The sequence below is a fragment of the Bubalus bubalis genome, chromosome 22, assembly GCF_019923935.1.
Source record: "Bubalus bubalis isolate 160015118507 breed Murrah chromosome 22, NDDB_SH_1, whole genome shotgun sequence".
In the NCBI taxonomy this organism is placed as follows: domain Eukaryota; kingdom Metazoa; phylum Chordata; class Mammalia; order Artiodactyla; family Bovidae; genus Bubalus; species Bubalus bubalis.
Genome location: NC_059178.1, coordinates 15,252,989 through 15,316,621, shown reverse-complemented (window position 1 = coordinate 15,316,621; position 63,633 = coordinate 15,252,989). Strand labels below are relative to the sequence as shown.

The 63,633-nt window shown below is 41.7% G+C and overlaps 2 protein-coding genes across 8 annotated transcripts in view; both read right to left on the bottom strand.

Annotated features, from left to right (window-relative positions):
• Nucleotides 1-3,798: 3,798 nt before the first annotated feature.
• Nucleotides 3,799-50,434, bottom strand: HDHD2 (haloacid dehalogenase like hydrolase domain containing 2). 7 transcript variants are annotated; one of them, XR_006547800.2, is made up of 9 exons: nucleotides 50,236-50,434; nucleotides 35,332-35,442; nucleotides 30,625-30,833; nucleotides 24,264-24,348; nucleotides 12,631-12,847; nucleotides 9,059-9,122; nucleotides 8,303-8,379; nucleotides 5,327-5,365; nucleotides 4,614-4,643 (listed from the first exon to the last, which is right to left on the bottom strand). XR_006547800.2 is itself a non-coding variant. In XM_006075264.4 (8 exons), exons 2-8 carry the CDS (start codon nucleotides 35,430-35,432, stop codon nucleotides 4,540-4,542), a joined length of 819 nt encoding a protein of 272 aa, XP_006075326.1. In that variant the 5' UTR covers nucleotides 35,433-35,442; nucleotides 50,236-50,429; the 3' UTR covers nucleotides 3,799-4,539. The 7 variants fall into 7 exon arrangements, 6 of the variants coding, with proteins under 6 accessions (XP_006075326.1, XP_006075327.1, XP_006075328.1 ...); XM_006075264.4 differs by lacking the exon at nucleotides 8,303-8,379 and having other exon boundaries at nucleotides 3,799-4,643; nucleotides 50,236-50,429; XM_006075265.4 differs by lacking the exons at nucleotides 8,303-8,379; nucleotides 50,236-50,434 and adding an exon at nucleotides 49,875-50,205 and having other exon boundaries at nucleotides 3,799-4,643.
• A 6,854-nt stretch (nucleotides 50,435-57,288) lies between these two features.
• IER3IP1 (immediate early response 3 interacting protein 1) overlaps nucleotides 57,289-63,633 on the bottom strand; it is a 17,755-nt gene continuing 11,410 nt past the window's right edge. Inside the window, exons 2-3 of the mRNA XM_006075262.4 lie at nucleotides 59,736-59,837; nucleotides 57,289-58,484 (exon numbers count right to left, since the gene is read on the bottom strand). Of these exons, the coding sequence (XP_006075324.1) occupies nucleotides 58,429-58,484; nucleotides 59,736-59,837 (158 nt within the window). The 3' untranslated portion in view covers nucleotides 57,289-58,428. The remainder of the gene's footprint in view (nucleotides 58,485-59,735; nucleotides 59,838-63,633) is intronic.

Here is a 63,633-nt window from a genome sequence, read left to right as displayed (position 1 = left end):
GCTGCAGTCCATGGGGTCGCTAGGAGTCGGACATGACTGAGCGACTTCATTTTTTCACTTTCATGCATTGGAGAAGGAAATGGCAACCCACTCCAGTGTTCTTGCCTGGAGAATCCCAGGGACGGGGGAGCCTGGTGGGCTGCCGTCTATGGGGTTGCACAGAGTCGGACACAACTGAAGCAACTTAGCAGCAGCAGCAAAGTATGTCTAAGTTTATAGGGATATAGGAGACTGGCCTGTTAGTTGATGGAAATTTTAACTTAATTCCACCTGGGGTGTTTTCTTTTAAAGCAGAGGTCATAACTGAAATGCCTATAGAACTTCGAGCATAGTAACACATGGGTAAAGTAAGGAGAGGTGGGGACTGTGATGAACTGCAGAGGCCAGAACTGTCCGAAGGACACAGCAGCGACCTGGCTCCAACTGAACACGGAAATGCAGACTCTCTGACCTTCCCAGGAAAACCAGTCATGGATTTGCATTTGCCATCTCCTGGTAATTCAGATGCTGGCAGTTCAGGTTCTTCGCCCTTCACCCACGGCACTCATTCTGGCCATCAGGTGCCTTCCCCGATGGCACAATAGTTATCTAAAGGAACAGCAGCCTCATGCTTCCCGGCTCTGTTCTCCATCGCTTGGCAGCAGCTCCACTGCATGACACAGTCGTGTGCATGGCTGATTGTCTGTTTACCCTACCTGAATGTTAGCACCGTGGTTGTGGTACTTTCTGCCACTGCTATTGAATGGACGAAATGACAGACCACAGACTGTCTGAGCACTCTATGTGCTTCAGAGGCCGGACGTTGTGATTACGGTTCCAAAGCCTTTCGCTCACTGCACATTAGCTCTTCTCTGGGAGGACTTACACAACCGCCTTGAACTTGCCAGAGCCCCTTGGACTTCTAGGTGCACTGTTTACATGCTTTATTTCCCAACTAGAGGATTTGTATCTAGGAGTTGGAGCTACAGTCTGCTCGGTCTTCCTTGGTGCTTTACTCCCGGTGGGCATTTAAGAAATAACTGATTTCCTCAGGCACAGCAGCCATTGAAACAAGCAGGCACTGAGATGTGTATGACATTAAATACTGGAAAAAGATACTGAAATCTGTTTCATTTTAATAGATGCCGTTTGAATTACGATAAACGATTTCTGGTGCGCGGGCACCTCGCCTCTCAAGGAGAGCAGCATACTTTGAGTAGTAGGTGGCTGGTGTAACACAAAGTTAGCAAAGGCCTTGTGCATTTATTCTGGGCAAAATTTTGTGATTTATGTCAAAGAAGACTCTGTGATACAAACTTGCTCCATGCAGATAACTGCTAACAGGACAAGGGACTCTGCCACCAAGGCAGGTGTTTTAATGAAACACATTAGTGCAGTTTTAAAAATTCTTTATTATAGGTACCCAAGGACTTGAGTTTCATCCTACATGAACCACCAGTGATCCAAAATCAACTGAACATCATCAACACAAGTGTATTTTGACTTTCCTGTACAATTCACTCCTGTAATTTTTCAATGTGGAATTAGGGTTAGGTGACGACGCCTGTCACTCCAGGGGAGTGTGTGGCATCCACAGCCATAGGTGTTTGGTGGAGCCATTGCTGAAGGAGGTAGGCAAGCCCCCTTCTTTTGGGGCATCACTATCTGCTCTGGGAGGGGTGGAATGGTGGGTAGGCAGAGTCACTGCAGAACTCGCTGATTCTGGATGGTGAGTGTGAAGTGGGCACAACTGTGTCTCCCCCAGGACTGGCCCTTCGCCCATCACACCGAGCACACACCTGGCTCACAGCAGACACGCAATGACCACCTCCTGACAGTGGATGTTCTCTAATGCCCTTTCTAGCCCTAAGATGTCACTTGGTCCCTTTCTGGGGCCAGGACAGGATTACAGTAAAGCTGATACAAACACTTTCCTTGGGGTCAGTACCACAGGACAGTCCTTGAAATGTAATGGCTGGAAAATAAAGTCCTTTACATACTTCGGTTATTAAATCTCCTCCATGAGGCCCAATGCAGACCAACCCACTGAGCTGGGAATGTTTCCAGTAATTTCAACACTGTGGACAGGTTGGTTAGAAAGCCCTATTTAACGTCTGTTAAATAAAACGGTAAACTAAGGTTTTAATGGCTTCTAGGGCCACGTGAGAGTGGAGGAAAGTGGAACAGCCGCTTCTCCTGGCAGGGCTGGGTGCACACGGTGCCTTCCCTCTCCTGCCACGCCCCTGTCAGTCATGTCTGCTGCGTGGCTTTAGCTCTAACCTGTCCCCAGAGCATCAGAGCCATTACTTAAGTGTCTAATGGGCCTCTTCTATGGACAGCAAGTCTAAAACTTATTTTCTCCTCCCTACCCACAGCTATACGTTCTAGCATTAAATTCTTCTGATACTTACAGCTAAGTTTGATTGGTCCGGTGGCTGCCTGAGTACCTGTTCTGTGCTGTAGCAGACACAGTCCTGTCTGGTGGGGAGAGGAGACGCGTGAAGGTCCAAGTGTAATCTAACAAGTGCTCGGCACGAAGGCGGGGACACTTCCTCCATTCTGCGAGCAGGACATCACAGGACAGGGACACAGGATCTTCACACTGCCTTGGGCATCCTCCTGGGCCCCTCCAGGCCAGATCCTTCTCTTATACGCTTATTTCCTAGCAGGCACTTCACACACAGCAGTGAGCAAACACTTGAGAACGCCTGGGCCAAGGAATCACTGTCCCAGGTGCTGGGGAACAGGCCACAGGTGAACATACCAGCAGCCTCTCTGCTTGCATGCGGGGCTTCTCTCTTTGTAGCTCTGGTCTGAAGGAGTTCAAGTATTGTAGAATGTCTCTTTTTTTAAATTCTCAGGAAGACCTTCCCCACTGAACTGGCTATAGAGATGAATTCTACCAAACTTTCCCAGATGGTTAAATGTGGACACTCCTGTATCTGCATGTCGTCATCACAGACATGGGAGACTTAGCATCTGCCTGATTCCATTCAAAGTCCTTAACATGTGGGCTGCACATTTAACTCTCACAACACGCCTGCGTGGTGGGCACCGTGGTTATCTCTATGGAGAAGGGAGCAGAGGCAGGAGGGGCTAGGGGAGTGACTAGGGTCCTGGAGGGGCGAGCTGCCAGTGCTGGCCAGGCTGTGCCCACCACTGCCCCTCCTTCCCGTCCGTGTGGTGTCCCAGCACTGCTCTCTTTGGTACTCTGCCACACGCGAGGACTAAGTCCGGCATCTGCACAGTAAGAACAGCGTGCAGCAAGCGGCCAGGAGGAGGGGGAGCGGCCATTTAGCTTTGCCCCCTCCCACCTAAGACCAAGCTGATCTCTAAACAAGCATCAAAACCCGAAGCGCATCAAAACCCGAAGCTCATCAACACCGCTGTGTGCTTCAGTACGGGGAGCACCAAGATGATGGACAATTACATGCTGATAATCCAAGGCCCAAGAGCCCAGTAAAACAACTGCCAAGGCCCAGGATCATCAGCGTATGCAAATGCACAGGAAAATCATTACCTCCTCAGTCCCCTTCATTTTGGTGGGTTTAACATGAGAAGAATCATCCATGCTACAAGGCGAGATTTCATTTTACAGCTGCGGTAACCAAGTACATAAAAGCTTGAATCTGTCCCAGTAGTTTCTGAAGGATTTTTCCCACAGTGTCAGAGGCAAAAATAATGAAATCTTGCAAATGTACAGTTAATGGGACCCGAGTGGACACTAACCTCAAAAATGCATGGTCTGTAAGACATTAAAGGCTTGATTTTAGTTTCTGCACTGTTCCTGTTAATAACAATGTCTAATTAAAACATCTGTGAAATACTGATAGTTTTAATTTTACATAAAATTTCCAAAACAACTGTTACACAGTATAATAGGTATCTGCAATGAATAGGTTATTAATGGAAATATTATTTTAAATTAAAATCAGGTTCTAAATTTAAATTAGTTATCTCTGGTTAATGAAGAGAAAAAGAAGTCACCCAGGCTGGGAGTAATACAGTAGCTAATCTAGTTTTCAACATCCGTGAAAGCAAATCCACTCCATCACTTGGGCTAAAGGACAATTTATTTTGTTGCTTCTATTCTGTACTCCACTCAGGACTTCTGACAGATTTCACAGCTGAACTCAGCATTAAAACTACAGCCTAATGCACCCTGCAGTACAGTACTTTATAACTTAAAAAGACACCATTCAACTTTAGTCAGCCTGAAGCCCACCAATTTACCATTTAGAGGGCAGAGAACGAGGCTCCCTGCAGCAGACTCTCCTCCGGCCCCGCTAACCTGATGAATATTTTAAAAGGAACATGCAATCTCAGTTTCCCCCTTTTTTGGATCTCATCTTCTTTTACAAAATAAAAGGGATTAGCCCGGCTGAGTGGCTGGCTGCAATTCAATACCTTTCTTTCTAATTACTGCACAATAAAAGAGGGTTAAACGGTGAGCAGGGCTGAGTGGTCTGTGTCTGTCTAGGCCGGCGCTGAGTGTGTTGAGGGATTCATTCCAGTCGATGAAAAGCTGCGTTTTAAGTTGCTTCAGATTCACGTAATGGTTCACAGCAGATGCTGCAGAATGTGGTCCACGGCATGCGGGAAGCTCTCACAGGTTAAGTAAGGAGCTGGGTTAATTTTGTCTTCGTCTGCTGCTCGATATTTCCCTGAAATGAAAGTAAAGCCCGTGAACAAACGCTACTGCCAGGACGCCAGAGTAATCGCGGCCTGTGAGCACACAGGCCACCCTGACAGTGCCGAGAGAACCGGGGACTCCACAACCCCCAAAGCACCTTTCATCCAGGCTTCAGGATGCCACGAGGCAATCCAAAGCCAGATGTGTTCAGCATTTCCCAGGCCCTCTGGTCTCTCAGCAACGGATGCCGGATCCCAGGCACTGGGTCCACCTGACAGTTAAGGGTGCCCTCAAATCTCACTGGTGAAACTTTCCTCCCCCACCAGCCCTAAAGATATGGACGGTGATTAAATCAGTGCTTTTACATGAGAGCCCAGACCGCACAGGACAGAGGCCTTGTCAGCTCACGGGTGACTGGAAACTGCATGAGCCGCTGCCCAACAGGAACCCTGTGAACAGGCAAATGAGCGCACCGGGGGCAGGGAGAGATGGATGGTCACGGTGCTCACGTGCAGGCTGGCCGGACAGGCTGCCCAGCAGGGCACTGAGGAATTCAAGACCCACAAATGAACAGCCCAGTACAGCAGAGGAACTGGTCACACAGGGACACAGAGCTGATCTGACAAATGGTCATCAGGCCATGCATGACCCCCATTTAGACACCCTCAGAAAGAACCCCAAATGTCTGTTGTTGCCTACCAGGCCCTCACTCACCCAGCTCAGCACTCCTCACATGGTGGGCATTCTGTAGCACTGGTTAAATGAAAGAAAGAAGGAAGGAAAGAAGGGATGGAGGGAAGCGGGGAGGAACACTGCTTCAGTCAAGGCCTTGGGGATGAGGCCGACTGCCCTGCAGCCTCAGTGCGGCCTCTGCACTTGCCCTTTCTGCAAGCTCTCTCATCCCCCTTTCTGTGAGCTCTCTTTATTCTTGTGCAGTTTCCCGTATGCTCTGTCTTAATCTGGGTTTCCAAACAATAGGCTCACCATTTTCTACAATACAATCCCTTTTGTTTTCTATAACTACCTACAAGGTTTTGTCCAGCAAACACGAAGCCTGAAAATCCCCAGCCCACAGCTTGGCGCTGTGGCGGTGACATTGCTCCTGTCCTGTCTTGCTGACTCGTGAATTCCTTCGGGAAAGGAGCCAGCATCAAATGCACAAAGGTAACCCCTCAGCATCCTCAAGGCACCTGTCCACAGTATGGTCCACACAGCAAACTCTACTGCTTATTTCTTCTTAAGCTTAAATCCCATTGAGTATAAACCTTTGCAAGGTTTCTGCTTGGTCTCACAAGTAAGTTAATGACTACTTTTTACTATACCACCCACTTCTTGGATCTAGTTGTCTAAGGACCGGTGTGAAAGTCAGGGTTCTTAGCCATGGAGAGAAGGGCTTGCAGCATGCTTCTGCTTAGTCTGGCCCTGGGGTTTCTACAAACTGACACAGTGGCTTACGTATGTGTGCAAGTTCTAGCAACCTGCACTGTGTGAGGCATGTGGCAGGCACTCAACAATGCTGGCGGAGTGAAGGGAGCAGGCCACCGCCACTCAGGCCTGACGCAGCACAGCAGTCTGTACTCTCCTGGATGAATAAATGTAAACGGAGACAGAATGCAGGAAGCCATGTTGACAACATTGGACAAAGGGTGATCCCATCTTTCCTAGGTCATTGTTTTACATGCTAAACAGAATTAGATTCTGGTCAGGGCTAGTCATGGAGAAGGCAATGGCACCCCACTCCAGTACTCTTGCCTGGAAAATCCCATGGACAGAGGAGCCTGGTGGGCTGCAGTCCATGGGGTCACCAAGAGTGAGACATGACTGAGTGACTTCACTTTCACCTTTCACTTTCATGCATTGGAGAAGGCAATGGCACCCCACTCCAGTGTTCTTGCCTGGAGAATCCCAGGGACAGGGGAGCCTGGTGGGCTGCCGTCTATGGGGTCGCATAGAGTCGGACATGAAGTGACTTAGCAGCAGCAGCAGCAGCAGGGCTAGTCAAAAGTCTTTACAAATGTATATTGAGTAACATGTGTTACTGAGAAACAAATTGCTCAAGACAATCACTGAGTATGTTAAAATTTCCATGGTGATTTTCAACACTGAGAAACCGAGCACTTGTCCACTGCATTCAGTTCAAAACCATCAGTGGAATCGGCAGCTCTGTACGCTTTCAGAACAGTGGTCTTACTTGGGATTTTTTTTTCTGACCAAAGATGAACAGTACAAATGGGTCTGTTTTCATGAGCTGAACTTAGCTACATAACTAAGTTAGACATTTTAGATGTGACTGTGTAGAGCTGCTGGCTTCTCTAAGATTGACCAGTTGCCTGTGCGATGGGCTGACCACAGCCAATGGCCAGTCAGAAAAGAAGGCAGAACCATGGAGACCAGCGAGGGGGAGCTGGGCCCACAAGACACTGGCACAGGAGCAGTTTTCATACTTGGTATAAAGCCTTAATTATGTGCGCTAAGAAAGGAAATGGTCATGGGAACGCAAGAATAGAAGTAGTTATCTGTGGATTTCCTCAATGACCGGATCATAAAATGGTGAATGTCAGGAATCTGAAAATTCAGACACAAGGCAAGATGATGAGTGTGCCTGTTTTTCTTGACTCCCTGATAGGTCCCATTGTCCTCTTTTTCGTGTCCATCAAAGCAGAGTGGTGTTCCAGGGAAAATGGTGATCATTTTGAATGAGAAATGTGCAAAAACATTGTTAGTTCTAAGGCGACTAGAGTCACCGTCCGCAAGGTTCCGCTGGTCACCCGGGACCTCCTGCACGAGGAGACTGTCCCTCTTGGTCCACACCGTGTGTGTTCAGTTGCTCAGTCATGTCTGACTCTTTGCAACCCCGTGGACTGCAGCCCGCCAGGCTCCTCTGTCCATGGGATTCTTCAGGCAAGAATACTGGAGTGTGTTGCCATTACTTACTCCAGGGGATCTTCCTGACCCAGGGATCAAACCTGAGTCTCTCGCGTCTCCTGGATCAGCAAGCAGATTCTTTACCACTAGTGCCACCTGGGAGGCCAGGGCCTGACAAGTACTTCTTATTCAATTATAGCAGCATCTCGTGTTTTCTTGTTTCTGTTTTTAAATTCAAAATAGCTTTCATGCAACCACATTTTCTTGAACAAACACCACAGTTATGAGTAAATATACGTTTTTCTAAAAATTTCCTGGTGGCAGGTCTTCTATGCCTCTGTTTAAATTCTCGCTTTTCTGGACAACCTGTACGAAGCCAGGCATATGAACTCACAGAGCCATTTACGGAGCCTTCTGCTGTTACTGTTCAGTCACTACATCATGTCTGACGCTCCCATGGACTGTACCCCGCCAGGCTCCTCTGTCCACGGGATTTTCTAGGCGAGAATACTAGAGTGGGTTGCCATTTCCTTCTCCAGGGATTTCCGCATCTCTTGCATAGGCAGGCAGATTCTTAACTGCTGGGCCACCAGGGAAGCCCACAGAACCCCTTATCTGCTATTTAATTGATAAGAGTCTGATGCCAATTCTTGGACCGAACCCTGGCTGTCATCCTCAAACACGTGCTATTAGTTCCAAGCTCAGCAGGTATCCTCTGGCGGCAGGTGTGGGGGAGACCTTTTCATTTTACCTGGAAAGGCTGATCAAGTTCTCAGCACAACAGCACACGCCCACACACAGCTCTCATGCCTTGTCTCTCCTTACCTTGAGAGGATTTTATTCATCACACTCCACACTGGAAAATGGCACAGAGCTACAAGGGACCAGTCCAGCCCCATCATCTATAAACAGTCCAAAGAGGTGAAGGGCTTTGACAAAATCTCCGAGTCAGTGTAGAGCTGAGACCGAGACCCAAGACACCTAACTGGTCCGCTATCCCCATGATACCGTATTTGCTGAGGCTTCCCCATCAAGTTCTTTCCCTTTCCTTAAATTTATTTGAGGGACCACACCCAGTTTACTTAATTTTGGTATAGGAAATTGTTACTAAAACAGTACATGAAAAGACAAGAAAAAGGTTTTTTTATGTGTTTTTAAAACAACATTAACACAAAGTATCACTTAGCTAGTCAGTCCCCAAAGAGGTCAAAGTCATCATTTTATACCTGGTTCAAAAGTAAAGGATATTTTTACAGAACCCCACGATCAATGGTTTTTTGGTCAACCAGTGATTTGTATATCCAGAAAATCATATAAATGCTGACTGTCTTGTGTATGACTATCTCTGAGGAAGTGTGAAAACACCTCTGAACTCGGATCTGAACTTCCTAGCTTTGCACAGTTCGGGCCCTCTCACATCGTCTCTTTTCCCTGCAATCCTAAGCCCACTTTATTTTTGCTTTGTGGTGGAAAAAGAACTAAAGTACCCAGTGGGCTTTGCCATTTTATCAAAGACTGTTCTTTAAGAATGGTGTATTATACCATTCTGTTTCAGAGAAAGCTTGTACAGAAGATACGTACCTGTCTTGACTAAGATGCCCCGCATGCCGGCATTCTGAGCCCCACCAACATCATCTCTGCAGTCCTAGAAAAGTGTGACGAAGCGTTTAGTCCAGTGTCTTCAGTGAGCTCACCAACAAACCAACCTACCAGCGATTTATTAGGCTGGAATGGCCAACTGCAATCCCATGTTTTTTCTTAAAACGAGAGTGAGGGAGGTATAAAAAAGGATAAACCCATGTGTGATAGTCTAAGGGAGCATACCAATTGGAAAGGGAACCATCACGGAGGTAGAGGTAAAAAATGAGTAGCAACCCCAGTTACCAAACATAGAAAGTGCAGTTACAGTGCTGCATGTTTTGCACATGTACATCTATTTCTTTTTTAAAAATATTTTATATTTTTATTTATTCGTTTGCACCAGATCTTAGTTGCAGCATGTGGGATTTAGTTCACCGACAAGGGATCAAACCTCGGTCTCCTGCTTTGGGAGCACAGAGTCTCAACCACTGGACCACCAGGGAAGGTCCCATCTATCTCCTTTTAAAACAGATCATGGAAAAAAGGTATTTTATCATTTGGCAGCTCTTAAAGCAAATGATCCAACTGCAGGGCAGTGAGTGAACTAGGTTCAGAAGACAGCTCTCATGCTGCCTACGTAAGACATTATCCTTACTTTTCATCCAACTGTCAGTAACAGGAGGAATCAAGTCAGACCGTATACTTAAACAGATTTTGAGACTGTCTTCACACTTAGGAATAACAGATCAGTTTAAAAGGGAAGCTCTTGTTTTTCAATTCTTACTCAAGATAGGGGTGAATATACTCAGCTAACTGTGATAAATGCAAGGCAATAAAAATCCAAGAAATGGAAGAAACATCAATAAAATTAATCCTGCCATCTCATGTCTGTAAGAATTTATTCAGATCATGCCCAAAGAAAAACTTTTCCCTTAAAATCATTCATGCAATTTAACAACCCCCCTTGGAAATGAGTCTCAGAATTTCTCTCAAAATCTTCACTCAAAGTCTAACTTAAAACCTTTTCTGTTGCATCTAAACCTGCCTTGTTGAAGCAGGCAAGATGGGGGAGAGGGAAAGGCTGAAGGAGGTGGGAAAAAGTAGACATGGAAAGGGAGGGAAAAGCCACCCCTCTCTCAGGCAACACCCCTCCAGGCGGCTGGACTCTGCTATCACGTGCCCTTCCCGCCTTCCATGCTGTCCCAATAGCAGTGTCTCCAGGGACAAAGAATTCCGGAATCTCCAGGCTAGGGTAACCACTTTCTTGAACACACATTTGCCTAGAAAAGTCAGCTAAAGGCCTGCCAGAGGGAAAAGTTGCTACTGAAAAGACAGTTTTTCAAAGCAGTCCTGAGTCCAGTGACAGCCTAGTGGGTTTTGGTTCAGGAACCTAGAAGTAGGAAGATTGTGATCCATGAGCACCCGCACAGTTCAAGACAGCAGGGGATCTACAGTTTCTTCTGGAGGGAGTCCGGCCTCGAGTTCTACTTCCAGCCATGCCACTCATCAGCTCTGGGACATCTGGCATGAGGCCTACCTCTCTGGGCTAAGGTTTCTCAGCTGATAAAGTGAGGAGGTTCGGACCAGACAATCTTGATGGTCCCTTCCAGCCTAAGGCATTATTATTTAAAATTTAAATATAATCCTTGCCACCTACTACTGACCACAAGATAGTGTGCTTTCCAGTACTTTTCCTCTCACAGCACAGATACAAAATAATGTTTTCCCAGTAAGTTCAGTCACTCAGTCGTCTCCGACTCTTTGTGACCCCATGGATTGCAGCACGCCAGGCTTCCCTGTCCATCACCAACTCCCAGAGCTTACTCAAACGCATGTCCATTGAGTCGGTGATGCCATCCAACCATCGCATCCTCTGTCATCCCCTTCTCCTCCCGCCTTCAATCTTTCCCAGCATCAGGGTCTTTTCAAATGAGTCAGTTCTTCTCATCAGGTGGCCAGAGTATTGGAGCTTCAGCATCAGTCATTCCAATGAATATTCAGGACTGATCTCCTTTAGGATGGACTGGTTGGATCTCCTTGCAGTCCAAAGGACTCTCAAGAGGCTTCTCCAATACCACAGTTCAAAAGCATCAATTGTTTGGTGCTCAGCTTTCTTTATAGTCCAACTTTGACATCCATACGTGACTCCTGGAAAAATCATAGCTTTGACTAGATGGATCTTTGTTGGCAAAGTAATGTCTCTTTTATTATGTCAGCTTTTTAATATGCTGTCTAGGTTTGTCATAGCTTTTCTTCCAAGGAGCAAGCATCTTTTAATTTCATGGCTGCAGTTACCATCTGCAGTGATTTTGGAGCACAAGAAAATAAAGTCTGACACTGTTTCCACTGTTTACCCATCTATTTGCCACAAAGTGATGGGACCGGATGCCATGATCTTAGTTTTCTGAATGTTGAGCTTTAAACCAACTTTTTCACTCTCCTCTTTTACTTTCATCAAGAAGCTCTTTAGTTCTTCACTTTCTGCCACAAGGGTGGTGTCATCTGCATATCTGAGGTTATTGATATTTCTCCCAGCAATCTTGATTCTAGCTTCTGCTTCATCCAGCCTGGCATTTTGCATGATGTACTCTGCATGGAAGTTAAATAAGCAGGGTGACAATATTCAGCCTTGACGTACTCCTTTCCCCATTTGGAACCAGTGTGTTGTTCCACGTCCGGTTCTAACTGTTGCTTCTTGACCTGCATACAGATTTCTCAGGACGCAGGTCAGGTGCTCTGGTATTCCCATCTCTTTCAGAATTTTCCACAGTTTGTTGTGATTCACACAGTCAAAGCCTTTGGCGTAGTCAATAAAGCAGAAGTAGATGTTTTTCTGGAACTCTCTTGCTTTTTGGATGATCCAATGGATGTTGGCAATTTGATCTCTGGTTCCTCTGCCTTTTCTAAATCCAGCTTGACATCTGGACATTCACGGTTCACGTACTGCTGAAGCCTGGCTTGGAGAATTTTGAGCATTACTTTGCTAGTGTGTGAGATGAGTGCAGTTGTGCAGCAGTTTGAACATGCTTTGGTACTGCCTTTCTAACCAGGGTAAACTGACAATGTGCTCACAGCCAAAGGTCACTGGCTAGGGCATCTGGTCACCAGAGCCAGCCCTGCCACTCAAAGGCCTGAGGCAATCGATATCTTTAGCTGTCTGTGGCAAATTGGGAAGTTCTTCCATAAAGCATATACTAGCAAAAAAAAAAAAAAAAAAATCAGTAGTGAGAGAATTCTTTAGGTACAGGTGGTCTCTGCATTAAGGAATAGTAAAAAACAAATCTCAGTTATCTTCAAAAAGACATATAAAGCATTTAATTGTCTTGTATCTGATGATCTTTTGAATTGTATATATCTCATCACACTATGAAGACTGTCAGAAATAATCAACAGTTCAGTTATTTAGAATACCAGTGAACAACTACTGGAAAGCCTGCTTTGTGGGTGGCCTCTTATTACCATCTGACAATCACCAATAATGGGTCCACTTGTGTTTCAAAGCACTGCTTTGAAGCTGGCTCCTCCCAGCAGGATAGGTGAGCCCAGGACATTTCCTGGTCTCTTCTACTTACATCTCCAATCATAACGGTCTCCTCAGGTTCACAGCCAGTGCCCCGCAATGCCTCCAAAAAGAACGTTTTCTCTGGTTTCCCCACGACCGTGGCTTTGGTATCGGTGGCATACTCTAAAGCAGTCACAAATGGTCCAGGCCCCAGGGCTAAGCCATCCTTCCTCTTGTAATACCTGGCTTTGTGGATTGCTATCAGAGGCGCTCCATCCAGGAGTAACCTAGAGAGTCAGAGACAATGGAAATTGGCTAAAAGCAATGCTTTTTTATGAGTGGAAAAGAATGTCAGACTTACAAAGTAGTTTTATTCACTCACAGAGACAAATAGTTTCGTATTAACTTTTAATGACTTGCTGTCTTCTAATGAATTTGCTAGGAACTGCTGGGAATTGCACTCAGATACACTGAAGAAAGGTGATAGATTATTAAATTTGGGATTGCTTCAACCTTTTACCTTTAGTGGTTTCAGACGCTTTACCCAAATCATCAGGGAAAGAGAATTAAGAGAAGTAAAGCTAAATAAGGCACTCGAGGGAAGAAGCTTAACTTAATGAGACAAGTTGTTTCAACCTCCCTAATGGTAAGTAGGAGGCTCCTGAGCCTTTTACAGTGACTCAACTGCTGTGCAGTACACGTTTGGCCAACTCCTAAAACACCCGGCTGCCTCTTTTCTCTGCTCCAAAATGTAAGATTCTAATTCAGAAATTTCAGAGAGCGTTTTACAAATATTTTCTGCTTGTATCATCCCCTCTTCATTTTACCCTTTGACTGCTTCTGCTGTTACTTTGAAAATCAGGCCGTTTTCACTGAAGGACAAAGCAGTAAGGCTTAAGGGGAAATGTCAAGCCCCTTCCTTTTTCCTGATGTAGGACCAACCGAAAGGGCACGAAGGGCTTTCTCGTTAGAGAACCAAACTGCATATAGTTAAGGATCCTCATTAGTGACTCAGGCAAAACATAACAAAAGAAATCCCTCAAACCCCACCAACCCCATCCAAAAATAATCTGCCATCCATCCCAACACTGCAGCCTACATACAGGCACACAGCAAAGAGTCACACAGCTATTATCATCGTATCATATACGGGACATGATAGTCTTCTCAAGCTGCTTTTAACCAATGGAATAAATGATCTCACTAGCTTAATTTACTTTTAAGTCATCTACTTAGTTAAAATATTTAGTATGTCCATTGAGGCAGAATTCATCACATCTTACCCTTCACAATTATGAGTAATTAAGCGCTGAACTATGAAACTGCTAAATTATTCTTGTCAGTGGGCATGAAAATGCCTTCCTGTGGGAGATGCAGGATTCAGACATTTATGATTAAATATTTTATTAAGTAAAAACCAATACTGGCCTATTACAGGGCCTTATTGTTAGTTACTACGAATTGCTCACAGCACAGGATGGATCCTTCAAATTTATTCTCTAATATTAATACAAATTTATTTCTTAAGCAGATCTTAAAATCCAACAGTTAGGAAACCTGATAAGGCCACTATGCTGGCCCTAAAGAACCACAGCTGATCGCAAGGAGAGAATAATGAGTGATTTATCTATCTCCCCTCTTGTCATCCTGCCCCCAATCCCATTTATTTGCTACTCTACCACGGAACTGGAATTCTTTATGCAACAGACCTCAAAATTGCTTTTCACTTACACAGCTAAACTAAAAACTCATTTGATTTAGCTTTGTTAATATTTTATTATATATTAACTGGGTATAAGACTTATCAGCTTGATTGATGTGTGTACTTAATTCCCAGGCAGTGCTTTAGTGCCTTCCCTGGAAGGGCTGAAACTGTGGGTTCCTCTGCATTTCTCTAAATGGGAACTGGTTCCACATGGGCCTGGAGAACAGGCATCTCTCAGCGAAGTGGCTTCTGCTTCTATCATTCTTTTCTGTATAGCAGAAGATTTAGAGCCAAGGCATGTTCAGGATAGACTGAAAGGTAAATTATTTTCTAGGACACAGATTAAAAGGTTTTTTTTAATAGTTAACACTTCCAAAAATATGAGAAAATAGACACCATACTACTTAGAGGTGTTTGTACATTTCCTAGGCAGGGCAATTGATTTCTTTGTTATCAGAAGTAACGTGTCAGCAAGAAATCTGAGAATTTTCTATCTCTATTTGACTTTAAGTCCATTGAGGTACAAGAAACAAGAAAAAAAGGCATCAAGAAGGCCTCATGCAGAAATCCTTGGCTATAAATTCCATGTAGGCAAAGGGAAAAAAACTATAAAAAAGACCTAGCCAGGGGAGCACATTATTGAAAGGGATGGTAAAGAACACCAAGTCCAGCACACCCCGTTTTACAAGATCATCCGGCAATGCCGGCTGAGACCAAGGAGAGCAGGAACCCAGAACTCCAAAAAACCACTTTTCTAGGAAAAAAAAAAACAACAAACCCCAGATCAACTTTTTACCATTTCTGCTGAAGATGGAGCATGTGGAAATGAAATTACATGGCAGCTTAAGCAACTGCCAGAAGCTTCCCATTTGCCCAACATTAAACTACTGATTCCTTTCCTTCCCATTCCCCCAAACGACTCTCCCCCAGTCTTTCTCAACTTAGCAAATTCACCCCATTGCTCAAGCCAGAAACCTAGCAGTCATCCCTGATTTCTTACTTTCCCTCACCCTTCCATATCCCTTTATAAGCACATCCAATAACTTCCGAGTCCAAAAGAAAAATAAAAACGCCTCCAGTCTTACCTTCTCTGCTGAACCTCTGCAATAGTCAACTCATCTTCCTGCTTTCTGCTGTTGCCCTATTATACCAACCCATCGTACAGGCAATAGCAGGAGTTTTAAAAGTACAGGCGAGATCATGTATGTCCCTGCTCAGCTTAAAAACCTTTCAATAACCTCTTACTGCAAAAGGTATAAAAGCCAAAGTCCTCTCTGCAGCCGGTGAGGCCTGGCCTCATCTGGCCACCGTTTACATCTCCATCTCAAGACACCTTCCCTATTGTTGACTACACACCAAGAAGGTCAGACTCCTTCCTGCTTCAGCCCCACACACAGTGTTCCCTCCTCCTGAAGTACTGCCCCATACTTTGCACACAGCTTTCTTCTGCTCACCTGTCAGATCTCAGCTTGAAGTCAGCACACAGAAGCCGCCATCGCCAATCTCCCTACTAAGTGGACTTCCTCCTCACAGTTCAGCTCCATCTCATCTTTTTTCCTTTCTATCAACTTTCCATTGTTTATAATTCTTACTCAGCTGTGTGTGGTTTGTCTTCCTCGCTACCATATAGTCTCCACTATGCCCATCAGTTTTGCTCATCACTGTATTTCTTACTTCAAAAAAAAAAAAAAAAAATCCAAAGCAAAATAAAAAACAAGCCATGGGGCACTTCCCTGGGGGCTCAGTGGTAAAGAATCCGCCTGCCAATGCAGGAGACGTGAGTTCGATCCCTGGGCTGGGAGGATCCCACATGCCGCAGAGCAACTAAGCCCATAGGCCACAACTACTGAGTCTGGGCTCTAGAGTCCAGCAACCGCAACTACTGAGCGCTCACACCACAGCTACTGAAGCCCACACGCTCTCGAGTCTGTGCGCTGCAACCAGAAGCCACCACCATAAAAAGCCCGCACAGCTAGAAAGTAGCTCCCACTGGCCCCACTAGAGAGAAACGCCCACGCAAAGCAATGAAGACCTAGCACAGCCAAAAAATAAATAAATAAAATTATATTAAAATAAAGCCCAAACAAACTCTGGGACCTTTCACTAGACACTTACTGAATAAATTCATTAATGGATGAAGCACTATATGCCTCAGTATCCTGATCCTGATCTATAACATGTAGAATAATGCTTACCTTTTTGGGGAATAAAGATGATATATGCAAACTTTTTCATAGTATCTGACAGTAATGATAATGATTTTTATTCATAAATATGGGAAGGGTAGTGTCTGTGCTACTTAAAATAGGTAACAGCAAATCACTTCACATTTGTGGGTCTCGGTTTCTTATCAAATGAAGGAACTGAATCAGATTAGGTCTTGCAACCTCAACACTGACATTTTTTACTGAAAAATGCTTTATTGTGAGAGGAGGCGGTCTTATCCCTGTTGGATGTTTGGCAGCATCTAGGGCTGCTACCCACTAGATGTACTCTTTTCCCCTAGTTGTGACAACCAACAATGTCTCCAGACATTGGCAAATGTACCCCTGGGAGCAAAAATGTCCAGAGTTGAGAACAACAACTAGATGATGCCAAAATCTTCACCTTCATGGACTTCCCTGGTAGTCCAGTGGTTAAAAATCTGCCTGCCAACGCAGGGGGACACGGGTTTGATCCCTGGTCTGGGAAGACTCCACCTGCGGTGGGGCAGCTAAGCCTGTGCCCCACAACTACAGAGCCCGTTCCCTGGAGCCCATGCTCTGCAACGAGAGAAACCACGGCAATGAGAAGCCTGCGCACCACAGCCTGAGAACACCCCCACTTGCCACAACCAGAGAAGCCAGCATGCAGCATCAAAGACCCTGCACACACCCCTCAAAAAAACCGGAATAACAACAAAAACCTTGACATTCAATACAATTAAAACGAACACCAATCAATCTGACAACACAAACTACTAAAAGTTCAAATCAAAACAATAGCAAATCATTAAATATATCAAGAGAGAATCCCATCAACACTTAATTGAAACCCCCAGAATATCTCCAATGTCATATTAACACAGCAATTTTCTCACTTATAGTAGGCTACCCACTATCACCACTTCTGTTTGGTATTGTAGTTGGGGTCCCAGAGAGTATAATAAAGAAAAACAAATGAAAATACAAAGACTGGTAGGGGAGAAGTAAAATTGTCATTATTTGTGGTTGACACAATTATCTATGTAGAATATTCAATTCAAAAGATTTTACAAATAAATTATTAGAATTAGCAAGTGAATGTAAGAAGGTCAATGAATAAACACAAGGTTAACATACAAAATCTCAATCATATTTCTACATATTAGCAATGAACAATTAAAAACAAAATTAACAAAATACTACTTACAATCACATCAAACAGGAAATAGAAAGATTAACTTAACAAAATAACTAACCTATACTCTAGAAATTGCAAAACACTGCTGAAAAATGTAAAAATAAAATCTAAATAAATGGAGATATATTCCATTTTCATATACTGGCAGCACATTATTATTCAGTACGTTCTACCCAAATCTATAGATTTAATGAAGGACCAATCAAACTCCTAGTGAGCCTTTTTGGTAGAAACAGACAAGTTGATTCCAAAATTCACATGGAAAGGATGTAGAATCTTAAAAAGGACTGAGTTAAAGAATGTATACTACCAGACATTAAGATTTATTGTAAAGCTGTAGTATTCAAGACAGTGTGGAACTGCACAAATGTGAAACAGAGCCACACTTATATAGTCACTTGATTTATGTCAAAGCACTAAAACGTCACTGCAATTCTGTGAGGCTCTTTAAAGAATGGATCTGACGCAGTAAATGTTATAGAAACAACGGGATATCTGTAAAGAAAAAAGTGAAATTTACTTCACAGAATTCATAAAAATCCATTCAAAACAAGCCCTAGACCTAACTGCTAACGGTAGAACAATAAAGCTTGCAGAAGAAAACATATGGAGAGTATCTTCATGACCCTGAGGTGGGTTAAGCACAACAGAAGAAAATACCGACAAACTAGACTCCATCAAAATTAAAAACGTCCTGTTCTCATACTGTTAAGAGAATGCAAACCACCGACAGAAATAAGATATCTGTAGGACATATATCCAACCAAAGACTTGTATACACAACACACACAGGACTCCAACAAACCTCTAAGAAAACTATAACCTTCAGAAAGGAGAAAACATTTGAATGGGGAGATCACAAAACAAGTTACCCAATGGCCAGTAAGTATGTGAAAAGGCTTCAGCAACATTACTCACTAGGGAAATACAAATTAAAACCCAGTAAGATACCACTATACACACCAGAAAGAATAGCCATAGTGATACAGACTAAGGAGAGACTGATGGAACTCTGGTTCATAGCTGGTGGGAATGTATGACTCCATAAAATCACTGTGGAAAATTACTTAGCAATATTGACTAAAGCTAAGCAGGCACTTATCTATTATCCAGTAATTTCCCAGATAAAGACCCCAAAGAAATAAATGGGTATGTCCTCAAAAAACATGTAGACGAACGTTCATAGAAGCTTTCTTAAGAGCCAAAAATGGAAAAATCCAAATGTCCGTTATTGATCGAATAAATTGTGGAATTGCCATACAATAGACTGCAATACCACAAGAAAAATAAAGAACGAACAAAACAAAAACACAGTACTGCTACATGCAACAGCCTGGATAATCTCAAAAGCAGACCAAAATAAAAAAATGCTACAACTGTATGATTTCAATCATATGAAGATTGAAAACTTGCAATATTGACAGAAGTCAGAGTAACGGTTTCCCTGAGGAAGGTGTGGTACTGACTAGCATAGAGAACCTTTTAGGGTGCTGGAAATGTTTTGTATCTTGATCAGAGTGGGGGTTATGCTGCTGTATCTATGTGTCAATTTTTACTGAGTTGTACACTGACAATCTGTATAATTTACTGTATAGATTATACATCAAATTTTAAAAGATCAGTAATACTGTATTTATGTAGTTTACTCACCTAAACCTTTTGCTTACGAGTAGCAAGAGTTGCCTTGATCATAAAAGAATCTCCCAGTTAATTAAAAAATGAGTAGTAACTGACATTAAACTCAATTCGGTATTCCGTGATCTTCAAATTGGCATATAAAGTTGTTCTTCTGCATGTACTAATGGAACACTTTAAATAACTCAAGTTCTTAAGTCTTCAACAATTTCTCATCTCCGGAGTGTTTTATTTTTATAGTCTGGACTTTAATTAAAAAGACTGCATAGCAGTCAGCTCTTTCAAAATGGAAAAAGCCCAAAGAAATATTTCTAATTTAAGCCCTGCTGCCACACTATTCTAGAATTCCTTATGCCAGGGCTCTCAGAAAAGATTCAAGAGTTGTTGTACAAAGGCAGCAGAAACTGATTTCTGTTGAGTTTTTTCCCCTCCCCTTCTCTTCTTCCCTTTCTAAGGAATTGAATATATTAAATATAAAACTTTTTATTTTTCTTAATGAGAAGGGGAAAGGAAAGCAATCCAACATTCAACAGAAACCATTTATGGGGATAAGAATTTCCTCCCAAAACACAGGAGAAACTGGTTTCTGCATACCTCTAAGACTTCCGAAGGATTCTCATACCTTGTAACAATTATAGGAAAGAAGTCATTAACAAAGTGTTCAAAACATAAAACTTTTTTTCTTAAGCAGCCTTCATCTCTGCATTTAAATATGAAAGCTGTGATGTCACTTATCTTTAGTTGTAACAACATTTTAATAAGCTCCTAGAGAAGCCGGAGAACAGCTGCTCTTAATTTAGAAAATATTTTTTTCTGTGAACTTTTCTTAGGTTAAGCAATTCCATGTAGTTTTTTCCCCAAATTCCTGGGATCTCACAACTATACTTCTGAGAAAACATGTTATGGAAACATAACCATTGCTTAACAAACATGTTCAGAAGTTTTTTTAAAAAATTAACTCATAAAACCTGGAAATAACAAACAATCAGAAATGCACGACACTTTTTAAAGTGGAATATGCTCTGGGAATCAAGTATGTTTTAGAAGACTATTTAAGCATATAGAAAAACTTAAAAGGCAAGTAACCACACAGCATATATACATTCTCAGTTTTGGCTATATATATGTTCCTGGAAACAAACTAGTCGTATGTTAAAATATTAATTGTCTATCTCTTAGGTGGAGAATCATGGGTAATTCTGTTTATTCACATTTCTTTTTTGAGCATTTCAAAATTTCCACAATGATGTATTACTTATTTTTGGGCTTGTTAAAGCTAAGTTCATTTAGATTAAGTGATCTGCTTACCCAGGTAGCATTTCTCCTAATAGATAACATCAAATTTAATTAAAATTGGTCCATTACTAAAATGCTCAAGCTTTTTTCCCCTAATACATCAGAAGATAAAAAAAGACCTTCCTACAAGGTGGTATAAGACAACTGAGAAAATGAATGAACTAGACCTACAGGTATTCATATTGATGAATCATACATTGTTTCTAGAGAAGAAAGCAAATTGATGAACATATAAAGTAAACATGCAAGATAATATTATATATTGTCCAGAAATACTTACGTATGTGTTACAAGTATAAAGAAATGCAATGATAAACACAAAATTCACAATCCGGATTACTTTTGGGCTTTGGCTAACAAAATTGAGGAGGGATACATACGGGATAGCAAACATTTTGATATCTTATATTTCTTAAATTGGTTGACAGACATATGGGTATTTATTATATTATACTTTATACCTTTTCAGTTCAGTTCAGTCACTCAGTCGTGTCTGACTCTTTGAGACCCCATGAATCACAGCATGCCAGGCCTCCCTGTCCATCACCAACTCCCGGAGTTCACCCAGACTCACGTCCATCGAGTCAGTAATGCCATCCAGCCATCTTATCCTCTGTTGTCCCCTTCTCCTCCTGTGCCCAATCCCTCCCAGCATCAGGGTATTTTCCAATGAGCCAACTCTTTGCATGAGGTGGCCAAAGTATTGGAGTTTCAGCCTCAGCATCAGTCCTTCCAATGAACACCCAGGACTGGTCTCCTTTAGAATGGACAGGTTGGATCTCCCTGCAGTCCAAGGGACTCTCAAGAGTCTTCGCCAATGCCACAGTTCAAAAGCATCAATTCTTTGGCGCTCAGTTTTCTTCACAGTCCAACTCTCACATCCATACATGACCACAGGAAAAACCATAGCCTTGACTAGACGGACCTTTGTTGGCAAAGTAATATCTCTGCTTTTGAATATGCTATCTAGGTTGGTTATAACTTTCCTTCCAAGGAGTAAGCATCTTTTAATTTCACGGCTGTATACCTTTTAGTACTAGGCAAAAGGAAAAAAGACATCAGTGGCTTTTAGGATTTGAATGTCTCAAAGACTCCAAACCCAAATCACCTCTATTCCCTACTGGTGGTTCCTATCCTTCCCTAAAATCAATCCTTTAAAATTCATGCTCTCAATTTTATTCAGACATTTTAGACATATTTGTGTAACATGGAAGGCTGATGTATTTGCCTATGGGTAATATGCCTCTAAAGCTAGTATTCAATGCAACAGGATTTAAAATCCAATGTATATTCTCATTATAAACCTGAATAATAATTTAACTAATTGGTGGTTCATTTGAGATGTCTATATTTGCCACTCACAATCCAAACAGCTGTAGTCATTGGTTGGAAGGCACAGTCTCTGTGGAGACATCAATATGCAAAGAAGGGCAGGACCTAAAATCCTTCTGTTAACTTTCTACCCAGCTGTTAAGTGCATTTGTGAAATTAGAGTTGACTTATAAGTGCACTATAATGCTTTAAAATGTAGTGTTTAAAAAAATCAATATGGTTAGGGAAGTGTACTAATTAAGACAGCATCCGAGCAATTACAAAGTCAGTATTATGTCAACATACATTTTTATTACCCTGAGTCTAGTATTTATCTAAGACAGAGACCTCCCAACTTCCTATTAAATATGTCCTTCCCAAATTACCAGCTAAAATCAATCAATACCTTCTCCTTGAATTCTGTGGTTCAAAAACTGAATAAAATGTAGTAGGGGGTAAACTTGGAAGGAAGAAATAATAGCAGATTCTCCATTTCAAATGAAAACTGCTTTTGGTATAGTTACAAACCTTACTTAAGGAGCAGGTGAGATAATCCCCTTGTACCTCTATCCCCAAAGAAGCTAGAACAGAAAACTGAAGTAGGTGAAGGAAAGAAATTTTAATACTCAAGTTATCTGGCATAGTAGTGGATCTCTGGGAAATAATGTCTGCTGAGCAATTATAAAAAGTGAATTTGTTTTTATTTAAATGAAGGCTTGACTATCACAGAAACTGAGAGTCACAGACAAAAGTGCATTCAGTAGTGTTATTTCCGGCCACACAGATTTTACATGAGGACAGCCATCTTCACGATCAAATAATGTGCCCAGATGTGTGAACCTTGTAACAAGTTTTAACATTCTGATTCTAGGACATATATTTACATCAAGAAGTGAATTCTACATCAAGTATAAGTTAGAGTGATTCTTGAACACCTTTGCACTGGTAAGAAAATGATGTTAAATTCCAAAAATTTACTAAGCTGTTAAAGAAATCTTTTTTAAGTTAAAGCACATTTATGCAATGTGTAGGACTACTTAACTTGTCATAAATTTAAAGGCAAATCACACTGCTTAATATCCAACAAGTAAAAGGCAAGATAAAAATGAAAAGTTTATAAAAATGAAAAATCCAAGGGGAAATATTAAATCAGTCTCACTCTAGAGCAGATTTGCAAATAAATTTTGATTCAATTTATTTTAGGAAGTAGGAGAACCAGTATGCAGCTTGCCTTTTGGAAACAGCAGTGAGAAGGTCCTACAGGTAAAACACACACACAAGTGAAGATTTATAACATTTTACCTGTAGGCTATGGTTCTCCAATTTCTACCAACAGCCGCTGGAACACCTCCACTTAGAGGCCCACAGTTCAAAGGACCTCACCCTAAACGCATCACCTCCTGAGCCCACACAGAGCACATTCTCCATTACACACACTTACACATCTTGATGTCCTCCCTGACTCACTGTTCTACTTCACCCCTGACCCAACTGTCCATCAAGTCATGTTGACACTACCAGAACCTAATTTTCTTCTTCCCTACTGCCCAAAATCCCAGATCATCCAACCATTATCACTCATCAAATACTTTCTTTGAAAGTATGGTCAAACCTGACAACTTTTTTTGATAGCCTGGATTCTCAATGGAGGTAGAATCACATTTACTATTATGGGTGAGTCAGCCTGAATATTATTTTCCTTCAGAGATCACAGTTAGTGAAGAGTCACAGGAGTGACAATAAAAGATAAAACTCTTAGCTTAAGAGCTGCAATTTGACTGTGAATTTCTGCCCCAGAATATTGATCCTATAAACCAGAAAAACCGCAGTGATCACTGTGTTTTAACATATTGATAATTAAAAAAAAAAAAAAACTAAGACAGTAATAAATATTATTTAACATTGATCTTGAAGTGATCTTTAGGATATTTGTTCTCATGTACAATCTAGGTGGCCGAAAGTAAAACATGTATAACCTTACATGACAAAGACTTGAGAAGAAGGGGGTCTTCCCTGGTGGCTCAGTTGTAAAGAATTTGTCTTCCAATGCAGGAGACACAGGTTCGATCTGTGACGGGGAAGATCCCACATGCCTCAGAGCAACTAAGCCCGTGCACCAGAGCCCAGGAGCCCCAACTACTGAAGTCCACATGCCACAGAGCATGTGCTCCACGAGAGAAGCACCACAATGAGAAGCCCTCTCAGCAGAACCAGAGGGTAGCCCCTGCTCACCACAACTAGAGAAAGCTCACACAGCAATGAAGACCCAGCACAGCCAAAAATAAATAAATATATGAATAAAATTATTTAAAGAAAAGAAAGAAGAGAAGAAGTGAGTATATGATCACATGAAAAATAAATAGCTAAAGACTCACCGGAAGGCTTGATTCAGAATTTGATAATGAAAATGTTCTGGTGCCAATCCTATGACCACAGCATTAGGATCGCTTGTCTGTATTCCTGAAAATGTGAAGAAAAAATTACTGAAAAATGCAATTAACAGTAATGTCACAATTTATAATAAAGCAGTTTTAGGCAACCAAGTCCGAATTTTTGTTGTAGCAATAATCTGAAGTTTAAGAGACTATCCTGCCCAGTATACTTTGGAAGTATGAGCTATACTTAAAAGAAAAAAAAAGGTCTCCTAGTAGTTTTGTATATTACTTTTGCAGTCTTACAGCTATTGAGTAACTAGAGGATCTGAACTAAAACTTGTAACCTGATGTTCTCAAACAAGTAACAATTTGTAACTTCAAAAAGCTTTACTCATTAAAACCAACAAGAACAGCCACAGTTCTCTATGAGCTATCAGATCAATAGCAACTGATGAGGGACTGGAAAGCTAAGAGGCAAAGAAAATTAGACTTTCTGAGCCACATAGCTGAGGCACACACAGTCGTGATAAACATGGAATGCACTGTAGATCCTACAGCTTTCTACACAACACCTAATCCACATTTAGTTCCACAAATATCATTCTATAATGAAAACATCTTTTAAGGCCTTGGTACCTGATGACAAGACTTTAGATACAAGAACCAAAGGAGGGTATTTACCATCACAGTTATTAAAACTCTGATTGAAGGGTCTGTGCATTATTCATAAGCTGATTCCTATTTGCCTCTCTTATTGCCTGCCTTTAAGCATCCTCAGTATCAATTCTACCAAAATGTGAGGAGAAGCAGTAGAAAGAGCAGATAGTCAAGATTTTCAATTCCCTCCTAACCAGCAGCCACGAGCACTGAGTAATTGGTTACAGCTTGTTGAAGGGAGAAAATAAAATCAATGGCTATAGTGAAAAGCTGAAGTTTTTGTATACTTTTTATTTTCTCCATCTACCACTAGCTAAGATATTCAATATTAGCCAAGATATTTCCATTCCCTTCAAAAACCCATTGACTCTGGATATTTCCATGTTGCAAGTTCAGTCTTACACTAAATAACAAAGATTTCTTCCAGACCAGGGATTCTGCTTAGATGTGCCAACTCTAGCTCACTGCTGCACAACCAGAATCTTTCTTCAAATAAAGTAAAAGGTCTGGATAAAAGACTGTTTTGCAGTACTTCAGCTGGCCCAGAAATATAAATATACTAATTACAGAATGTATGTGTCATTATTTTTGGCAGCCCAGTTTCTGAATATCATTTTCATAACCGGGGAATCCACTAGCTCATAAGGCTTGGTGAGGAGCAGGTCTCACCCTCTCTTGAGAGGGTGAAAACACTGCCTACTTGTATTTCCAGCCTCTCTGCAGCTATGGGTACTGGCCTGAGACAGAGGTTCTGCCGATCAAAAGCGCCCACCCCAGGCTCTTCAATGGAAGCTAAGAACATAAAGCAACTGGGAGAATGCCACTGGAAATTCTGAGGCAGAAGGGCAAGCTGGAACTTCCAGTCTCCAGTGCCACTGGGGTCAACAAGCCAGCCGCAGAGGTCAGTGTGCAGAGGCACACCGGGGATGCCCGATCAGTTCTGCACGCGAGGTGCTGCATACTGCTCCTGGGCCACAACCCCGGAGACTTACCCCAGCCCCCACTGGGCAGTTACTTCTACAGGCCACCCAAACAGTCTTTTTTGTTGTTGCAGACACATAAATGATATTAAAAAATGGAAAGACTAGCTCATAATGAGTCCTGATGTATCCATCACCCAGCTTTAGCAGTCACCAACATTTTGCCTTTTCATACTGTTCATGGGGTTCTCAAGGCAAGAATACTGAAGTGGTTTGCCATTCCCTTCTCCAGTGGACCACATTCTGTCAGACCTCTCCACCATGACCCGCCCGTCTTGGGTGGCCCCACAGGGCATGGCTTAGTTTCACTGAGTTAGACAAGGCTGTGGTCCTAGTATGATTAGATTGACTAGTTTTCTGTGATTATGGTCTCAGTGTGTCTGCCCTCTGATGTGGAGAAGGCAATGGCACCCCACTCCAGTACTCTTGCCTGGAAAATCCCATGGATGGAGGGGCCTGGTGGGCTGCAGTCCATGGGGTTGCTAGGAGTCGGACACAATTGAGCGACTTCACTTTCACTTTTCACTTTCATGCACTGGAGAAGGAAATGGCAACCCACTCCAGTGTTCTTGCCTGGAGAATCCCAGGGACAGGGGAGCCTGGTGGGCTGCCATCTGTGGGGTTGCACAGAGTTGGACACAACTGAAGCGACTTAGCAGCAGCAGCAGCTCTCTGATGCCCTCTTGCAACAGTACTTTGGCTACCTCATGCAAAGAGTTGACTCATTGGAAAAGACTCTGATGCTGGGAGGGATTGGGGGCAAGAGGAGAAGGGGACGACAGAGGATGAGATGGCTGGATAGCATCACCGACTCGATGGACGTGAGTTTGCGTGAACTCCGGGAGACGGTGATGGACAGGGAGGCCTGGCGTGCTACGATTCATGGGGTTGCAAAGAGTCGGACACAACTGAGCGACTGAACCGAACTGAACATTTTGCCAATTGTATCTATGATTCTCTCCATTTTCTAAAGTCTTTGAAAAATAAACCCCAGATATCCATCATCTCACCCCTTCATATTTCAGTATATATCTTTAACTGATAAAGACCTAAAAAAAAAAAACACTTTAACATTATACCATCAAAGTTAACGATAGTATTTTTTATTCATTTATTTTTGGCTGCACTGGGTCTTCATTGCTGTGTGTGGGCCTTTCTGTAGTTGTAGAGAGCAGGGCTTCTCTCCAGTTGTGCTATGTTCTTATTGAGGTGGCTTCTCTGGAGAAGCACAGGCTCTGGGGCGCATGGGCTTCACTAGTTGCTGTCCCGGGATCGAGAGCACAGGCTCAACAGCTGTGGCCCATGGGCTTAGTTGCCCCATGGCATGTGGGATCTACCTGGATCAGGGATCGAACCTGTGTATCCTGCATTGGCAGGTGGAGTCTTTACCACTGAGCCACTAGGGAAGCCCAGTTATAATTCTTATTAACCACTCAATACCTAGTCCACATTTGAATCTCTCCAAATGTCTCAAAAACGTCTTTTTATATCTGATATGTAATTGACACCCAAAAAGGTCCACATATAGTATTTCATTATTATCCTCTACAGCAGCAGTCTTCTGTCAATCTTATCTACTAAAGCACCTAGATCTTGGAAAAAGTCCTACTTTCTGGATTCGACTGGTTGCTTATGATTATCATTTAATTTGTTCCTTTACTCTTATTATTTCATACAAACCAGTAACTGGATCTAGAGATTTTGTAAGTTCACATTCAATTACTAAGCAAGGTTATCTCATAGGCGACACTCTATTATATCACATCACGAAGCACAAGGGATCTGGCTGTTCATCTAGTGATGCTAAGACTGATCAGCTGGTTCAAGCGGTGTCAGCATGATCCCTCCATTCTGAACCTCATCAATTCTTCACCTACTGTGTTTAAAATCTGTTGACACTATTGCCTATTTCACTGGGGTTTGGCAAATGTGATTTTCTAATTCTGCCACTCTTTCTGCATTTACTAGCTAGAACTCTTCTATAAAGAACTTACTCTCATCAAATGTTTAGTTACTGTAAAATACAGTTAAAATAGGAAAGGCAGGATAAATCCTTGTTTCATTTGCCAATTTTCAGAATGAGTTACTGCCCTGCTGCTGCTGCTGCTAAGTCACTTCAGTCGTGTCCGACTCTGTGTGACCCCATAGATGGCAGCCCACCAGGCTCCACCATCCCTGGGATTCTCCAGGCAAGAACACTGGAGTGGGTTGCCATTTCCTTCTCCAGTGCATGAAAGTGAAAAGTGAAAGTGAAGTCGCTCAGTCATGTCCGACCCTCAGTGACCCTATGGACTGCAGCCTACCAGGCTCCTCCGTCCATGGGATTTTCCAGGCAGGAGTACTGTAGTGGGGTGCCATTGTGTTCTCCGGAGTTACTGCCCTAACAACCTCCAATAGTGACCAATGAGTTTTGTGGGGTTGAGTATCATTTTAATCATTTTGTATATAAGATGTGTTGCAATCTATTACAATCATTATTCTTTTTGATTCTCAAATTATCCCTTCAAATTGGCTTCAGTGTCCTTTAGCCATGACTTTATTAGTTTTCAATAATTTCCTTGCTAAAAATTAAGTTATCCCAGACTCATACAATCCCTGCGGATCTAGAATCTCTCATTTCTTCACAGAACTAAAGTAGGAAATCATAGTAGACACTATAGTTTGACCACAGGGTTTCATTGCTTCTACGCCTTTTTAGTAGAAGATCTAGATAGTACGTATTTTTAAAAAGAACAAGGGAGTTGATCATAATATTTTTAATTCAAAATTAACACACACCTTATTTGATTTTTATATTTGTATTTTTTTCACTTACCCTTAAAGTCTGGAGTACTAATAATACTAGCATAACTACCACTTTATCCTGTAATATATCTATAATTATAAAATAATATCAACACTACTAATAAACACTAAGACTACTAACGCAGTTTTAGGTTTCTTTGCAGTTCTTTTATCCTTCAATTTATGCCCTATGAATGAACTATCAGAATACTGTATTTTAAAGTCATGTAAAGTAATTCTTTGAGTGGTTATGTCATCAACTTTATATACAGTTCATTTGTTTTGATCTGTTTTTGGTTTTTAGGGATTGGCTTGTTTTTAACTTTTTGTCTTTTAAATATGTAAAATATTCACCTGGTTCCAATATCAAAACTAGATAATAACATACTTTTATTTAAAGAGATCACATCTCCTCCTTCTGCCCTCCCCCTTTAACCATTTTTACTAGTTTTTCACTTATCTTCCTTCAGCTTCCTTTCATAAATATAAGACAAATACTTTTATAGCCATAGCCATTTCCCTCTCATTTTCTTACACAGAACATGTGTAAGGTTTTCTATACCTTACTGAGACAGAATTTGTCATCGCTTGCCTTTCAGCCACAAAGCGTTCCTCCCGTTTTGTGGACATATCCTAGTTTTAATCAGTCTCTTCCAGTGAACATGTGGGTTGTTCCCAGTCTTCTAAGGTCATAATGAGGTCCAAATAAGGTCATAATGAACAACCTTATTCATAAGCCCTTACACATATTTGCCACCACATCTTGCAGATGCAGTCCTACAAAAGGCCGTACTGCTTCACATGCAATTTTGAGAGCTACTGCCAAATTCCTCTCCACAGGAGTTGTGCCATTTTATATTCCATCAGATCTTTTAATAAATTTATTTTCATTTAATTCAGCCAAAGCTGATTCCTGTTTCTTGCAAATAATAATTCTGACTGATAACACAGTTATATTTCTTGATAGTATAAGTTTTGAGGTTCTGCATTTATCCATGCATAGGTTTCCAAATTATTATTTACAAAGCTATAACATGGCTTTATAATTATGAATTTATAATTTATACTTATTTTGTCAATATTGTGTACTTCACTCTGACTATCATCTATAAAAAGAAGCAATGTGGCAAAGCTTCATAACACTAGGATATTTTTCCAAAGTTTTTAGGCTTTTTCCAAGAGAAAAGTTTTATTTTTCCTTGATTGAAAATATTTCATGGTCATTGCAAAAGCATCACACTATATAGAATGACATCTATCTTTAAACATGTTGATACTGGTTTATCTTATCTATTATTTATCTAGTCAAATTAATACAGTGGCTCCAGGAATGAGGACAGCAGTGCTCAGAGAAACCTTGACTTGTGCTTTTTCAAACTGTGGGCCATGGTCCGTCAGTAGACTGTGAAACTAACCTGGATGGCTCTAAGCAGCATGAAAATTACACAAGTAAACCAAACAGAAAATGGGCTTCCCTGGTGGCTCAGATGGTAAAGAATTTGCCTGGAATGCAAGAGACCTGGGTTCGATCCCTGGGTTGCAAAGATCCCCTAGAGAAGGGAATGGATACCAATTCCAGTATTCTTGCCTGGAGAATTTCATGGACAAAGGAGGCTGGCAGGCTAGTCCATGTGGTTGCAAAGAGTCCTGAGTGACTAACACTTTCACTTTTCAAACCAAATAGAAAACAGAGTACATGTCACACAGTAAGAGTAAGTATTATTTAACATGTACAAGTACACATACATATGTCCTGAATTTCTATGTAATGTGTTTCACTTATTGTGGATGGCAGTCAAAACAGGTTTGAGAAATACCATATCTGTTGACTATTTCAGTAAGAGGAAATCTGAATAAATGCTTTCAAACATCCAGTTTTAAGAGTGACTTATAAGCAGATATCAAAAACTAATTTTTAAATCTTTCCAAATGCCTCCTACCTTTAAAATCAGGTAGAGCCCGATCATCAACCAGCAGCATGGGTCGGACTTGTTTCTGCTCTACCAAGTTTCTGGCTGCAGTCAGAGACGTGAATATTTCATCTTCAGAGATATCAAACTCCAGTTTTTTCAATCTTTCCAAGAGGTCTTGCTTGCTCTCTTTGGTTGTATTGGTCACAAACCTAACCATTACAGAAGTAGCACGTAACCTGGAAAAGCATAATTCAGGTGTCAACAGGCAGTTTTTACATTCTAGCACCATAAAACCTAAGTTGGTAGCACTTGCCAAAGGTCAAAAAATGAAAGGTAAGTCACTGAGTGTTTTTATGGCCAATAGGTTTTATAACCTATACAAAACTGCTTACAGCTTATCCATAGCCTGTGGGCCGCTTTATCTACAAAGGCTATAAAGGCTACCTTTTTAAGGGCCTTCTATACTTTTAACTGAATTTCACTACCAGGTTTTAAGCAAAGAAGTGAAAACAAAGACCCAAAGCTGAGTAACCACTGTACTCACAGAATGATGTGAAAGTTATCTTGAGATTATCTACCTAGTGTAACCTTCTGAAGGAGAGAAAATTCAGGCCTACAGGATTAATGACTGGGCTCAGCTGTACACAGCTGGGCAGCTATAGAGCTGAGACAAATACTCTGGCCTGCATTCTGGACAGGGTCTGACCCCCTATGCTAAGACAGAGGACATCTCAAGAGTTCTTCCTTCTGAGCCAATTGGACACTGGCTAAGCCCTAATGTGCTACTAAGTTTACAAAGAGAAACTACTTGGAGAAAGAAACATGTTATTTTTATAGATATACTAGACTGTGCTTTCTCCTTTAACTACATACATATGGGATTTTGTATGTAAAATTTCATACGAAATTTCATAATCTGCTTTTGATTTCATACTCTACTTTTGGAACCTAAAATGGCAATCAGGTATCAGAGAAAGAATTCATAATGGTCCAGATTTAATAAAAAAAAAAACAATATTTTCCTGGTCCTACACACTGATGTGGTCCCTCACCTAGAGCCAGACATCCTGGAGTGTGAAGTCAAGTGGGCCTCAGGAAGCAATACTACAAAAAAAGCTAGTGGAGGTGATGGAATTCCAGCTGAGCTATTTCAAATCCTAAAATATGGTACTGTTAAAGTGCTGCTTTCAGTATTTCAGCAAATTTGGAAAACTCAGCAGTGGCCACAGGACTGGAAAAGGTCAGTTTTCATTCCAATCCCAAAGAAGGGCAACGCCAAAGAATGTTCAACTACCACACAATTGTGCTCATTTCACGTGCTAGCAAGGTAATGCTCAAAATCCTTCAAGCTAGGCTTCAACAGTACGTGAACTGAGAACTTCCAGATGTATAAACTGTATTCAGAAAAAGCAGAGGAACCCGGGGTCAAATTGGCAACATTCACTGGATCACAGAGAAAGCAAAAACATCTACCTCTGCTTCACTGACTACACTAAAGCCTTTGAATATGTGGATCACAACAAACTGTGGAACATTCTTAAAAAGATGGGAATACCAGACCACGTGACCTGCTTCTTGAGAAATCTGTATGCAGGTCAGGAAGCACCAGTTTTTTTAAAAAAAGAAGCAACATTTAGAACCAGACATGGAACAACAGACTGGTTCAAAATTGGGAAAGGAGTATGACAAGGCTATATATTGTCACCCTGCTTATTTAATTTGTACATCATGTGAAATGCAGGGCTGGATAAATCACAAGCTGGACTCAAGAGTGCCAGGAGAAATATCAACAATCCCACATATGCAGATGATACTACCCTAATGGCAGAAAGTGAAGAGGAACTAAAGAGCTGCTTGATTAGGGTGAAAGAGGAAAGTAAAAAAGATAGCTTGAAACTCAATATTTGAAAAGAAGATGATCATGGAATCTGGTCCCATCACTTCATGGCAAATAGATGGGGAAAAAGCAGAAACAGTGGCAGATTTTCTTTTCTTGGGCTCCAAAATCACTGCAGATGGTAACTGCAGCCATGAAATTAAAAGATGCTTGCTCCTTGGGAGAAAAGCAATGACAAACCTAGACAGCATATTAAAAAGCAGAGACATCGCTTTGCCGACAAAGGTCCATATAGTGAAAACTATGATATTTTCCAGTAGTCATGTATGGACGTGAGAGTTGGACCATAAAGAAAGCTGACTGTCAAAGAGTTGATGTTTAAGAATTTTGGTGCTGGAGAAGACTCCTGAAAGTCCCTTGGATAGCAAGGAGATCAAACCAGTCAATCCTATAAGAAATCAACCCTGAATATTCATTGAAGGACTAATGCTAAAGCTGAAGTTCCAATACTTTGGCCACCTGATGTGAAGAGCTGACTCACCAGAAAAGACCGTGATGCTGAGAAAGACTGAGGGCAGGGGGAGAAGGGGGCAACAGAGGATAAGATGGTTGAATGGCATCACAGACTCAATGGACATGAATTTGAGCAAACTCTGGGAGATAGTGAAGGACAGGTATGCTGCAGTCCATGGGATTTGCAGACAGTCAGAGACAACTTACTGACTGAACAACAACAGCGTTTTAATCTAAAACTAATTTTTAATTTACCTACAATTAAAAATTTTATATTAATACCCTGTTGGGCTTCCCAGGTGGCAGAGTGGTAAAGAACCCATCTGCCAATGCAGGAGATGCAAGAGACGTGGGTCCCATCCTTGGGTTGGGAAGATCCCCTGGAGTAGGAAATGGCAAGCCAGTCTTGTATTCTTGCCTGGGAAATTCCATGGACAGAGGAGCCTGGCGGGCTACAGTCTACGAGGATGCAAAGAGTTGGACATGACTGAGCATTCACACATGCCATGTACACCTTATATTTTATGCCTGCCCCGAACAGATACAAGGCATAAAAGCACTGTCCATAATTTAAAATAAGCTAGAAAATAAAACAAAAGAGATTTTTAAGCTTTTACTCAAAGAGCATTCAATACCTTTATATGATTAAATATTTCATTACAATCATGATTATCTCTATAATACCTGTGTGGTAGCTTTGCCTAAAAACACACTAAATTTGTTTTAGGTGCTTAAAATCTCTCAAAAGAAATTGAATACTTTAATGTAACTATCATCTGAAAAATGAATAAGTGTAAGTACTGAAATGATCATATTATTTCTAACAAGAATTTAAAAAAAAACCTTTCTTTTTGCTGGCCGCTTAACTTCCCTAAAGCTATTTGTTTCCATAGAAACCAAAACTGGCAGTGACAGTATATGATCTCTCTGGGGTGGAGACCCGCCTGTGCCAGTGAGAGGACAATTTGTAGGCTCTGGCCCCTCCAGAATGGCAGGCTCACAGGTTACAGATGTACTTAGAGATGTCATTCATTATTTACCAGAAATTAGGTTTTTCTATCCACCCAGAGCAGAAAGCTCATTTGTGAAGCTGTACAAGCACTTGTCCAACAGGAGAGCAAACTGATAAACAGGTATCCTTTTCCCTAGAAATCCTGAGAAAGACCATGGCAAGGAGTCAAGAGAAAGTCCCACTCTCCAGCTGATTTAATTTGGGCCTTAAACAACATGTTGCTGTCTGCCTGTAAAAGAACACCATGACTCCCAGCTACATCAATAGCTTCCAACTGATGCCTACCAGATCTAACATCTTTTCGTACTTGCTGAAGCCCCACATGGAAAGAATACCAAGTTGGTGTTGCTCTCTTGCTACAACACCTGGCACTGGTACTAGTCATGAGATTCCCTGACTAAGAGCAGACCAAGAATGCTGTAAGGTGTAAAATGATAAAGCACTACATGCTAAGTATTGCTGACTTTAAAATCTCCTTTAAATTATTTTAAGGTAAGATGCTAAATAACATTACTAGTTCTGTCATGCATGCGTGCTCAGTCGTGTCCAGCTCTGTCCGACCCCATGGACTGCAGCCCACCAGGCTCCTTGGTCCACGGAAGGTTCCAGGCAATAATACTGGAGTGCGTTGCCATTTCCTTCTGCAGGGGATTGACTCAGGGATCAAACCCGCATCTCCTGTGTCTCCTGCGCCAGCAGGTGGATTCTTTATCACTGAGCCACTGAGGAAGTCCCAGTTCTACTGTCCTGAGGAGTATTTTTTCCAGGATACTCAGAAACGAATATTCACGTTCAGTTCACTTTAACAAGCTTTTCTATAATATGCATTTTTTTAATCTAGACTTTTGGTAAGCGATGCATCAGAAATATAAGACAATCTTCAACCTTCAAAAGCATTAAATTTAGTTAATGGAGATAATTCTAAAATTTCAAGTCCCTTAATTAAATTTTATTTGAGTAGCTGCACACTCAGTGCTAGATCTTAACTGAAGGAGGAGTGGGCAGAACTACGCCTTTGTGTATGTGTGTGTTTCATTTTCTGATTCCAGGATTCATCTGCGATTTTTCCAGTGCTAATTATTCCACATTTTCAAATCTCGAGCTTTCATTCCCAAATTTACATTACTTAGAAAAAAGACACACACGAAGAGCAAAAACACAGACCAAAAGGCCAAACCTAACAAAAGGCTTGGAGAACAATGTGTCGAAGACACAACAATGCATACATTTTCCAGCTAAGCCCAAGGCAGTTCCTGTATCTGTGGTAAATCGGTGAAATGCCATCTTAAGGCCATCCATTCAGCTAATGATCTGCCTTGGTAAAATGGCACTTACAAACATATTTGTCAGCTGAACGTGGAGGATAGCTTGCCTTTTAAGAGCTTCCTGTGCGCCTGGCACAGCTGCATCTTCAATGTGAAGTGTGCCACTGAGATCGACCAAAACAGCTTTTAATGCACGGCGTGTTGCCATCCTTCATTCCCTAGGAGAGAGCAAATGAAATTAAAAATACAGTTTAGGAAACAATGGACAATTAAAACCTGGTAAGACTTCAAAATATCACTCGTAGCTAGAAAGATACTGCTTAATGTTAAGTTGCTTCTCTTGTAGCAAAGAAATGTTTTTTAAAAATAAAAAATCCAAATTTCACCCATAAATTTTTCTTTTTTTAAGTCTTAAGGGAAATGTTAAAAGAGGGGTTACATTTACTTCAGATTTTTTGAAATAATTCTTCATGGACCAATTCATTCATCTATTTTTATGTGTGAGAAAATGTACTCTGAAGAATGGGTGGATGGAAGGAAGCCCTAAATCACTTGCAAAATCTTTTTCCGCTCTGGCTATGTACCATGAAAATGTTCTAATCGCCAGTCTTCATTTTTATATCCTGAAGTGGCATATACGGCCAAAGAGCTACTAGTATTTGTAGATCAGTGAGGAGGCTGCGACCCGCGCAATAAGTGCGGCGGAGAGGAGCTACCCCACGTCCGAGGTCAGGGGCAGAAGCCGGGAGGACCCCATGACGGAAGGGCGGCGACCAAGAGGAGTTACCGCACGTCCGAGGTCAGGGGCAGCGGCCACGAGGACCAACCCCACGCCCCCACACCCCCACGCCCGAGGCCAGGGGAGGCAGCCGGGAGGACCAACCCCACGTCCAAGGAGTGGTGGCTGCGCGGGCGCAGGAGGGCCTAGAGGAGCTATCCCACAATGAAGGTCAGGAAGGGCGGCGGTGAGGAGATACCCCCTCGTCCAAGGTAAGGAGCAGCGGCTGCACTTTGCTGGAGCAGCCATGAAGAGATAACCCACGCCCAAGGTAAGAGAAACCCAAGTAAGACGGTAGGTGTTGCAAGAGGGCATCAGAGGGCAGACACACTGAGGCCATACTCACAGGAAACTAGTCAATCTAATCACACTAGGACCACAGCCTTGTCTAACTCAATGAAACTGAGCCACGCCCGTGGGGCAACCCAAGACGGGCGGGTCATGGTGGAGAGATCTGACAGAATATTGTCCACTGGAGAAGGGAATGGCAAACCACTTCAGTATTCTTGCCTTGAGAACCCCATGAACAGTATGAAAAGGCCAAATGATAGGATACTGAAAGAGAAAACTCCCCAGGTCGGTAGGTGCCCAATATGCTACTGGAGATCAGTGGAGAAATAACTCGAGAAAGAATGAAGTGATGGAGCCAAAGCAAAAACAATACCCAGCTGTGGATGTGACTGGTGATAGAAGCAAGGTCCGATGCTGTAAAGAGCAATATTGCATAGGAACCTGGAATGTCAGGTCCATGAATCAAGGCAAATTGGAAGTGGTCAAACAAGAGATGGCAAGAGTGAATGTCGACATTCTAGGAATCAGTGAACTCAAATGGACTCGAATGGGTGAATTTAACTCAGATGACCATTATATCTACTACTGCGGACAGGAATCCCTCAGAAGAAATGGAGTAGCCATCATGGTCAACAAAAGAGTCCATAATGCAGTACTTGGATGCAATCTCAAAGACGACGGAATGATCTCTGTTCATTTCCAAGGAAAACCATTCAATATCACAGTAATCCAAGTCTATGCCCCAACCAGTAACGCTGAAGAAGCTGAAGTTGAATGGTTCTATGAAGACCTGTAAGACTTTTTAGAACTAACACCCAAAAAAGATGTCCTTTTCATGATAGGGGACTGGAATGCAAAAGTAGGAAGTCAAGAAACACCTGGAGTAACAAGCAAATTTGGCCTTGGAATACGGAATGAAGCAGGGCAAAGACTAGTAAGAGTTTTGCCAAGAAAATGCACTGGTCATAACAAACACCCTCTTCCAACAACACAAGAGAAGACTCTACACATGGACATCACCAGATGGCCAACACCGAAATCAGATTGATTATGTTTTTTGCAGCCAAAGATGGAGAAGCTCTATTCAGTCAATAAAAACAAGACCGGGAGCTGACTGTGGCTCAGATCATGAACTCCTTATTACCAAATTCAGACTTAAATTGAAGAAAGTAGGGAAAACCACTAGACCATTCAGGTATGACCTAAATCAAATCCCTTATGATTATACAGTGGAAGTAAGAAATAGATTTAAGGGCCTAGATCTGATAGATAGAGTGCCTGATGAACTATGGAATGAGGTTCCTGACGCTGTACAGGAGACAGGGATCAAGACCATCCTCATGGAAAAGAAATGCAAAAAAGCAAAATGGCTGTCTGGGGAGGCCTTACAAATAGCTGTGAAAAGAAGAGAAGCGAAAAGCAAAAGAGAAAAGGAAAGATATAAGCATCTGAATGCAGAGTTCCAAAGACTAGCAAGAAGAGATAAGAAAGCATTCCTCAGTGACCAATGCAAAGAAATAGAGGAAAACAACAGAATGGGAAAGACTAGGGATCTCTTCAAGAAAATCAGAGATACCAAGGGAACATTTCATGCAAAGACAGGCTCAATAAAGAAGAGAAATGGTATGGACCTCACAGAAGCAGAAGATATTAAGAAGAGGTGGCAAGAATACACAGAAGAACTGTACAAAAAAAGATCTTCACGACCCAGATACTCACGATGATGTAATCACTGACCTAGAGCCAGACATCCTGGAATGTGAGGTCAAGTGGGCCTTAGAAAGCATCACTACGAACAAAGCTAATGGAAGTGATGGAATTCCAGTTGAGCTATTTCAAATCCTGAAAGATGATGCTGTGAAAGTGCTACACTCAATATGCCAGCAAATTTGGAAAACTCAGCAGTGGCCACAGGACTGGAAAAGGTCAGTTTTCATTCCAATCCCAAAGAAAGGCAATGCCAAAGAATGCTCAAACTACCGCACAATTGCACTCATCTCACATGCTAATAAAGTAATGCTCAAAATTCTCCAAGCCAGGCTTCAGCAATACGTGAACCGTGAACTTCCTGATGTTCAAGCTGGTTTTAGAAAAGGCAGAGGAACCAGAGATCAAATTACCAAAATCTGCTGGATCATGGAAAAAGCAAGAGAGTTCCAGAAAAACACCTATTTCTGCTTTATTGACTGTGCCAAAGCCTTTGACTATGTGGATCACAATAAACTGTGGAAAATTCTGAAAGAGATGGGAATACCAGACCACCTGATCTGCCTCTTGAGAAATCTGTATGCAGGTCAGGAAGCAACAGTTAGAACTGGACATGGAACAACAGACTGGTTCCAAATCGGAAAAGGAGTACGTCAAGGCTGTATATTGTCACCCTGCTTATTTAACTTATATGCAGAGTACATCATGAGAAACGCTGGACTGGAAGAAGCACAAGCTGGAATCAAGATTGCCAGGAAAAATATCAATAACCTGAGATATGCAGATGACACCACCCTTATGGCAGAAAGTGAAGAGGAATTAAAAAATTTGATGAAAGTGAAAGAGGAGAGTGAAAAAGTTGGCTTAAAGCTCAACATTCAGAAAACAAAGATCATGGCATCTGGTCCCATCACTTCATGGGAAATAGATGGGGAAACAGTGGAAACAGTGGCAGACTTTATTTTTTTTGGCTCCAAAATCACTGCAGATGGTGACTGCAGCCATGAAATTAAAAGACACTTACTCCTTGGAAGGAAAGTTATGGCCAACCTAGATAGCATATTCAAAAGCAGAGACATTACTTTGCCAACAAAGGTCCATCTAGTCAAGGCTATGGTTTTCCCTGTGGTCATGTATGGATGTGCGAGTTGGACTGTGATGAAGGCTGAGGGCCAAATAATTGATGCTTTTGGACTGTGGTGTTGGAGAAGACTCTTGAGAGTCCCTTGGACTGCAAGGAGATCCAACCAGTCCATTCTGAAGGAGATCAGCCCTGGGATTTGTTTGGAAGGAATGATGCTAAATCTGAAACTCCAGTACTTTGGCCACCTCATGCGAAGAGTTGACTCCTTGGAAAAGACTCTGATGCTGGGAGGGACTGGGGGCAGGAGAAGGGGACGACAGAGGATGAGATTGCTGGATGCCATCACTGACTCGATGGACGTGAGTCTTGGTGAACTCCGGGAGTTGGTGATGGACGGTGAGGCCTGGCGTGCTGCGATTCATGGGGTCGCAAAGAGTTGGACATGACTAAGCGACTGAACTGAACTGAGGAGGATATTTCAAGTAATACAGTAATTTTAGTCAGGAAATATTTTCCTTATGCTATAATGTCCAATTTCCCTTTTGCATATATCTCCTTTAAAGTATGTTTATTATGAGTTATATAGACAGTGGAATATAACGGGAATACAAAGTTTAAGTATAAAGATAACAGTTCAAAGGGAGTGGTAGGAATTGTATGGAATCTAAAGACAAAAGGATAGGACTGCCTGCATTTTTAGTTTTTTAAACAACATTTTTTCCTTTTGTTTTTATAATAAAATATTTCAGACATACAAAAGGTATCAAGAATAATACAATCCCTTTTATCCATCATTCAGCTTCAGAAACAGAACATCATTGGCAGAATGGAGCCCTCTGTGTACCCCTCTCATCTGAGTCCATGTCTTTCCCGCCCCAAGGTTACTACTTTCCTTATTTTGAAGTGCTGACAGCTTAGTATTACTGTTCTTCTATGTACACTTCATGACTTGCTTTACCATTCCACATTGCTTGTGAGATGTAGCCATGTTAACACAGGTAGATACAGGTCATTTTCACTGCTGTATGGTATTCTTCTATTGTGTGAAAGCACAGTTTATCTTTCTCTCCTCCTGACCATGAAGGCTGCGGCAGCTCTGCACGTATTACACTGAAGGGTGCCTCTGTGAACATCCTTGTGCACGTCTCCTGGTGGCCACGTGTGTGGACATTTCTGAGGTCTTGCTGGGTCTGAGGGTGTGTGCTCATTTCACCCTCCTGGGATGTTGCCAAGCTGCCCCATTCCTTGTGTCTTCAAACGGCTAATGTGTACTGAACACTTACTGTGTCAGGCCCTGAAGAGACAGCAGAGCTGGAAGAGCCATCTTCTTTAAAGTGAGAAGCAGATGGGAAAGAGGGAAAGAACCCGGGGATGATACAAGTAGTCAAGGAAGAGCTCTTAGGGGTTGACTGCATCCCTGGGACACAGGTGGATGGAGGCAGACCTCTTTCTCCTAGCTAGCTCCCTCCAAGATGCACTGTGAGAGCTTGGGTCACCAGGCCTGGGCGTTGGTCCTGGGTCTGCCTCAAATTGATTGTGTGACTTTGGCCACGTGCCTTCTCTAGTCCTGAGTTTCTCCTCAATATGTGGGGCAGGGAGGCAAGAGGAAGCCTCAGTCTTTACTGCCTACAGCTGGGCAATATGGGATGAAGGTATCAGTGTAACACGTGTACAGCCCTCTACCCCAATTTCGTCTTCTTTAGCCTGCTAATCCCTGCTGGGTCTGTCTCCCAAGCTGCCAGGAGTACGCCAGGCTGTCCAGCATGACCCTCTAAATGTTGGTCTTCTTTAGCCTGCTAATCCCTGCTGGGTCTGTCTCCCAAGCTGCCAGGAGTACGCCAGGCTGTCCAGCATGACCCTCTAAATGCTGGTCCCCCTTAGGGGTAGTGCTGTCAGCAGGCGGAGGGATAGCAAAGCTGACTCCTCAATTCCCTCCAGCTTCTAGGTATTAGCTCCTTAGCTCCTCTTATTTCCCAGACCCCTCCTACTCCATGTCAGCCATCTCTGCACACAGGAATAAACATAAAAAATAAACCCCAAGTGAGCCCAGAACTGCAGTCAATTGCTGGCCAGTGGCAGCCGCTGATCAAGGAGCACTGAGGACTGCCACTGGGCAAACTGGAGAAATGTGCATTTCCCGCTTGGTCAGCTGTCAGCATGTCTGGACCCAAGACAGACGCAGAGGCAGGAAGGCGCAGAGACAGTGTGCAGGCTGGGTCCAGGGACCCGTCAGCCAGGACGGCTCCAGGCCCTCCCTGTTCCTTCCCAAACCTGATCAGGGCTTCCCTCAGGGAGCTGGAACCTGGGTCCCAAGTGAGGGAGATGCAGAAGGCAGGGAAAGCAGCACTAGGGGTAACGGTGAGGTAGGTCCAGGGTTCGGGAGTAGCTGCCTACCCTTGGGCAAGAGCATTCATCATCCCAAGCCTCCACTTCCTCATCTATATAAGGGGAAACACACTTGTGAAGACCCTGCAGGGCTGAGAGGGTTCACTGAGTTAAGGAAAATGCCTGGCAGTGATAAGCAGAGAGTAGGAACATAATCTATGTGTCCTGTTCTTTCCCACTCATCTGTCTAACAGGTACTTCCCTCCACCTGCTCCCCTACCCCACCCCATGCATTACCTGGGGTCTCAGACCAGGAAAGGTAAGAAGCAAGAAGTGACTGGGAGTAATTCTAAGGGAAAGAAAGAACAGCTCCCATTTACCCAATGCTATAGGTGATCTGCATACATATGGGAGAAGGCAATGGCACCCCACTCCAGTACTCTTGCCTGGAAAATCCCATGGACGGGGGAGCCTGGTAGGCTGCAGTCCATAGGGTCGCTGGGAGTTGGACACGACTGAGCGACTTCACTTTCACTTTTCACTTTCATGCATTGGAGGAGGAAATGGCAACCCACTCCAGTGTTCTTGCCTGGAGAATCCCAGGGACGGCGGGGCCTGGTGGGCTGCCGTCTATGGGGTCGCACAGAGTCGGACAAGACTGAAGCGACTTAGCAGCAGCAGCAGCATAGGTGATCTGCACTCTGCTAAACGCTCTGTAGTCTTTACTACGTCACTGAAAGTTCTCAGCAATCCTAGAGGAAGAAATTGAGACTCTGAGAAGTTACTAACTTGCTCAAGCTTAGTTTTGACTTTGAATCATGTTAATAAAGTTTATGTATTCAAATGTAAATTAAGCCGGCCCTAAAATGGAATTCAAACAAACTACAGACAACTTCTATAGAGTGCTGACTCTAGCCCTGCCATAGGATATACTCCAAGGACAAAAGAACTGCAAGAAAATCTTGAACTTAATTTAGCAGGCTTGTTGTTGGTAATGGTAGTGGTATGAGTTCCAAAATAATTCCATGTGTGTCGTAGGACTGAGTAAATCAGCATGTACTGTTGATGTTTAGAAAAAAATCAGGGTTCTCAAATGGAAGAAAAGAGCTATAAATATGGAATGGGAGGACAGGAAGAACCCTGTTGTGTGGTTTAGAATTAGAGGTGTCATTATGAATTTGTGATTTAAAAACATTTATGTATTTCTTAGCACTCTCCACTAAAAGGAACAAGAAGCAACAAGACTCCCACAGTTATGACCACAGCTAATGTGCACTAAACAAAGCAGGGCTGGGGCGGCCGAAATACAAGGTAAGTCTGGAAGATAATGTTTTACCAGATCACAGGGGACAAAAAGGACAGGGGAAGCAGGGGATTCAACTGACCAAACCTGGGGCAATGTGAGCACCAAAAAGAAAAAGGTAACAGAAATGAGAAACAATAATACAGCCACTGGGTGAAAAGTTGTTAGGGAATAGTAGTTAACCCTTGAACAATGCAGGGGCTTATTTACGCATAACTTACAGTTCACCCTCCACATTCAGGGTTCCTCCACATCCTTGGATTCAACCAACCAACAACTGTCTAGCACTGTAACATCTACTACTGAAAAATATCCAATTATATGGACCCACGCAGTTCAAACCCACACTGTTCAAGGGTGTTTAATCACTCAGGCTCAAATAATCACCCACAAATTAAGATTCTCCATTAACTACAAATGAGATACTGTCCAGATACTTTTACAGTGGAGAAAATGGTCAAATAATCCCTTAACCAAATGATTAAATTAACACACTTAATAATGGGGAAAACTGACATTACATGCTTCCTGGGAAGACTTTTGTAGTCCTGCCTTTGCAGAATTTCTGCCAAAAATGTTTAACACAAATCAATCATGGCAATTCCAAATTCTATAAAACTGGCTTGAACTTTTCAAAAAAAAATCAATATCATAAAAGACAAAGAAGAAGCTGGGGAACTGTTTCAAATTAAAGATATGTGGAGAGACATGACAAATAAGTGCAATGCATGAGAGAGACATAAAACAAATAGACCAAAATATTAACAATTAGTAAATTGTGGTGAAAGGTATATGGCTTTCATTGTACCATTTTTTAAAAATTTTCAACTTCTGGAGGAAAACAAATTTTAAAAAGATCTCTTTTAAAAATGGGCTGAAGGCACAAGAAAGATGTTTTCATATCTAATAATAATCGTAATATAAAAATGAAACTTGTATGTTTAGCCAGCCCCTAGTTTAAGATTAGAAAGAACACTGCTAATACTGCCGAGCCTCCTATATGAGCCCCTTTAGTTACATTCCCTTCCTACCTCCCAGAAGCAATTAACATAATGAATTTTGTGATAATCATTTTCTTGCTTTTCTTAATATTTTTACTTGTCACACAGCTTTAATTTAATGTCTTTTAACTCTATAAAAGTGAGATCATAATTTTGCGGCTTTCACATTTTGCTCAACATTGTATTTCTGAAATTGATCCACATTGATGCCTGTCATTTTCCATCAAAACAAACACCAAATCTCCCCATTGGGATTCTGACTAGAACTGCACTGGATCTATAGAGCAGTATTGAGAGAACCAAAATTCCTACTATATTGAGCCATGGAACTTCTTTAAGATGATAAAAGAGTATTTACAAAAGCATTGGAGAAGGAAATGGCAACCCACTCTAGTGTTCTTGCCTGGAGAATCCCAGGGACGGCGGAGCCTGGTGGGCTGCCGTCTATGGGGTTACAGAGTCGGACACGACTGAAGTGACTTAGCAGTAGCAGTATAGATAGCCAACATTAGACTTATCAGTAATATATTTGTAAGTATATAACTTATATTTCATACTATAAAATCAGGTATCAGTAATAAACTGAAAACAATGAGACAGGGAAAGACACAAGGATGTTACTACCACCACTTCTATTTAACATTGCGAATGATACCTCAGCTAATGCAGTACAAGAAAAAGGTATAAGGATTGGAAAGAAGAAAAAAACTAATGTTATTCATGATGAGTTGACTGTACATACAAAAATTCAGGAGTCTAAAACAAAGTAAAAAAGTACAGCAACTAATATTTGAAAATCACTATGTCACAAACAATTAGAAAACTAATTTAAAAAAAGGTATCACTTACAGTAGTGTCAGAAAATACAGTTACCAGAGAGTCTAACAAGAGTCACTTCCATGGCAAAACTATAAAACCTCAATGAAAGACACAAAGAAGACTTAAATATATAGACAGATCTTTTAAAGGACCCAATATTATGTAAGCTTCCCTTTTTAATGACCAGGAGATTTAAAGCAATTCCAATCAAAATCCCACAAAGGGTTCTGTGGAACTTGATAAGCTGATTCTAAAACACACACCAGTACAAATAGCCAAGATACTTCAGCCAAGATTGAAGAGAAAGAAGATGGGAGCTTTGCTTTTCCTAACATCCAGACAATTAATCAGGTCTTGTAACTAATTAAGATGTTGTGGTATGAGCAAATGAAGAGAAAAACTAATCAATGGAATAGAGAACCAAAAAAAGACCCTTTTTGGGTCCTAACCCCAACCAGTGTGGAATCTTGATATATGACAGAGATAGTGTTTCAGATCAGTGAAGAAAGAAAAATGACTATCTATAGCAGAAAAAAAATGAAATTAGACTTCCATATCATACTACATGTGCCTCCCAAGTGGCTCAGTAGTAAAGAATACGCCTGCCAATGCAGGAGATGTGGCTGGAGACTTGGGTTTGAGCCCTGGGTTGGGAAGATCCCCTGAAGAAGGAAATGGCAACCCAAATCGGTATTCTTGCCTGGAAAATCCCATTGACAGAGAAGACTGAAGGGCTACAGCCCATGAGATCACAAAGAGTACGACACAACTTAGCAACTGGGCATGCATGCATCATACTACAGACACATTTTTCTGTGTTTAAAGATTAAACAACCACATGTTTAAGGGAAAACTGTAAAACTTTTAGATAGGAGAGTGTCTTCATGATCTGAGGGTAGGAATGGCTTTAAGATATAAAAAGCATAAAGGAATAAAAGAAAAGACAGATATTTCAACAGTACTGTGAAAAGAGAAAGAGAATAGAAATATATAGAGTGACAAATAGATTTGCAACACATGTCAAAAAGGATCAGAGTCCAGGAAATATAAGCTATAAATATTAAGAAAAAGATAAACACTTAATAGAAAAATGGCATAAGATCTCAATATACCATTTACAAAACAACAAATCTGAAACGAATTATACAGTGGAAGTGACAAATAGATTCAACGGATTAGATCTGATAGGCAGAGTGCCTGAATAACTATGGACGGAGGGTCATGGCAGGAGGCAGGGATCAAGACCATCCCCAAGAAAAAAAATGCAAAAAGGCAAAATGGTTGTCTGATGAGGCCTTACAAATAGCTATGAATAGAAGAGAAGTGAAAGGCAAAGGAGAAAAGGAAAGATATACCCATTTGAATGCAGAGTTCCAAAGAATAGCAAGGAGAGATAAGAAAGCCCTTCTCAGCGATCAATGCAAAGAAATAGAGGAAAACAATAGAATGGCAGTCTAGAGATCTCTTCAAGAAAATTAGAGATACTAAGGGAACATTTCATGGAAAGATGAGCGCAATAAAGGACAGAAATGGTATGGACCTAACAGAAGCAGAAGGTATTAAGAAGAGGTGGCAAGAATACACAGAAGAACTGTACAAAAAAGTTCTTCATGACCCAGATAAGCACAATGGTGTGATCACCAGCCTAGAGCCAGACATCCTGGAATGTGAAGTCAAGTGGGCCTTAGGAAGCATAACTACGAACAAAGCTAGTGGAGGTGATGGAATTCCAGAGCTATTTCAAATCCTAAAAGATGATGCTGTGAAAGTGCTGCACCCAATATGATAGCAAATTTGGAAAACTCAACAGTGGCCACAGGACTGGAAAAGGTCAGTTTTCATTCCAATCCCAAAGAAAGGCAATGCCAAAGAATGCTCAAACTACTGCACAATTGCACTCATCTCACATGCTAGTAAAGTAATGCTCAAAATTCTCCAAGCCAGGCTTCAACAGTACATGAACCGTGAACTTCCAGATGTTCAAGCTGGATTTAGAAAAGGCAGAGGAACCAGAGATCAAATTGACAACATCCGCTGGATCATCGAAAAAGCAAGAGTTCCAGAAAAACATCTATTTCTTCTTTATTGACTACACCAAAGCCTTTGACTGTGTGGACCACAAGAAACTCTGGAAAACTCTTTAAGAGATGGGAATACCAGACCACCCAACCTGCCTCCTGAGAAATCTGTATGCAGGTCAGGAAGCAACAGTTAGAACTGGACATGGAACAACAGACTGGTTCCAAATTGGGAAAGAAGTACGTCAAGGCGTATATTGTCATCCTACTTATTTAACTTCTATGCAGAGTACATCATGAGAAACGCTGGGCTGGAAGAAGCACAAGCTGGAATCAAGATTGCCGGGAGAAATATCAATAACCTCAGATATGCAGATGACACCACCCTTATGGCAGAAAGCAAAGAACTAAAGAGCTTCTTGATAAAAGTGAAAGAGTGAAAAAGCTGGCTTAAAACTCAACATTCAGAAAACGAATATCATGGCATCTGGTCCCATCACTTCGTGGCAAACAGATGGGGAAACAGTGTAAACAGTGGCAGACTTTATTTTCTTTGGCTCCAAGATCAGTGCAGATGGTGACTGCAGCCATGAAATTAAAAGACACTTGCTCCTTGGATGCAAAGTTATGACCAACCTAGACAGCATATTAAAAAGCAGAGACATAACTTGCCAACAAAGGTCCATCTAGTCAAAGCTTTGGTTTTTCCAGTAGTCATGCATGGATGTGAGAGTTGGACTATAAAGAAAGCTGAGCACCAAAGAATTGATGCTTTTGAACTGTGGTGTTGGAGAAGACTTTTGAGAGTCCCTTGGACTGCAAGGAGATCCAACCAGTCCATCCTAAAGGAAATCAGTCCTGAATATTCATTGGAAGGACTGATGCTGAAGCTGAAGCTTCAATACTTTGGCCACCTCATGCAAAGAACTGACTCATTTGAAAAGACCCTGATGCTGGGAAAGGTTGAAGGCAGGAGGAGAAGGGGATGACAGAGGATGAGATGATTGGATGGTATCACTGACTTAATGGCCATGAGTTTAAGTAAACTCTGGGAGTTGGTGATGGACAGGAAAACCTGGCGTGCTGCAGTCCATGGGGTCACAAAGAGTCTGCCGCGACTGAGCGACTGAACTGAACTGAACTGAATAATCATCAACATATCCTTTACAAAAGAGCACTGTAATTATGATTTTCAAAAAAACTCATTGGTAACCAAGGATATGCAAATTTAAAGCAGAGTGAGATCACTGCAACAACAAAAAAATAGGCAAAATTTAAGTCAGAAAACATCAAAGGTTTTCCAAAGCAACTCCCTTATACTGCTAAGTGAGAGAATTGGTTCCTAAACACTCATTTAGGAACCAATCTGGCATCACCATATTCTATAACCCAGCAGTTCCACTACCACGTATTAAATCCTAGAGATTTTTTCATACTCTACCTTTAGATACAAACAAAAATGTCCAAAGCAGCACTGTGTGTAATAACCAGGTACTGGAAACAATACAAATGTCTATCAACAGCAGAATGGACAAATAAATTGTGGTGTATTCAAACACAGAATGCAAAAGGAGGTGGAAATGAATGACTACAATTACATCATCCTAGGTAACTCTCCAAAACCTTCCATAGATAGAGTGAAAGGAGCAAGTCACAAAAGAATACATGCCGTATTACAGCATACACAGGTGATAAAACCACAACGAGGAGGGAATGATTAAGGCAAGAGTGACTGACAGGCAGTGATTCTTGCAGGGGCTGGGCAGGAGATGCAAACCAGGAGGAGCACAAGGGTCCCTCCAAGGTCTTCTTGACCTAGACAGTGAGTACACAGTGTTTTTAATTATTTAAAACTGACATGTTTTGCGTACTCTTGTGTAGATGACATATTTCACAACAAAAACTAGTCTTGCTATGTTTTAGTCATTTCTCATACATTTAATAATCATAAAAAACTAAATTTTTCCAACTAATGTACATCAGTATAACAGCCCTCATCAAGTATTTTGATTTTAAAATAAACCTCTGGTTCTATCTGTCTTTCATAATGAATCTGCAAGGGGAGGGGTGGTTAAGGGGGAAGAGTGCAGAGGCAATAAAAGATATTATGAGCTCTGGTTAATCAAGATTCCACTGCAAAATCCTTTCTAACAGTCCTCATCAGTTCAGTTCCGTTGCTCAGTCCTGTCCAACTCTTATGTTATTCTATTTATGATCTTTATTGTGACCTTGAAACGGAGCATTACATCAATAATAGCACCAACTATAAACCTGCCTGAGAGGGGAAGCAGCTTGTTAGGCAAAAGACTAGATTGTTCCAAGTGACTCTATTTAGACGTGTGACAGTTAAAGGATTCTTTAAAATACACTGCGTCACTAAAGGTAAGGCTATGGTCAATCAACCCTGAATATTCATTGGAAGGACTATCGCTGAAGCTCCAATACTTTGGCCACCTGGAGCAAAGAGCTGAATCTCTGGGAAAGACCCTTAGGCTGGGAAAGATTGAAGACAAAAGGAGAAGCGGGTGGCAGAGGATGAGATGGTTAGATAGCATCACCAACTCAATGGACATGAATTTGAGAAAACACTGGGAGGACAGAGGAGCCTGGCATTCTATACAGTCCATGGGGTCAGAGTTGTACACGACTTAGCGACCGAACAACAAATCCGAACTACAAGTTAAGTACTTGATAAACTGCAAGATATTAGTATCATTCCAGAAAACGGCAAAGGCTTCAAAGGTGGTCCTTGTTTCTTCATATAAAGTCCATGTCCCACCATTTCTTCATGGCTTGAACAAGTTATGTGAGAGATACTTTACAAGAATCATAATCAATTGATACAGGCACATATTCAATGAAAAGAAAAAATTCTCTCTCATCTCCAAAAGAACTCTTCAAGATACTTCAGAGAATATCTCCCCCTGAATATCCCTGGGGCTTCTCAATCCAAGTCCTTGTTATCCTCCAGAAGCTACTCTTCATCCTGCGACCCTTATGCGTGAATGGCAGCACCATCAACGTAGATGTAACCACCAGACTGTCCCTGGCCTTCCTCCCAATCAGTCAAGGGCCAAATCATATCATTGCTACCTCCTGTACAGTCTTAAATCCACTCACTTCCTTTCATTGTTATCCAAATTATCTTGGCTTTTGAAATCATCATCTCTCATCTAGACTATACCAACAACTTTATGTCCTCTTTGCTTGGAATCATCTTCCTATTTCTAGCTCTTATAACTGGAACGAGTCCATGAACAGGGCTCTTTCTGCATTAACTTAACCACGATCCCCTCCTCCTTCTCCTGAGGACAGGTCACGCACCGTCCGCCAGCGCGAGGTTCAGCGCCTGGCAAACGCCAGACAGACGGGAAGGGACGCGGGCTTCGAAATACAGTCCAGGGGCAAGTTCCAAGGAACCACCAACACCCCAGAGCCGCCGCTCACCCAGCGCTAGCAGGGCGGAAGAGCTGCTGGCCCGCTCGGCGCACGCGCGGCAGTGCCGCGCCGAAGGCCGTCCCCGCCGAGAAGGCTGGGCGAGCCTCACCCAGCGAGCGCGCGGGATGGTGTAGGAGCCGGGAGGGCGGGGGCCTAGAGATGCCACCGCTTATGTCCTCAGCTTCCTCACAAAGAAAGGAAGCCCCCAGACGGGCGGGCACTCGCCCGTTCCACAGCGGCTCCTCACCGGGCTCGCAGAGCCGTTCTCAGCAAAGGCGAAGGCCCGGCTAGCGGAGAAACCAGCACGGCCGCGTCCCTCCACAGCGTCCTTGCCGGGGGAGCCCAGAGCGCCGGGGAAGCGGCCTGATGACGCCGGAAACAGGACCTGGGCTGCGCCGGAAGTCCCGCCTCCCCGCAAACGTCTCCGCCCCGTCCGCCCTGGGTTACTTTCGCAGGTAACCCTTCAGCTCCTGTGCGAGCTAACCGGTCTAGTGCTACCTCGTTACCCTGTAACAGAGTAAGTGGTTATCGAGACCTAATCCCTTTAAGTGGGGGCCCTGCTGGGCTTGAATAAAGCAGGAAAAACAAAAACTTATGCTTTTGTCCAGTAGGCAATTTCTCGTTCCACAGCAGTGTTGTCAAACCAAGTTATTATTACCTTTCTTTGCGCCATCGTCGCTTACTCTGCCACGTCAGTGAGACAGCCTTCACAACAGGCCAAAAAGAGCTGTTGGGGGAAGGGCTCGTGACTTTACTTGGAATGCCAGCAGACTGAGAAGGTGGCTGACTGGGGTCCCAAAGAACTGTTTTACCATTTTACTCTGAAAGGAGAGGGGGCGTGGGCTGTTGTGAACTTATTGGTGCCTCGGGAGACCCCAAAAGGGGATGCGATAATCCTATGTTGTTTCAGTCAGGTCATCAGTTCAGTTCAGTTCAGCCGCTCTGTCGTGTCCCACTCTCTGCGACCCCATGAACCGCAGCATGCCAGGCCTCCCTGTCCATCACCAACTCCCGGAATCTACCCAAACCCATGTCCATCGAGTCGGTGATGCCATCCAGCCATCTCATCCTCCGTCGTCTCCTTCTCCTCCTGCCCTCAATCCCTCCCAGTATCAGGGTCTTTTCCATTGAGTCAGATCTTCGCATGAGGTGGCCAAAGTACTGAAGTTTCAGCTTCAGCATCAGTCCTTCCAATGAACGCCCAGGACTGATCTCCTTTAGGATGGACTGGTTGGATCTCCTTGCAGTCCAACGGACTCTCAAGAGTCTTCTCCAACACCACAGTTCAAAAGCATCAATTCTTCGGCGCTCAGCTTTCTTCACAGTCCAACTCTCACATCAGGTCATCATGTTCCTGTAAACCTCCAACTTGAGACAAATGTTATTCTCTGTTATGCAACTTTTTATCTCTATATATCTTGAAATGGCAAGCCTGGGAGGCGGAAGCTTTGAAAATGGGCTATATATTTCAGGCTGTGGGCAACAATCCTTTACAAAGGTTCAGAGTCAACATGACTAAGCACAGACAACAGAGCACAAAGGTTAAAGATTAAAGGAACAGATCCAACATGGAGTTAGCTTTTTTCCCCTTAACACTTCTCACCCATTCTGAAGGACTTATCTCGGAAGTCATCTCCTTGATACTGCCCTTGAAACACCCAGTCTCTGAAGCAGTTTCCTGCTTTACTACTTGAATAGCATTTGGCACTCATTGCTGTCTTTTATTAACCACTATCACTGACAGAAATGTCCCTCTTTTCCACCATAAACTTACTCCAAAACTTTATGCTGGCAAGTTTCCTGCCATGCCTCTCTAAGGAACAGATGGGGCAGGTCTTGCCTGTTATCCCTAGGGGAGCAATATCTTGGGATATGTAGAACCACTTCACTCACTGCTTCCTTTCCATACACATTGGGAGTCTCCACTCATCTCCCTTTGATCTCACTAAATCCCTTGAGTGCAAGAGATGGGCATCCTAGGCATTCTATATGAAAACGACTAAATGAAAAGCCTTTAAGAGCAGTCTGACATCAATTTACACATATGAAACCCCTTGACAAAACTGCTGCTCTACACTTGACTGGGGACTCATTTACTGCCAGAACACCCACATCCCCTCTGTCCACTGCTGCAGTCAGCCGTGTTGTAAGCCATAACCCTTTCTGATCCTTGGACTAGGGACCCTTTGCTTTTCTTCCTCACTGGGACTGCAGGTTGCTTTCATCTTACATTTGTTAAGTCAAAGTTTTCTGCTGGAGGGCCAGTAGAAGGAAATGTAAACTATTCCTAGTTTCCCCTTCAGAACTAGGAACTGTGTGTGTTTGATCAAATTAAACCACCACCAAAGGATTTTAAGTAGGTAATATTAAGGCATGTATTTTTCAAAACACTTAACTCTGGCTGCAATATGGAACAGATGGGCGAGGTGCCGAAATGTATGTGAGACTGGGTAAGAATCTATTGCAGGGCTACAAGAGAGATGCTTAAACTGTGTGGAAACAAAGCAAACCAATTCAAGATCTTCAGGAGGTAAGAGTCAGAAATTGGTGGAGGATTAGATTAAGGGTAAGGGAGAGGAAGGCATCAAGATAATTACTAGGTTCCTGCTGCTGCTGCTGCTGCTAAGTCACTTCAGTCGTGTCCGACTCTGTGCGACCCCATAGACAGCAGCCCACCAGGCTCCCCCATCCCTGGGATTCTCCAGGCAAGAACACTGGAGTGGGTTGCCATTTCCTTCTCCAATGCATGTAAGTGAAAAGTGAAAGGGAAGTCACTCAGTCGTGTCCGACTCTTCGCGACCCCATGGACTGCAGCCCACCAGGCTCCTCCGTTCATGGGATTCTCCAGGCAAGAGTACTAGGTTCCTGGGTTTGGGCAATTGGGTGGTACGGTGTCTTTCACTGAGATGTGGAATAATAGACCATGACTAATGGCTTCCTCTTCACAAAAGATTCAAATGACTGCCTGCCAAACGGCAAGATGAGTAAAAATGGGATGGGACCCCAAAAGAAAAAAATGGGACAAAACCCCAGAGGAGTGGAGATGGAAATAAGACAGTACCAGAACTAGGACAAAAGGAGTAGAATTCCTAAACTTAAATTCATCATGAGTATCTAACTTACCTTGATCATGCGTGTCTGTGGACATTGTCCAGTATGTGTCCCAGGCCCTTGCACAAAATGTTTTCACAATATCTGCCATCTAATGACCAATCAGAGGCCAAGGAAAATTTTAGCAAAAAAGATTTCCATTATGCTTGGTATTAAAATTTTATTATTGGTAATGACTTTGGTTACAAGTCAGTAAGAAAGTAAGTTATTTCACACACAAAAAACATTTCAGAACATCTTTTTTATCTAGGATCAAAGGTTAGTGACCTGGTAAAGATGACTCTCTCTCTCTCTCTCTCTATATATATATATATATATATATTTATAAAATCTGTAACAGACATCTGGTCTGAAACAATTATTGACCAATTTTACAGATGAAGCAACCAAAACAACTGAGGTCTTAGGAAGTTTATTTAAGCCATATTATAAATAGTTCTAGCTGGTATACTAGCAATATCCTGCCTCCTATTTTACTCAAATATACTGCCTTGTCTCAGGTCACTTCATGAGTACATACATATATACACACAAGTGATTACAAATATCTACAGGGCACAAATCACCATGCCTACTCTACAAAAAGCAGGGTTTGGTTTTTTTTAATACTTTATATTTTTGAAAGTTTAGGGTTTGGTGGAAGAACCTTAGGAAGCTTGTTAAGAGTGGATGCTGAACAGTGGGCCTATGGGTCTCATTCCTGCTTCAACTGATATACAGGAATGGACCTGCTCCCATCTGTTTTATTTCTGGCTGTGCTGGGTGTTCGTTACAGCCTGTGGGCTCTTCACCGCAGCACATGGGCTTAGGTGCCCTGAAGCCTCTGGGATCTTAGTTCCCCGGCTGAGGATCAAACCTGTGTCCCCTACATTGCAAGGCAGATTCTTAACTACTGGACCACCAGGGAAGTCTGCCATCTGTTTAAGATACTAGAGGATTACACTGCTAAATTATTCTTTTGGAAATCCAGTTCTGCTGTTAACAATTGAAGTTTGAAAACCATTTGATTAAGGAATAGGCTATGAATTTGAGTATGTACAGACTACAGTCAAGATCCTTCATCCCAGGTCATAGGCATATAGACACAGGGTCAGAATACACAAGACCATTAACACTACAGGTATTTGGAGTCCAAACCCTAAGAATGGTTAAGTGGGAACATGTTGGTGGGCAGGCAGGCACTTAAGTTACTGTCTACTAAAACAAGACGCTATCGTTACTGAATTGCAACTTCCCTGGGGAAACCAGGGTTAGCCTGTGAAAGTTTACAGACCTCTTTTCAGGCACAGTAGAGCTAGAACTGTGTAAAAAGCCTTTAAGGAGAAAACTTTTTTTTTTTTTCCATCTTTTTAAGACTTATTATTTGGCGGTGGTGGGTCTTCGTTGCTGTGAGCAGGCTTTCTCTAGTTGCACAGTGGGAACTACTCCCTAGTTGTGGTGTGCTGGTTTCTTTTCGCAGTAGCTTCTCTTGTTGCAGAGAACAGGTTCTAGGCCAGCAGGCTTCAGTAATTTCAGCATGCGGAGTCTACAGCACAGGCTTAGTCCCTGTGGCGCATAGACTTAGTTACTCCATGGCACATAGGATCCAACCATACCTGGGATCAAACCTGTGTCCCTTGCATTGGAAGGCAGATTCTTAAGCAGTGGACCACCAGGGAAGCTCCTAGAGAGGAAATACTTTGATGCCCATGTTGCACAGAACCACTTTACTACAGAATACTCTGATCCTGCCCTGCTGTGACTGCTCTCCATTGAAAGGTGAACTTGGACAGTATCTCAACATTAAATGAGTATAAGTGTTGTAACATCTTCACTAAAATGCTATTAGGCCAAGGTCTCTTCTTTCTCTTTATTTTTTGCTTTTAAAGTTTTACTTTACTTTTTTTATTTTTTAACTTTACAATATTGTATTGGTTTTGCCATATATCAATATGAATCTGCCACAGGTATACATGTGTTCCCCATTCTGAACCCTCCTACCTCCTCCCTCCTCCCTCCCTGTACCATCCCTCTGAGTCGTCCCAGTGCACCAGCCCCAAGACTCCAGTATCGTTCATTGAACCTGGACTGGTGACTCTTTTCATATATGATATCATTCATGTTTCAATGCCATTCTCCCAAATCATCCCACCCTCTCCCTCTCCCACAGAGTCCACAAGACTGTTCTATACATCAGTGTCTCTTTTGCTGTCTTGTATACAGGGTTATTGTTACCATCTTTCTAAATTCCATATATATGCGTTAATATACTGTATTGGTGTTTTTCTTTCTGGCTAACTTCACTCTGTATAATAGGCTCCAGTTTCATCCACCTCATTAGAACTGATTCAAATGTATTCTTTTTAATGGCTGAGTAATACTCCATTGTGTATATGTACCACAGCTTTCTTATCCATTCATCTGCTGATGGACATCTAGGTTGCTTCCATGTCCTGGCTATTACAAACAGTGCTGCGATGAACACTGGGGTACACGTGTCTCTTTCAATTCTGGTTTCCTGAGTGTGTATGCCCAGCAGTGGGATTGCTGGGTCATAAGGCAGTTCTATTTCCAGTTTTTTAAGGAATCTCCACACTGTTCTCCATAGTGGCTGTACTAGTTTGCATTCCCACCAACAGTGTAAGAGGGTTCCCTTTTCTCCACACCCTCTCCAGCATTTATTGCTTGTAGACTTTTGGATCGCAGCCATTCTGACTGGCGTGAAATGGTACCTCATAGTGGTTTTAATTTGCATTTCTCTGATAATGAGTGATGTTGAGCATCTTTTCATGTTTGTTAGCCATCTGTATGTCTTCTTTGGAAAAATGTCTATTTAGTTCTTTGGCCCATTTTTTGATTGGGTCATTTATTTTTCTGGAATTGAGCTGTAGGTGTTGCTTGTATATTTTTGAGATTAGTTGTTTGTCAGTTACTTCATTTGCTATTATTTTCTCCCATTCTGAAGGCTGTCTTTTCACCTTGCTTATAGTTTCCTTTGTTGTGCAGAAGCTTTTAAGTTTAATTAGGTCCCATTTGTTTATTTTTGCTTTTATTTCCAATATTCTGGGTGGTGGGTCATAGAGAATCCTGCTGTGATGTATGTCGGAGAGTGTTTTGCTTATGTTCTCCTCTAGGAGTTTTATAGTTTCTGGCTGTACGTTTAGATCTTTAATCCATTTTGAGTTTATTTTTGTGTATGGTGTTAGAAAGTGTTCTAGTTTCATTCTTTTACAAGTGGTTGACCAGTTTTCCCAGCACCTCTTGTTAAAGAGATTGTCTTTAACCCATTGTATATTCTTGCCTCCTTTGTCAAAGATAAGGTGTCCATAGGTGCGTGGATTTATCTCTGGGCTTTCTGTTTTGTTCCATTGATCTATATTTCTGTCTTTGTGCCAGTACCATACTGTCTTGATGACTGTGGCTTTGTAGTAGAGCTTGAAGTCAGGCAGGTTGATTCCTCCAGTTCCATTCTTCTTTCTCAAGATTGCTTTGGCTATCTGAGGTTTTTTGTATTTCCATACAAATTGTGCAATTATTTGTTCTAGCTCTGTGAAAAATACCATTGGTAGCTTGATAGGGATTGCACTGAATCTATAAATTGCTTTGGGTAGTATACTCATTTTCACTGTATTGATTCTTCCAATCCATGAACATGGTATATTTCTCCATCTATTAGTGTCCTCTTTGATTTCTTTCACCAGTGTTTTATAGTTTTCTATATATAGGTCTTTAGTTTCTTTAGATAGCTCTTCTTTCTCATTAAAATTCTATTGCCTGTGGAGAAGCAGGAGTGCCCTCAGTTAACTGCTTCTTTTGAATCTGTTCAAAAGCTTAAATTCAAATTCATGTGTCAGATTCTTAAATTGCCTTTAAGTGCAAAGTATGTTAGTTACTCCCATTAGCCAACAAATCAACTAAGGATCCCTCATAAACTTCTTTGGTTCAGCTATAAGGGCCCCCTGCTCAGAGATTTTCCATCTCCAGCTCAGGCATGGCCAACAGGCATCTAATACCTGCCCTTAAGTCATAGAATCAGAGTTGTTCATGAGTTGTCCTGATATATGTCAGCAATGCTGTTAATTCATTGAAGAAAAAAGAAACTCATTAAATCTGTGTTAAATGATTTTAGAGCAAAGAACATATAGAGTAAGTATTATACACAAAATAAGATTAACACTGACAGGTATATACTAAGGTACAAAAACAAGTGTTTGACTTGGAAATCGAATTTTATTTACAAATGTTCTCTTTTAAACACAGATGCCGTTCCACCCCTTTTAAAGCATTATTAACTAATTTCCAGAAAAACCATTTACCTTATCTTAATCTTTCTGCATAAAACGGTATTATGGGATAAACAAATATAGGATGGTCTAAGACATAAAAACAAAACAAAAGACAATTTATCCACCATGAATGCTCTAGTGACTGAGAGAATGAAGAATCACCAATCACACCCCTTAATGTGCTACTCCAAGAAACCTGATAATTTGGGGAGGTAAATGCTTAACAATAAAGTCTTCTTACATAGTGTGGTTTAATGGTGATTGTTTAGGATTGCTCTCGCAGGCTACTATTTATGCTGATTTTAAAAAATAAGTCATCATTGTTAAAAAGGGCATAGACTTTTCTATACACATTTTTCTTTAACCTTTGGAAATATGTAGATACTGATCTGGTCTCATCATTCAGGCCAATTAATAAAATAACAAATGCATGAATCAAACTTAAAAATGAAACTTAAAAACACAATCAACATGTGACTATCCAACTTAAGAAAATTAGAACTCTCCCAGAAATCAGAGTATTGGTCCTCAATAGTTACTATAGATGTGAATTTTTCATAGCTGAGACAGTATACAGACAGAATACTTAACCAATGAGTTCAAAATAAAACAATCCAAATTACCTAATATTTTATATTTTAAAAATCCTTTAAATTTTATCTAGGAGGATAATTGTTCTCACATCATAACTAAGTTACAAGAACTTTGAAAAAAAATTCATCCCTGAGAAGTCAAAGAGAGAAATCTCTAAAAACACAGAAGTGACAGTCCTGCACCCTTTTAACAATCTTTTCCATAGCATGAACTTTTATCAGCAGTCAGCAATCCAATGTATTCCAATCCTCAACAGTTATGGCCTCTGATGATACGATCTTTTTACAATAAAACTGTAAGTACAACATTTTTAAAAAATCAGATAAATAGGGACTCTGGTTTTATTGTCAGGTTTACATTTTTGTCAAGTCCAAGGAGAGCCAGCTAAGATATGTATACTTCAATAAAGACTGAAGTAATAACTTCTGCTGGCAGCTCTTCTTCGGAGTCTCCATTTCCCCCATTGATCTTCACCCAAACAGTAAAAGTAATACAATTGCAATTGAGTTTACTATTATCAATGGCACTGCAAAGAAAAAACAAATTTAATTATTAAACAAATCAGAAAAGAACTAAGTCAGGAAGGTAGAAATACAGTATGTCATCAGAATCACATTGCAAATAGCAACATTCAAACATGCATTGGATCATAAAATCCAAAACTTATTTGAAAGAGGGCTTGTGTGACTGGGTAAGGGTCACACTGGCACAACTAGATCAATACAAAGTAATCTGGGGATAGTGCTGGAGCAGCTCTGGGAACACAAGCAAACTGGACCCAGGCAGAAGTAGACCTACATGGTTGCCAGCGACATCTGACATTAGAAAAACAGTGCAAAGAAGATTCTGTAGCTTCATCACTAAATGAAGAATGAACTTATTTATCATTCTACCCAAAGCTGTGATGAAAGCAGCTAATAGACAGACAGAGGTAGAGGTAGTAAGAGACTCTAATGTTAATAGTTTCAAATAAAAGGTTTTGAACTCCCGAGTTGTTCTAAAATATTTTCTAATAAAATAACAGACATGGGGCCTGTATTTTTCTCTTGAAAGTCTTACAGGACTCTAGATAACTTTTCTACTTAGAAGCAAAAGGAACTTCTAAAAGGCAAGAACACTAATGTCTTTCAACCCCAAGTGGTGACATACAGGTAGCAAAGAAACATCACATCACTAAGCATTCCATCTGCATCAGTTGGCTTAAATAGAGAAGGCAAGAGAGGAAAGAAACTAGTAACTTTTTAAGCACTAAAGCCAAGTCAAACAGAAAAAAGTTTCCACTACAAAAACTGTTGGGAAGCCCAGTACAAAATAGCCGGTTGGAGGAAGTCCTTGGGAAAACAGCGAAGGGCCAGAAATACCCCGGCTTGATGTACCCGGGCAGAAAAACATCTCCTGCCTTTGGTTATGCCCAGCGCCAAGATTTAATAATAAATATTAAGGATGTTGCTTGAGAAAACGGGTTATGGGATAAGCTCATGGGTCACTTAGAGCGCGCTGTCCTTGAAATATTTTTACTGATTAGGTGTTAACCCCATGCCCGCTCTGCTGGCTATATACTCTAGGCTCTTTGTTCCTACTTCTATAAAAAGGCTTGACTGCAGTAATAAACTTGTCAGTTCTTGCAAGAGACTGTCCAAGTGTCCTTCTTTCAGGTTCGTCGCTTGCAAGTCCCGGGGAGAAAATCCCCAACAAAAATGACACTCACACTTGGAAGTTTTGCTACTTAAACCACAAAATTAAAATGAAAGAGTGTTCTACTAGTTTTGCTTCTTACCTCTCATCACAGTTCTTACAGATCGAATAAGGTTCATTAGCTGAGATTTAATTCCTGGCTCTTCTCCGAATCCTCCAATTCCCTGGTCTGTTCCCCAGCCAACTGCATAACATAAAGATGATAAGCTGTGTTAAAATTTATTAAGCACTTGCCTTGCTCCCTCATTAGTCACCTTCTAAAACGTAACTTTGAGTCTCTGTTAAAGACATAAAATATAGTCATATGATTTAAAAATTTTAGCGTATATTTTTTACTTTTGATAAGCAGCACATTTAATTTCCCTTTTAATTTTATAAAATAAACTACAGCCTAGTGAATTATTCCATGGCACTGAATTCAGTAAAGATGACTGTTGTGACAACCTGTTATCTTTCTCCTTTTTTAAACAAAACATTTTTCAGGTCAGAACTGAAAACCAAAGCATATTGTCAAGCTGAATAATAGTTCAACTCAGCATTCATAAAAACCAATGTAATTATTAGTATAAAGGTGTTGCATCTAAGTTTCACTATGTGTTCACCTGGGGAAATATTAATACAAACCTGTTCACAGCTTGGATAGGTCTTCATAGCATGGGAACAGAGGTATATCTTTTTAACTTGACCATTCCTCTTCATTTCTCAATTTTGAGGTGAGGAATTTAGCCTACTATCTAACTCTAATCCTACTTATTTTTAGTAAATGGGTCTTTTACCTTCTTCTGTCATTTTCCTGATAATATAAATCATTACTTCTTTACCTTTATTTGTTCATCTTTTTTTTTTTTTTATTGCCTTACACATTCTTCTAGAGGCTCACACATCCTCATTTCTGCAATGTCCTTCTCTTGTCCTTATTTCAGGTCCACTTTTTATATCTCTTATGACTAGGTATTTTTTTAATCTTGTATGACTACAGGGCTTAATTCCTGACACACTAACCCTTTAACTTGAAGATGGAGAAAAAGTTTTTATTTTATATATGAAAGAACCAAGTATCAGCTAACAAGATTTCATATTGCTTAATCAACTTTTACTTGGTTAAAATAAACGTTAAATAACGTTTGCTTTTTTGGTTACATCAATACTGAGATATGCTATGGTATAAAACTAATATAAAATTCAAGTTCACAACAGAATAGGTATGTTTTGACTCCCACTCACTCTTCAAGACCTAACTCACCTGTGCTCATAGCCTTCCTAGTACACAGAGGTGTTACTCGTTTCGAGCTCCCAGAGCTCAACCTCCATCACAGTGGTTAATATCACAGCCTCTACCATCTTTGGCCAGACTCTCAATAGATGCCTCTGCAATTTCATCTCAACCTCTTTCTCCCTTAAAGGGCTAGATCTTTCTAGCTCACAATGTGTGATGATTTCCATCATCTACTGAGTGAAGTCAGAAGCTCCTTAAATTAAAATGCTAGCCCTGTATCATACCACAACCCTCCAAGTATTGCTATTCACACTCAATTCCGATTAACTGCTATACATGTTAAAGGCAGCTTCTGAATCCAGGTCTCAGTTCAGTTCAGTCACTCAGTCATGTCTGACTCTTTGTGACCCCATGAACCACAGCACGCCAGGCCTCCCTGTCCATCACCAACTCCCGGAGTTCACCCAAACCCATGTCCATCAAGCCGGTGATGCCAACCAACCATCTCATCCTCTGTCGTCCCCTTCTCCTCCCTCCTTTCCATCAAGCCGGTGATGCCATCCAACCATCTCATCCTCTGTCGTCCCCTTCCCCTCCTTTCTTCAATCTTTCCCAGCATCAAGGTCTTTTCAAATGAGTCAGTTCTTCGCATCAAGTGTCCAAAGTGTTGGAATTTCAGCTTCAGCATCAGTCCTTCCAATGAATATATAGGACTGATCTCCTTTAGGATGGACTGGTTGGATCTCCTTGCAGTCCAAGGGACTCTCAAGAGTCTTCTCCAACACCACAGTTCAAAAGCATCAATTCTTCGGCGCTCAGCCTTCTTTATAGTCCAACTCTCACATCCATACATGACCACTGGAAAAACCATAGCCTTGACTAGACAGACCTTTGTTGGGAAAGTCCAGGTCTGTCTGACTTTAAAGTCAAGGCCTTTCCTAATTCCCCTCTATGTCATAATAAACCTTGTTTTACCCAAACAGTAACTACTGATTGTAAGTCATATTATAAATTCCTGGAACTAAATTTAGTCTTTCTTTACCTTTCCCTTCTCCCCAACCCCAGAGCAAGTACTTAATATACGTTTGTGGAATTAAACTGAATTTATAGCAAACCGAGTTAACTTTGTATAAACAAAGGTATGGTAAACCCTAAGATCGTAGATAAAACTTCCAAAGAACCATGTTTCTTTATTTTTAAGACACACAAAGCATAACACAAACCAATCATTCATTGTAGCTTTGAGGGAGGGAGGAAGAACTCCTCCAATATTAAATGCATAGATTTCTCCAAGTTAAAAACAATCTCAAACCTGCATTTTGCTTGCTTCCTACTTCTGGATCTCTGGCAAGAAAATATATTTATGCTGTTTCTCCAACATTTACTTTTACTATATAACAAGTTCTACTATAATTTCTTTGTCCCACATATTTTCTAGGTATTTTTCTTTCTCTTACTTTTCTAGGTAGCTCAAATCAGTATTCTCTACTATATGGCAATTCTCTTTTTGTCATCTAAGTTCAAAGGTGTAGTACCAGCCTTTAACTACTTATAATGTGGTGAAAATTATTTCATAATAGTGGCTTGAAAACACATAAAACACAAAATGGCCACCACCACCAGTTGTATTATTTTCCAAACCAGTTTAGTCTTACTCATATAAACCTACTTAACAACTCTGGACAGTAAGAAAGCAGCCTGGTTTCAGTTAAACATAATGGTTACTGTAAGGAAGAATGTCTCCTTGACCCTCTTAGGGTCCTTGGTTATGTCTGAAAATTAAACTGACAAAGACATTAACAGGAGAAAAGCATACAAAGTTTATTAAGGTTTTACATGTACCTGGGAGTCTTTAGGAGAAAATGAAGACCTGAAAAAGTGAGCAGAACAGGAAACTTCTACCTTTTAGACAAGGGAATAAATTTGTGAAGAATTAACAAGAAAAGGCGTTTGGGCTATGGGTAATGTCATAAAGTAATACAGTCTGTCTGGCCCTCAGTTCCCTGTCTCTGGTGCTAAGAATGTCTCCCTTCCTTCTGGTATGGGGAGGATACCTTTCACATGAGAAACTTATCTCCTGCTTTCAGGAAAGAAGGGGCCGTGAGGGGGGAGGGTGGGGTGATCGCTCTGCTTCTGGTGTTTTCTCTAAACTCCTTCAGCTTAAGATGTTCAACACGCCACAGTGACTTACTTGGGGGTAGCATGTCCTGAACCCTATCAGTGGACACACACATTTAAGTTAAGACTTCTCCTGAAATCTACTAATAATAATATGTTCAACTCTTTGCGACCCCATGGACTGTAGCTCCTCTGTCCATGGAATTTTCTAGACAAGAATGCTGGAGTGGGCTGCCATTTCCAGGGGATTTCCAAACCCAGGAATCCAACCCACATCTCCTGTGTCTCCTGCACTGGCAGGTGGATTCTCTTACCACTGAGCTTACAAGAGTAATAAGAAAGAAGTCCTCAGGCAAGAGAAGTTAATCCGAACAACAACAGAAAAAGATAAACGGAACAATAACTGACTTAGCAGAGAAAACTGAAACCTAAACCTCCAGGGAGCACACAATAAAAAACTGAGGCGAATCTTGCTGAGAATCCTGAAAACTTGAGAGAAACTTCAAAATGCCAGTGAGGGTGACGCGGTTTTGGAAACACAGGAGGACTAACTGAAAGTCCCCCCAGGAGCAGTTAGCGCTGCTCATCCACGCCTCCTTCTCCCTAGACTGAACTGATGGGAAGAGTTTCTCTCTCTCTTACCCCC

What these genes read in the sequence shown, in the direction of transcription:
- HDHD2 (XM_006075264.4), bottom strand. Translation starts at nt 35,432, where the DNA reads ATGGCAACACGCCGTGCATTAAAAGCTGTTTTGGTCGATCTCAGTGGC. An exon ending in GGGCATCTTAGTCAAGACAG is followed by an intron (nt 5,366 to 9,058) that starts GTACGTATCTTC and finishes TCATTTAACCAG; the next exon opens with TGCTACAGAATGCCCACCAT. An exon ending in TGTGAGGAGTGCTGAGCTGG is followed by an intron (nt 4,644 to 5,326) that starts GTGAGTGAGGGC and finishes CTTTCATTTCAG; the next exon opens with GGAAATATCGAGCAGCAGAC.